This window comes from Gossypium hirsutum, chromosome A10 (assembly GCF_007990345.1).
Source record: "Gossypium hirsutum isolate 1008001.06 chromosome A10, Gossypium_hirsutum_v2.1, whole genome shotgun sequence".
NCBI lineage: Eukaryota > Viridiplantae > Streptophyta > Magnoliopsida > Malvales > Malvaceae > Gossypium > Gossypium hirsutum.
Genome location: NC_053433.1, coordinates 3469661 through 3531403, shown reverse-complemented (window position 1 = coordinate 3531403; position 61743 = coordinate 3469661). Strand labels below are relative to the sequence as shown.

Genomic DNA, 61743 nt, shown 5'->3' with positions numbered 1-61743 from the left:
TTTAATAATAGAATAACTAATTTGATCCAATTCTTATAACACAAGAACCTCCCCAATATTTTAACCCAATTTTTTTAAAATGATACCGTTGATTGAACCAATCAAATTATTGATTTTTGAATTGACTGGTCTGATCAATTAAATTGGCTTAATTAAATACTTGTTCAAAATAAAGAAAATCGATTCAACTAATTTTAACCCAGTTCCAAACGGTTTGTTGTCAACTGTCTAACCCCTCTCTCGACCTAGATGTTGATATGACCTGATCAAGTTTAAACAACATTGTTAAATTGGGTTCATACCCTTAAGCTATAGCCCAAAATTTAAATTCTAATTTCAAAATATTTTAATTTAACTTTTGAAGATTAATATTGTATAAATTAAATTTTTTATCGACATAACCATCAATTTTAAATATTAAAAGTCAATTAGATCTAGCATTAAATATATTTAAAACACAAGATTAAATTGTAAATATATTTTATAATTTAATCCATATATTCTAAATATGCTAATAGCTCAAGCTAGAAAAAAATTTAATTAATACTATATTAATATTTTAAAATTAAGGGATGAAGTTAGAAATAAAAAATAATCTAAAGACATAAAAGTAAAACTAACCTTCCTTAAAAATATTTTTATAGTCTATTTTCAATCTATAAATAGAAAAATAATACGTTTCAACGCACTTAAATTTACGTTCTCTTATATCAATAATAATACCCTTATCAATAAAACTAAATCTCAATCCACACCCTTCTTAATTAACTTGTGTTTGTTCAAAAATTGTTTGCTAACATTAGTTGTCCCAATACATTTAACAGAACAAGGGACTTGTAAAGAAAGGGGGTAGTTTTGGTATTTTACAGCATAAAAAAACTCGTGGCTCACATTTAATATATAAATATTATTTTTATATAAAAATTGCCTTTTTTGAGGTTGTCCATTGACTCTATCACCAAACCATTTGGTGTCTTATCCACTCTTATCATATTTTTTGTCAAAATTTTTGTCGGCATTTATTTATAAAGTCTTTGCTTTTTCTATTTTCATCATATAAAAATTTGAAGTCTAATTTAATTAGCAAATAAACTTAATTATTTTTTTTAAATTCAAACATTTTTTATTTTTTTATACATTTATAATTCATGCTGTTATCCATTTTCTTTGTCATATTTACTAAAGCAGTCCTTACAAATTTCTACTTATATCCAATTTATGAGGCTATTATGTGATTAGGGATCACAATAAAAATTTAATATTATAAAGGTATATATTTATAATCGATTCATTAACAGAATTTATGTATATATAAAATTTCAGTATACATATAACATTAATATATACATATATTCGTATATATAATTTTAATATATATATTAATATAAAGGTTAGTATTTGAGACACTGATACTATTTATTTTATAAATAATTTTAAAAATTTATCGTATATTTTTTAAAATACTTTATTATATTTTTATAAAATATTTGTCAATTTTTACATTATTTATTGAATTTAAAAATTTTACTGTATAATATATTATTCTATTATATAAAAGATAAAATAATAATTTTAAAAATAAAATAAAATAGAGTAAAACAAACATATAAGGGTTTAGTTTGTCCTGCATCTATTTATAAAAATTTTGTTCATTTAGAACGAATGGATTTAAAATTTGAAAAATAAGTTTAAAACTATTGTGATGTGATTTAAGAATATGATTATTGAGTTTTAGTGAAAATAAAGGAAAACAAAAAGTGCTCCTTATTCCAAAACAAAGGACAATGAGATAAAAGAAAGGGTCTTTATTAATTGACAAAAGTTGACGTGAATTGAGAGTGATAGTGTACTGGTACTGTAATAACTGCAAAGATGTGTCTAAGACATGTTTAAACAATATAAACCTTGATTAAGGTAATGAAAAGAACAAGTACTAACAGCTCAGCTATTCATGTTTTAAAGGCGAGAGATTAAAAAAAAGGGGGAGAAAAGAGTGTGAAAGGGTTATTAATCAATCATCCAACAAAAAAACACAGTGAGTGTGGCAAAAGCAAAGGCATGGTGACGATAAAGTTTCAGCTACTTCTTACACAACGGCCATGCTTTTGTTTGTGCTAAATAATCTCACAGATTCCTACAATAAATGGAAGCTGAGAGTGGAGAAAGAGGAAAACAACCCAAAAGAGAAAGACCCGTTGCTGCTTTGTCATCATCAGCTGCGAGTAATATGAAATCTATGGATAAAGGGAAACTCATTGCTCAATACAATGCGGATGCTGGGCTTATGGCTGAGTTTGAGCAGTCTGGTGTGTCGGGTAAGTCCTTTAACTATTCAAAATCGGTTCTTTATGCTCCACATAGTGTGCCTGAAGAACAAATAACTGCTTATCTGTCGAGAATCCAAAGGGGTGGTTTGGTTCAACCTTTTGGTTGTATGATTGCTGTTGAAGAAACCAGTTTTAGGATCATTGGTTATAGTGAGAATTGTTTTGGGTTGTTGGGTTTGGATTTGGATAGTGAGGATGAGATTAAAGGGGTGAAGGGTTTGATTGGGATTGATGTGAAAAGCCTTTTCACGCCTGCATCAGGTGCTTCTTTGGCAAAAGCTGCCGCATCTAGAGAGATTTCATTGTTAAACCCGATTTGGGTTTATTCAAGGAGCACTCAAAAGCCATTTTATGCTATTTTGCATAGAATTGATGTGGGGATTGTGATTGATTTAGAGCCTGCTCGGTTAGGTGATCCGGCATTGTCGCTTGCTGGTGCTGTGCACTCACAGAAACTCGCTGTTCGGGCGATTGCTAGGTTGCAGTCGCTTCCTGGTGGTGATATCGGAGTATTGTGTGATACGGTTGTGGAGGATGTTCAGAAGCTTACTGGCTATGACAGGGTTATGGTGTATAAGTTCCATGATGATGGTCATGGTGAAGTTGTGTCAGAAATCAGGAGGTCTGATTTAGAGCCTTATTTGGGTTTGCATTACCCTGCTACAGATATCCCTCAAGCTGCTCGTTTCTTGTTCAAGCAGAATCGCGTTAGGATGATCTGTGACTGCCATGCAAATCCGGTTAAGGTCATTCAAAGTGATGAGCTGAAACAGCATCTCTGCTTGGTCAATTCAACCCTTAGGTCACCCCATGGTTGTCACACACAGTACATGGCAAATATGGGCTCGATTGCCTCGTTAGTGATGGCAGTCGTTATAAATGGTAATGATTCAACAAAGCTTTGGGGACTGGTTGTCTGTCATCATACTTCGCCGCGCTATGTGCCATTCCCCCTTCGTTATGCCTGTGAATTTCTCATGCAGGCATTTGGACTGCAGCTATACATGGAACTTCAATTAGCATCACAATTAATTGAGAAGAAGATTCTAAGGACTCAAACCTTACTTTGTGATATGCTTCTCCGTGATGCCCCGTTGGGTATTGTGACACAATCCCCTAATATCATGGACCTTGTAAAGTGTGATGGGGCTGCACTTCACTACAGAGGGAAATGTTGGTTGCTGGGTGTTACTCCAACTGAGTCGCAGGTAAAAGATATAACTCAGTGGCTGCTCACCACTCATGAGGATTCCACTGGACTGAGCACCGATAGTTTGGCTGATGCTGGCTATCCTGGTGCTGCTTTACTGGGTGATGCAGTTTGCGGTATGGCTACTGCCCGAATCACTTCAAAGGATTTCTTGTTCTGGTTCAGGTCTCATACTGCAAAGGAAGTGAAATGGGGAGGAGCCAAGCATCACCCGGAGGACAAGGATGATAGTGGAAGAATGCATCCGAGATCATCCTTTAATGCTTTTCTTGAAGTGGTGAAAAGTAGAAGTTTGCCTTGGGAGATTCCAGAAATTAATGCTATTCACTCTATACAGCTAATAATGAGAGATTCATTTCGAGACATGGAAGAGAGTGGCTCCAAGGAGTTAGCTTGTGGCCAGCAAAATGATACTGAGACGGAGGGAATCAATGAAATCAGCTCAGTGGCATATGAAATGGTTAGATTGATTGAGACTGGAACAGCTCCAGTCTTTGGAGTTGATACAGCCGGTATCATAAATGGTTGGAATGCAAAAGTTGCAGAATTGACAGGTTTACAAGCCGATCATGCAATCGGGAAATCCCTAGCTGATGAAGTTGTTCACGAAGATTCTCAAGAAGTGTACAAAAATCTCATAGGAAGAGCTTTGCAAGGTAATCTCATCCTTGTTCAATGGTCGAGGACATTCAATATGAAATGAATTTTTTTGTTTTTGATTCAAAATTATAGTTCCGCACTTGTTTTTTCATTCATATTTGATTCAATACCGAGTTTGTGCATTTGGTGTCCTTGCTATTTCAAACATATATTTAAACACAGTTATTTACATTTTTCAAATGATATGGTAACTCATGTTTACCTAGTAATATCCAGGTGAGGAAGACAAGAATGTTGAGTTAAAACTCAGAAATTTCGAGCCTCATCGGAAAAATGCAGTAGTTTATATCGTGGTCAATGCCTGCACAAGCAGGGATTTAGCAAATGATATCATTGGTGTATGCTTTGTGGGTCAAGATATCACATCTGAGAAAGTCGTGCTGGATAAGTTCATCCGTTTGCAAGGAGATTATAGGGCTATCATACAAAGTCTTAGCCCTTTGATCCCTCCGATATTTGCTTCTGATGAGAATATTTGCTGTTCTGAATGGAATGCAGCCATGGAAAAACTGACTGGCTACAGCAGAAATGAGGTCATAGGTAAAATACTAGCTGGAGAAATCTTTGGAGGTTTATGTCAGCTCAAAGGCCAGGACTCAATGACTCGATTTATGATCATGTTGTATCAAGGAATTAGTGGTCGGGATGCTGAGAAGTTTCCCTTCAGCTTTTTCGATAGAAAAGGGAAATTTGTGGAGGTTTACATAGTGGCAAACAGGCGGACTGCTGCTGATGGGAACATAATTGGTTGCTTCTGCTTCTTACAGGTTATTGTGCCTGCCATGCAAGAAGCTACTGAAGAACACAAGCAAGAAGACAAAGAGTTGTTTACGAAACTTAAGCACTTAGTTTACATGCGACAAGAGATGAAAAATCCTTTGAATGGTATTAGATTTACCCACAAACTTTTAGAAACTACAGCCATTTCTGAAAATCAGAAGCAATTCCTTGAGACTAGTGATGCTTGTGAAAGACAGATCACGGCAATAATTGAGGATATTGACTTTCGAAGCGATGATGAAGGGTAAGTCCCGATTCAGTTCCATTATCTGCATAATATGGCCCTTGTGGTCTCAACATTACTTCAGTTTGTTCGTTTTGCTCATCATATGCAGCCATCATGGTTTGATATGTATCACAATACGTACTAATGTCTAAATCATTTCAGCAGCATGGAGCTGAGCATGGAAGAATTTGTTCTAGGGAACGTTCTCGATGCTGTCGTCAGTCAAGTCATGATTTTGCTTAAAGAAAGGAACTTACAACTCTTTCATGAAACTCCGAAGGAAATCAAGGCACTATCTTTATACGGTGATCGAATTAGGCTCCAGCTAGTCCTATCGGATTTCTTGCTTAACATGGTGCATCATGCTCCTTCTCCAGATGGATGGGTAGAAATCAAGATTTCACCTGGTCTAAAGCTACTACGAGATGGTAACGAGTTTCTCCGATTACAATTCAGGTAACTGCAATTATGTCACTGTTTGCCTCAGTTTTTGCTATGCTATGTTCCACGGTTTGTCCCATCAGAAGGAACTCTCGAGTAACAGTGTTGCTTTTTCCATGTCCCTGTAGGATGACTCACCCAGGTAAAGGCCTTCCTTCCACTCTTATTCAAGAAATGCTCGAGAGTGGAAATAGTTGGACAACGCAGGAAGGACTAGGGCTAAACATGTCGCGGAAGCTTCTAAACAGGATGAATGGACATGTTCAGTATGTCAGGGAACATAACAAATGTTACTTCCTCATTGATCTGGAAATCAAAACGAAAGGAAGACAAAAAGCATCACTACTAGAACAACACTAATAATCTCTTCAAAGAAACCCTCTCTGCTCTAAGTATGCATCAATGGGGTCACATAGATTTTGATCTTGCACCCAAAGCCAACAATTTCATGAGGTGAAGCCTGTTTGTCCATCAATGCTGGTATGAGAATTGAGAATAATCGTGTGAGTACATACATACATATTCTATATCCATATATATTATATATGTATATATACATTTCTTTGTTTCAGCATAAAGCGAAATGGAGAGAAGATGCTGGGGTTTGTTAGCTGAAAATAACAAGTTGAAATGTAAGAAACCCCGTGATATTTGTGTAATAATGGTGACAATGTAGAAGTGAGCCTGCTCATATCAGAATAATTAACTTCAAATATTTGCTCTCTCCATAAATCCTGGATCCATCCCTATTCAAGAATATTTTCGAATGACTTATAATCATTTATAAAATATGTATTCAAACTATTTAGAAGACAAATAATTGAAAAGTGGAGTAAAAATTGTTAGTTTTACAATTACATTTAGTGTCTACCACCGATAATCACGTCGACTGTAATAACATTCATCTATACCAACAATAAACTGAAAACAAATCACAATTTAGGACATGTATCCTGAGATGAAAAAAAATGCTGAGTCACTAGGCCTGCAGCATGCATAGAGCATAAACAACCATTGTCAATTGCATCCATTTCATAGAGAACCAAATTATGTGATAAACAAAAACAGGTTGTATTCTCAACTATACAATTTTCTGTTAATGGCACTAATGTTACATCCCTAGCCATCAAAATCTCAACTCTCACGACGCTTATGTCCATTTCGAAACCCCGAAAACGAAGCCAAAATAGAGAGGCCAAGGCAGAGACAGAACAATGATGCAGAAACCCCACCATAACATCCTCTCAAATACAAGACAAAAAGATATTGATGCGTGCACAAACCACAATGAACCTACAGTTTCCATGTTCGAATGCTCAGCTAGCTTAGACTACACAAAATCTGCATCCTGTCAATAGCGGGTTCACCTCTTCCTATGTTCTTACGGTCGACTATGTACGAAATATGTTAGCCTTCACTGCCCCATGAATTTGGTACAAGGGCAAAATCTCCTGATATTAAGCTGCTAGAAGGTTTCAAGCTCCTCGCCAGCATCTTTCTTTTTGGGGCTACCTGAAGAATCACCCAAGGGTAACCCATTTGGCTGGCGGATGATATTCAAACTAGAGTGTAAATGCTCTGGGATGGTCTACAAAAAAGGGGGAAAATAAATCCATTGTTATTATCATGTTTAAGAAAGGCAACTCTTGAATAAAAAGATTCTGATACTTAAACGAGTAAAAAATGGCCGAATTCAGCCAGTTATTGAAAGCCCTTAGGAGTAAGTGTATAGTTGTAGGTTATAATATAAAAGTAAGAATACCATATTATAATGCTACCTGATCGCCACCATCTGGACCCTCAGAGTGAAAGAGAATTGGGCGGCAGCGCTTATCTTCATTCATCAAGCTTGAATTCTGGAAGTGGGCAACAAGAGCTGCCTTTCCCTGGATTCGAGCATATGCCAAAGAAGCAACTTTCTCGCTATTAAACTTCTCCCACTTCTTTCCATTAAATGCCTGCATATAGTATAATATAAATCAATCCAAAGGAAACATTCCAAGGCTTCAATAGCAAGCTTGCATTCCCTTTAATAACAAGCAGAAATTTTCTTCGAAAAAAAGGTTAAATCCAATTATCCTAAATTCACCTAAATGCCTAAGACGCAAAAGTTGAAAATATATTAAGTCAAAAAAAAAAAAAAGACAACCTCGTAAAATGGTATAATGTGTGAAGGAGACAGCATATTAATAAAGGCATAGCCCACATTGCACTTATTCTGCATCACAAATGAGAATATCCATCAGCTGCAATTGAACTTAGAAGTCTAGACTGCAAATCAGATCCCCATAGTCATTACCTTAAAATCTATTGGCAAATAGAGAAAATCGTAAGTTCCCTGATGATTTTCATCAATGGCAGCCAGCAACATCTTTGAGGTATACCTGAATATCATAATGAAATAGAAATAGTCAAGGCATCAGTACTTCAAACATATTGACATGTAGTCAATATTCATAAAGCAGCAGATTATAGAGGATGAACAGACTTATTTGGAATATTTTTTATCATCAGAGTTGTTCGAGTATCTTCACCGCTAATAATTTTATCCAAGTCCAGCTGAAACTGCTTTTTGTTATCCAGCTGGTTCCGATTATTTTCAACCCGTCTGCTCCGGCCACGCTCAGCCAACCCCTCCATACTGTTTGGCAGTAGTCCTGGGTATAGGCCATTGCCTAAAAATACAGGACTCAACCTAGGTGAAGACATCATTCTCATACTTGAACCGTTCTCAGACACATTCCGTGGAATACCAATACCTGAACTCATTGGTGCACGAGAACCCATGTTAACCATAAAACCTTCATTGTGGCCTACACTCATGCCTCCAAATGTAGCAGGACTAATGAATGAATTTTCTGATGATTCTGGGAAGAAACCAAAGTGCCTTTCCAGAGGAACACCAGATGGAGCAGATCCCATGTGATGGTGATGGTGGGATGAGCCTGAGAAAGATCCTTGCCGGCCTGTGTATGGAAAGCCATGGCCATTTCCATTGGATGAAAATGGATGTTCCATAGATGATGTCGGCCAGACTGAAGAGTTTGTGCGATCTGCATATGAATTTGGATTCCCCCAAAGAAATTGTGGCCCAGACAATGTTTCCATCCTGGAACCATTTGACGGACCAAAAGTAGGTATGGTTCCATGGTATTGGCTCAACTTTGGCTCTGGAAGAGAATGGGAAAGTTGAAACCCAGTTCCATGGGTTGAATTTGCATTGGTTAATGCATGTTCTACATGACCACCCCTTGCTTGGTCCTTGCCAATCGGTGCAACTTTCACAGAGCTCGACACTTGAGGATGCAGAATAGAAGCCAGACCAGATAATTGATTGCTGGTAGTTGGGCTCATGGTCCCAAAAACAGGGGACTTGCTAAAAGAATGCATTGGACTATGCTCTATAGGACTGTTAAACTGTGCCCAGCTACCTGTCAGGAATATTGCAACATCCTCAGTTTACAAAATAAATCCCAGACAATCAAACCATATGCACACAAATGATAGAATGTAGCTCAAAGCCCTACCTGGAGGAGAATTGGTAATCGGAGAACCAACTTGATGTCTAAAACCCCGAGATTCATCTTGTTCAAGATCTTGATTAAGTTGCAACATCAAACTACAAGTTGAAAAAGATTAACAATCAAATATTTTTATCATTGCTATACTTCTAATAACAACAACGCAAGAAATCAAACAAACAAATAGTAACCGATGGTAAACACAGAATAAAGAGAGTTTTCTAAATAAAGAAAAAGAGAATGTCGATGAAGTCCAGCACGCAGCAGCCAAGATAAATGATCCATATAATTACACTTGAACAAGGCCACAACTGCAGTAGTTCTCATAGTTTCTATTTCCTTGCAGAGTTTTAATTTACAATCTACCTCTTCCAATTAATAGCTTTGTGCCTCGGTACCAGTAGAAGAGCAAATAGCAAAACACTATCAGGTCACATAGAAAAAAGGAACAGCCCAATGCTATCACAGTGTCAAATACTATAAGGAAAGACTTATTTAAGAGGGATGACAAGATTCATCAAATAAAAGAAATTACAGTTTTATACATTAGTACTAATAGAAGAACAAAGTATAAGATATACGCACTTTCGACGAGCTCCTCCAGGGCGACTAGGTTCAAGCTTAATACGTTTACCAGCTATATCACTTCTATTCAGTGACTTAAGAGCTTGTTCTGCAGCTCTAACATCATAAAACTCAATGAACTTATGGTGTCGCTTGTATGGTGTTTCCCTTATCTGTTTTTTAAGTGATGAAAAAACTTGTTTCAGAAACACTAAACACGCAATCTCATGTTTGAAGCAAGGAAACATTTTCAGAAAAGAGGAAAAAAAAAAGCATCACCTCTTTAACCTCACCATAAACCCCAAATATTTGACGAAGATCTTCATTTGAAACAGATGGATCCAAATTAAATACTACTAAAGTTCCTTGATTAACATCCTTCTCTGATGGATTATCCTGATGCAGTATAGGTTACAAGAAAAGTAAAAGGAAAAGGAGTTAATAAAAACAAAACCATGGCAGAAGAAATTATTCGGGAATAAAAATGTTCTAAACCTTAGGAATTGAGAAGTGAATGTCAAGTTTTCTCCGTCTTAGTGGCTTGTTCTGTAATGCACGCATAGCTGTTCGAGCAGCACGAATGTCATAATAGGATATCATCACAAAGCCCCGATGTTTACATGCTGTGTACAGAGTTCTAATATCACCATATTGCTGCAAAAAGGAGAAAAATAAATGTAGCAGTTGAATCAGAAAAGATTGGAAGTGACTTGTAGTTCTCGAGCATCAAAGAGCAGAGAAACAACAGGTTTGGATTGATAACCGTATAATCTAACAATTCAAAATTTCATTCTAGAATTAAGGGAACATATAGTTACAATTTCATATTGCCCAACTAATTTTATCTTGAAAAACTGGTTCTAAGGGCATTTCTGGTTCTAAGGGCAATGTATTACAATTTCAAGCAATGCATATATGAAAAACGGACAAAATAATGGAAGTATTTCCAAAAGCAGAATGCCTTTTACACAGCAGCTCTGAAAATGCAGTGTCAAGGAATGTCATCGGAAATAATTTGAAGAATTAATTACCTCAAAAAGAGCTCTTAATTCAGAATCCTCAACATTGCTATTTATATTACGAACAAATAATGTCCTCGAAGGATGTTCTCCATACGGATGTTCCCCAGCTATAGTTCCAACACCATTTGGAAGGCCATAAGGGGGCATGCCATTCCCAACAACAGCATCAGAGAGACTCACTTTTGACATGCCGATGGTCAGGCTCTCCTGTGGATCAGTTTCTAATTCCATACCTCCACCACTACCAAAAAGATCATACTCCTCTAGATCTTCCAGTGAATTAGGCAACCCACTTAAATCAAAATCATCCATTATGCCTGCTAAAAGCTCATTCTCATCATCAGGAAGCAAGTTTCCAAGTGCATGAGCTTCAATATCCCCAAGTGGATCATTGCCTTCCACATCTTGACGTAGGTTATTTAGATCAGATGTAATACCATCAATAGATTGATAATTATTGTCCGTATCATTTAAGTTCACTGCATATAGTCAAAATAAGGTCAGTCTTTCCTTAATACAGTAGATAGTCTTTAAAAAAGTGCTAACACTTACATTTTTCATGTGGAAGAACAGGCAATGAGCTAGAAAAGAGGGTAGCATCAGTTGAGGCATGGTATGCATCAGAACCAGATAAAATCCCCCATGCACTTTCCACTTTCTTAGATGCATTTGCTGTTGGAATCTTAGTAGGATCTAGACCACACACAATTAACAAGATCAATTAAATAAAAAAAACACACATTGCGCATTGGCAGTATAACATGAACAATCGTAAAATTACCTGAAACCAAATGGTCAACAGACTGCTTCATTGCATTGCCTTTTTCTGCCAAGAACAAGGGAACAAAATATATATCAACCTTATGAAACATAGATCATTGCATGCTTGACAACCAATTTGCTACTAAGAATAGAAAGAAACATAATCTCAAAAGTGTTCTGAAGGGAACATGGAAAAGTTAAATATAAAGTCAAACCAACAGCCTACATAATTAACTTTGAAAGATCCTCACACCATGAAACATGATGAAATGGTATCACAAAAAATCCAGACCTTTTAAGCCTAAATAAGTTGAAGACTTCAAAATGGAATTGAAGTTCAAGTAAAATTCAGAAGTCTTATCCTTTTTTTTTCTTTTTTTTTTTATCTATTTACTAACCTAAGTTCTGATTCTCCAAATTCATCACTGTATAAAAGTGAGACCAATACCAAATCCAAAATCCACAGGAAAAAAAAAACCTTCAGCAAAATTAAGATTATAAAAAGGTCCAAAAGGCACATAGTATATTTATATATTCGTTAGGTATAGCAGCTGAAAAATCAGTGTTTTGAGCAATACTCCTACAATAGCAATCAAACTATTCTTTAATATCCAATATCAGAAAACAATAACGGCAAACTCAAAGACAAACAAAACCCAGAAAGATGCTAACTTTAATATCAAGGCTCAAACTTTTTTGCTCAAAAACAAAAACCTAATTCACATTAGACCCAAAAAAACATAATTTTTTCAATATTCTAATAAAAATCATAAAAGAAACCCACCAAAACAGTAAATTGGACATAAAAGGAAAAAGAAAGAAAAAAAAAACAAGATTACCTGAATGAGGTTCAAAGAGTGTGAAAAATTAAAGGGAAAATAATTTAACTGATTTTCAATAGAAAGACTCTCTGCCACGATCACACGCAAACAAACAGAGAGAGCCGTGAAGAGAGAGAGAATTTGAAGTAAAAAGTACTTTGCTTTCTCTTTCCCTCTTTATAAGACTTTAATGGTTTTTCTTTTTCAATTTTTTTCTTTAAAAAAAAAATTCTTTGTGAAATAATGATGATTGGACGAGTGGAGTTAAAAGAGCAGAGAATGATTGAAATGGAGAAAGAGAGAGAAATAGAAAAGGTCTAATTATTACTCAGTCACTGTAAGTCTTCTCATTATTGAAATTTAGTTCTTTTATTTTTAATTCTATCAATTTAAGTCCTTATACTTGTCTGCTTTAAAAATTAATGTGCAATTAATGAATTTGTTAACTTATTTATATTAAATTTCTATATTCATTGCCAATTTTTATTTAATTTTTAAATTAAATCTTTAAATATTAAAATGTTATATTTTAAAGAGTTTGAGTCTAGGCCTTCAACGAGTTGTCCTTTAGATGGATAGTATGACTACAATCCGATTGATTCAAGATGTGTCAATTGAGTTTCACCATTCAGCCATGTTACGAGCTATTAAAGAAATTATTCAACATCTTTAGATGATTAGGGTGACGCATATACTCAAAGAGGGTAAAAGAGTACTTGACAGGCTGGCAATAATGACATTTTCAAGGCCTTTGAGCATGTTTAGCTGTATGCAACCCTCGAATAAAATTCTTCAAAAGCTACATGATGATCGCTCTGGAATAACTTTGCCCCACTTAATCTAATTATAGCTTTATGTTTCTGTTTGTACCGAAAAAAATTATATTTTCAAATTTTAAAAAATGTATTGATAGTATTTTGAATTGGATTTTAATTTTAAATTATACAAAAAGAAAGATCAAGTTTTTTGATTAAAAAAACAGAGGAGCTAGACTGTCAAATAATATAGGAACAAAATTTTTAAAGTTAAAATAGTATAGAGACTAGAAGTATAAATAAACCAATAAAAGAATTGTGTTGAGAATGTGGGGAATTTAACTGTATTTAAATATATTTTTGGGGTCCGAAAAACAAGTTCGATAAAATATAAAAAACAAATATAAAATATTTTTACTTTGTTGATAGAGTTTAATTCAAACTTGACCCGGCGTTGAGGTAAAATTGCAAAATTGCCATTAAGTTGAGATTGGTGGAAATCGTGGGGATGAGGACGTGGATACGATAATACTTGGACTTTTTTGGTATAAAAAATTAAAAGTTAAAAGGAAATGTTCAAAATAAGAGAATTTAATAAAGAATTGGAAAATTAAAAGATAAAAAAATTATTACTAAAAATAACAATTTTTATTTACTTTGGTACGTAAATTAAAATGGATAATGTGTTGATAAAAAGCATAAGGATGACGTGGCAGGATTAAATCCGTAGATAAGCACCTTTTTTTGTTCACACTCTAGGCAGGTTTACAAGTCAATAATGTTTATCTTTGTGTGATCCGATTTATTATTTAAAAATTAATATTCAATATATTATTTATATTGAATCTACAAGAAATCGTGCATTAATTAGAATATTTTATAAATATTACTTAATTTGTATTACAAGTTATTTGATGCTTTCTAAAAATAAAAAGCTTTTATACAATATTTATAATTTAAAAGATTTATTAAATCCAATAATCATATTTTAATAGTTTTTTTATTAATGAGGGAGTCTTAGAAAACAGGGGAAATTATTTTATGCACTTTTTTACCAATCATTTATTTTCTTTTTTTAATTATTTAATAATATTTTAGGAATTTTTTTATATATTTAACATATAATTTTGGTTTTTTACCCTAAATCTGAAACTAAGAACCTCGAATCTAATCTCGAGCTCAAAATATTAAACTTTGACCCTAAACTTCAAATACTAAACTCATAATATAAACATTGAACCATAAACTTAAAATCTTGAGGGTTTGAGGTTCAAGTTTAAGGTTTAAGGTTTAAGGTTCAAGTTAGATGCTCAATTTTAGGGTTTAGGATTTGAGATTCGAGATTCGAGGTTTGGATTCGAGTTCAAGGTTTAGCTTTTAGGGTAAAAAAATTACTAAAATTATGTGTCAATGATATGAAAATTTTATTGAAATATCATTAAATAATTAAAAAGATACCATAAATGATGTGATGTAAATAATTCATAAAACAATTTCTCATGTTTTAGTTTGAGGAAAGATTTATAAAAAATAATATATATTTATATCTTAAATATTGAAAATAAGGAAATTTAATTTAGTTTACTAAAAATAAAGGGCACCAAAAGGGGATAAATAAATTATCATGATGATATATAATCATAAAATAATTAGTGGGTCACGATCAAAAGCATATTACAAGACAATAATTTTGTCATGTATGAGATTATATAAAGATTTGATACGTTGTTATTGTTATATTTAAATATTAGAATTAAAATTAAAACATGACATATATTTTATAATATAGTAAAAATAATAATATTAAAATAAATATATGAAGATTTTTAATAAATTAATACACCAAAATTTAACCTTATATATTATACAAAATTAATAATATCATCGATAATACATAAAATAATATAAATCCTATTATATATATCACCAAAATGTTTTAATCACAAATGGTGAGTAAAAGTTGGTATAAAGTAACATCTGATAATATAAATTCAGTCTTTGAGTTCTATCATTGAGACAACCTTTTTTTCTCTAAGAATATGCTGTCGGAATATTCCTTTTTTTTTTAATTTTATTTAAGTGATGGTTAAAATATGAAAAATAAAAACTAGTGATTTTCCTTACTGTATCATACACTGTATCGAATAAGTTATTAACAATTGATTAAATGTTGTATATATGTATTTTTTTATTATTTGTTTTGAAAGTATATATTTATATATAAAATTTTAGGGATAAATCATAAAATTATATATGAATTATAGTTTAATGTGTAATTATATATATATGATTTTGATTTTGAGTAATTTTATAAATAAAATTTTAATTTAATCAAATTCTTGTAAATTATTAACACAATTATTAACATCATTTTATGTCTATATATTGCATACATGGATAATTATATTTGTTCAATATAAAAATAAATCGATGTATTATTTCTTTAAATGTGTATGATTAAATCAAAATTAAAGTTTTAAGTATACATTAGAACCACAATTAGAATTTATGTATATAATTGCACATGAAAATCAAAGTTCATGATACTGAGACAACACATTAACAAATCCAAAAGTTTTATTTATTAAATTGTCAAACTAAAAAAAAGGAAAGTATTTATACCACTTTAGTGGCAATTTGCCATATTGCCAAGTGCCATTTAACAACTTTCAACTTAATTTGTCTCAACAAAAAAAATAAAATAAAAGAGAAAAAGAGAAAGCAAAAACAAAAGAGGGAGAGACGAGTAAGAAGAAAGGAAAAGAATAATAATAAAAGAAAAAAGTTAAAAAAAAATTTAAAAAAAAACAAGTTTTAAATTATGAGTTATTGAAACGAAAGTCATATCAACATTTAATGGACCACATTAGATTTTCATAACACTATTAATGTCAAGTTAGACACAATGACCAAAACGTTACGTTATAATTTGATAATGTTAATGATCAAGACATGACAAATTAAAGTTCAGTGACCATAATATAATCTAAACCATACATAAACAATTATTTTTGTAGTTTACCCGAACCTTTTTTTAAATAACTAATATTGTTATAAATTTGTTTTTAATGTAACTTTTATTAAAAAAATCTAAAATGAAAATCAAACCCATAATACATTTGCAAGTAGTGAGACTTAAAACTCAGGACACCAAAATCCTCCGAGCCACAATTTTATTATTTTAATCAAAGTTTCATTTATTATTTATATTAAATTTTTTTTATAAATATGTTTTGACGTGAATTTTTTTCACATTTATTATGAGTATGGCATAATTTAATCTACATTAATATAAAGCTTTTTGATAGGGTATGTGTTCGGTTAACTCATGTTTATATCATTATACGATCATTTATTTTTTAATAGTTTATATAAATTCTTCAAAATAAACAATGTCAATATTTGATGTGCTTAATGGTGGTGTTGATTGTTTTAATTCTAAAAATAAATATCTATTTATATCGTATATAATATGTCTGGTTGAGTTGGTGTCACGAATTAACTTGACATCGATTCAATTGGAAAATAACTAAAAACTACCTTATTCTTTTTTACAAAATAATAAGTGTAATTTTATCATTTTATACAAAAAATTTATAAAATACCTAAAGTCATCATCAACAAAATTTAATTTGACTAATTCAACTAAAGTTTCATTTGATTTCTATATAATTTATTATAGATATATTTTATAAGAGTCTAGTATCTATACTATAGGTAAGTATATCAATTAAGTTTTATTATTATTATAGAGACTAGATCAATTTAGGTTATCTCTATTATTAAATAGATTAATTATATAAAACTCAAATGCTATCTTTACAATACTACCTTTTAAGTATGTAGGATAGAATCACTTTTTCTTCAAATATTCTATTCAAAACTTCAAGTAGCCTCTCACAGTTTTGAGAAATAGAATTGAAACAAGTAATACTTCTTAAAAGGTTGATATATAATAAATTATAGTACTTGAAATAATAAAGTTAATGAAACCCCAAGTGCGTACAGAGAAATATTAGAATTACAAATGAAATATTTGAATTTTGCACAATAAGCATTATAAACTTGTTTCTTGTATGTTTTTGAACTCTATTTATATTTTCCCAGTGATTTCTAGTTGTTTAAAGTTTGAGCTGTTGAAGACATTTACTCAAGCATTAAGTGTAGTTGTAGAAACCTACCTAAGCCTTAGGTTTCGATATCATACTTACAATAATATGATTGTTATAGTCTTAGGTATCAGATCTTAAAGCTCATATTCTATTACATTTATATTGGGATATGATACTTCCTTATTTGTGTTTTGATACCATTAAATACTCATAAAATAAATTTTATTCTTGAGTACTAGAGCTAATGAGGTAGCGGTCTGATATATAAATCATATGCATAAACACTTAGGGTTAAGGGGTTGATATCTTTGAAGTCAGTTTACAAATTCTGATAAATTGAACACTTGAAAATGACTTAGTACTTTTAACGCTTATAAATTCTTTTTAAGTGTTTAAACAATTAAGAGTATTTTCGTTTATAAAAAAATATTATTTTTAATAACAAAAGTAATTTTTTTACAAAAATAATTTATATTATAATAATAGTATTTTTATTTTTATATTTTATAAAAAAATTAATAATTTAAATCCTTCTAACTTAAAATATTTAACCATAATTTTTTTTTTTTACAATTTTTGTTCTCACCCAGTTTTTTTAAATATTTCTCAATCACGTAAGTGTGGAAAACATCGTTTGATATTTTACTCAAACAAAATATCCAGTGAAACGATATGAGATAAAACCATATGTTCTTCCTTCCTCATTAGTCGATGACTGAAAGTTTAAACAGTTAAACTGAAACTGTGAGCAGAAACCAAAGATGCAAAAAGCTTCACTTCTTTGTTCTTCGAATCCAATATCTTCACCGCCAACCTATCTTCACACATGTCGTCCACTCACAGTTCCCATCAGAATCCGTTTCTCTCCTTCTCTCTTTGCTTTCTCTTCTCTCCGCTTCCCATTGAATCGTCTCCACGGTCAGCGCCATGGCTTTTCTCCTTTGCACAGCACTGGTAACTCTTTCCTTTACTTCTAATTTTTAGCAGTTTTTGGCTCAATTTGTGGGTTATTCATAATGGGTTTTGCTTTTTTTGTTTTTTTTTGTTTCTTACTTGTTGGGGTTTTGATATTTCATTTATTTTCAATTGTTGTGTATATTAACATCAACTTGGCTACTTCAGCTACTGAAGAAATGATTGAAGCTAGCAAGAACGTTTCTAGTTTTGTTGAAATTGGGTACATATCCAGTGTTCATGGGCTACAAGGAGAAATTTGTATAAAACCCAACACTGATTTTACTGAACTGCGGTTTTGCAAGGTAGGACATGTTCTAGAATCCTATTCTTCTTCTTTCATTAGCTTAATGCCTTAAAAAAATTGTTGTTTTTTTTGTCTTATGAAAAATTGATTCATTTTCAGGCTGGGAGAAGATGGTTAAAGCAACAAGTTTCAGGTAAAGAAACAATTAAAGAAGTAGAGCTTGTTGAAGGAAGGGAACATCATGGAAAGAAGAGTTGGATACTCAGCTTCAGTGGGATTGAAACAGTGGATCAAGTGAGATGATTAGACAAAGTTTGTTCTTTACATTTGTTTACATTATACTAATGATTGCCTCTTTCCTTTAGATGTCTCCTTTGATTTTTTCTATGCTTGCTTTCACTTTCTCCTAATTAAACACTTAAAGTTCTTATTTTTCAGGCTAGGCAACTTGTAGGTTCAACTTTATTGGCAGAGGAAGAAGATAGACCACATTTGGAAGAAGGTGAATTTTATACTCGTGATCTTGTTGGAATGAGAGTCATTCTCAAGGTAATGTACTTATTTGCTCATCAGCCCTTAATATTCCATATACTGGTGTAACTGAGTCGATCTGAGCCTGAATACTAGCAAGCTTGACTCGAAATTCGAAGCTCAATACTTAGCTTGAGCTTGATTAAGCTAGTTTATCAATTTTCGTATTCAAGGTCTAACTCGAGCTTGATTATGCTCTTGTGTATTTGAGTTTGAGCTTGAGCGCGGTTCGATAAGTAAGCTTAGGGTTAATAATATATAGTAAAGGCAATAACGTGATTTAAGAATATAAAAATATTTAAAATATATATTAAAATTAAAAAGCTTGATAAGGCTTGCAAGCCGTTTGAGTTGCTTGAGCTTGAGCTGGGTTCGATAATTATTGAATCGAGTTCGAGTTTTTTTGAGTTGAACTCGAGTAGCTTATGAGTATCAATGTCTCGTTAACACCCCTAATTCCATATACCAATCTGACAAGTTCTGTAAAAGCATAATCTTTTTGTTATTTATATATTTATTTTTCTTTTACTTCTTTCATTTACATATGAACAGTTCGTTCAGTCCAATATTTAGGGCCAGACATTAAGTTTTCATAGGAAAATCTAGAAACCACCTTTCGACACAGCTTAACTGTTGAATTTGGCTTTTAGATCTTTTTATCATAACAATTAATTTGCTGTGATAAGTGTATTAATTTATCTGTGCTCTTCATTCAACTTTATCTCTTTCTTTCTCATATTTTAGATGATTGTTTATTTATTTGTTAATTTTGTTATGATTAAAGAAGCTAATTTTTAAGACTTGTATATAATGCCTTCCTTCAGGAAACTGGTGAAGTTGTGGGGACAGTTGTTAATGTTTTCAATAGTGGAGCTAATGATCTCTTACATGTCATGCTCAAATCAGCCGAACCTATGCCTAATGGAAGTGAGGAGTTATCTAGTTTGGCTGAAGCTGGTGATTCTGGTCCCTTGGTTTGGGTACCATTTGTCAAGGAAATTGTTCCTAATGTTGATATGAATAGAAGAGAAATGCTGATTACTCCTCCAAAGGGACTCCTCGAGCTAAACGTACGCTCTGTTGAGAGGTCCAAGAAAGAAAGGCGCCAACTTGTGAGCCATATTTTTTTGTATCTACTCGATTCGTTGTTCATTTCTTGCCAAGATTTCTCCTAAACCGTGTTCTGCTTACTCCTGAAATCCATTATATTTTCATGTAAAACTTTTTCATATAGAGTACTTAAATTTTGAGGCATATTTCAGGAATGGAAAGAAAGGAAAAGGTTCCAAAAGCGGTTAATAGCTGCAAAAAAGAAATTGAGTGAAATGGAGCAGCAACATGTATTTCATGGGTTCAGATTTGGAGAGAAATCCCAAGCAAGCTTACTTGCCGATCAGATTGTCAGTGTTAATTCCAAATTGCTTCAGCAGGCATTGGAGAATGTTGAGATAGCTTCAAAGAGGTGAAGCTTTTATATATGTATGTATAATGTAGAAACACACTCATAGTAGATAGCCATCAAGGATACATGCCTTAATTCTGGTTCAGACTGGATGGTATTTTTGTTCTATACATGTCTAGTTCTTGTCTTAGGCCATAAGCAGTTGATATTTTTACTTGTCTTGGCCTGTTTCACGTACCATTAACCTTTCAATACCTTAGTTCATTCTTTTCCTCGCTTTGCACTCATCAAAACTTTTTAATTGTTGAAAAAATTGATCATATATTCTATTCTCTTCAAATAGGGTGGAAAAAGAAATCATTACTTTTCATCTTAAACTCCATAAGGATTAGAAGGCATTCTCTATATAGTGTATTAAGTGGTGATGGTGTTTTACAGTGGTGGCTAAATTATTAATTCTTGCTTTTGGTGTTGCTTCTTCAACCAGATGGACTATAACTGAATCACTCACCGGAACTAAGCTGGTGAGAAATAGATTGAGGATATCAGAAAAACGCTTTACTCCATCGACAAGTGAAGAGAAGCTGGGAACAAATTTCACTTTGCAAGAAAAGGCACTTCAGCTTATTTCTAAGGGCAAAGTTGCAGTTGTTTTAGATATGAGTGACCATAAGAACCGGGGAAAAGAATATGACCTCATTCTCTCTTCCTCAACAAGCAGGGAGAATTCTGAAACATCCTCCCTTCAGATGTTGCTTTGTGACGACGAGAGGTTTGTGAAGGTGATGCTGAGATAAGAACTTTCATTTGGGAAACTTTTCTTAGTTTGTCAGTGTCGCTGGTTCATGCAAATGAAATTTTTTTATTTATAAGCTACTGCTGTTAGAATAATATTATTTTCTGCAACATCATGTTTTTAAAATTTTGATTCATACTAAAGTTCAAATTTATGAATGTAAAATTTTGTTGCTCGATGCTTGCAGGCTGAATATAGATCATCTATGCCACTGGTTTTGATTAGCCTAGCCGATGAAATCATTTCTATGAAGAAGCTATTCTCAAGTAACAATTATTTTGGATTTGACCCTGAAAAGGTCAGTGTTATAATCATGGAATTATCTTGTTATTTTCGTTTCCGCTTTTGGGTAGTGATCTTTGAATGACCTACAAGGCTAAAACACAAGCCATTGAGTAAAGATATGTGTAACCTTAATTACAGGCTGAAGGTTTTGTTATCATATTTCAGTGTGGATAGCTTTGGTTTTTAAATGTTATTTTTTGTTATTTTCTACATCCTGAGTGTAAATTAGAATTATGTCTGCCTGTAATGAAAGTTTTGCTAGCTATACCTTCTACTTCAGGAATAGAGGTCTGATCTTCATTAAATCAAATCTCCTGAGGCACCTAACGTTAACATTTAGCAATACCAGTTGAGTAATCACAAACATTTGGTTTTGGTCTAATGTTTTAACATTTAGTAATAACGGTTGAGTATTCACAAGCTTTTGGTTTTGGTTGAATCCCAATGTCGAGTACGAACTTATCCTTAAGATCATGTTTGTAATTTAATGTTATTTCTTAGTTGAAAATGTTGGATGTGGAATGCTTTTATTCAGGGTGTTAGACAAATATATACATACTAGCACCTTTATTTACCAACCAAATTTCAGGTTTGGTTCTTGGAAGAAGAGAGGCTGCCAGTTGTTAGCAGTTTGTTGGAACAAAACAGGCATAAGATTTTGATGAAATCACCTTGGGAGATTTTGCAATCACCGGTTGGATCAGGAGGAGTCATTAGCTTGCTTTCATCAGACAATATCATGGAGAATCTTGCACAGAATGGCATCAAGTATATTCAGGTTAGAAGCCTTGTTATAGTTTAAAGTTCAAAAAATTTCTGTCTGTTTTCCATGAAAAAGAACAGGCTAAGACTTTAAAATCTTTATTTATTTATTTTTCTAAACTTTTAAGACATTTATATTTGTTGTCAATACTCCAAAAGAATAATAAGAGCCTCGTGAATCAAGTCCGAAAGTAGGTTTTGCTTCCATGAAGTCATGAGCGCAACGTTGCCAATTTTCTCAACTGAAATCTATTACCATTCACTGATTTAGTGAATTTGGTATCTAACTGGATTGTGATATGCTAGAAGAAAAACTAGAAAAGCATTTTAATATACTTCCAATCCGAAAGTACCATGACGGTTGTGTTTTGATTGTGTGTAGAGAAAAGCCAACTATGATATTATTTGGAGGAGTAAACTACATACAAACTATTCCTGGGCATTGTCATGCTTTGTTACAGTTCTTTTGTATGCATGCCTATGTGTTTATAACAGACTCGAGAAGCAAGTCAAATGTCTTTCCACAGAAACACTTAAACTGGTGGATTCATCCATTCAACCGAGTTCTTGCATTTGCATTCATATAATACAATATACATGCATTTATATAGTACAATGCTCATCTTGCAGGTATGCAATGGTGAAAGATATATCAGCAGGAGCTCACGGCTGCTCCTCGGATTAGTTAACGAAAAGGAATCAGAGATTGGCATTCAAATTTTTGAACATTCGGAGGATGTTGAGGAAGGCTTCGGCATGGTATTCTCAATAGATACAATGAAGAAGCTGACAAGGCAGATACATAAACTTCAATTCTACGCCATAGCAAAGCCAAATTCACATGTGGAGCTAGTTGAGAAAAAATGGGTTCACGTTGAACCTTCATCTCCTAACTCCTACGAGTTTTATTCTACAATTTTCAGTTGCATAAATGCATGTTCTTTGGATAAGCTTTGTGTTATGGAAATCACAGAATAGAATGAAAAGCTTTGCTTTTTAACTTCATTAAAATTCTATTTGTTTGGCTTCTTTTTTTCCTTTTTTTTTTAAGAGTATTCATAGGAAAGGAGGAATTGATTTTTTAGAAATGCTTCAAAGAAAAAAGAAAAAGAAAAATCCAATCCTACCCTCACCAGTCACCACTTGTGTATATATATGAAATTATGGATGTAAAACATGTTTTTAATTGATGAAAATATATATTATTTTTAATTTATTTTTAATTTAACTATGAATTTTCGTCTCTACTTTACAAAACAAGAAAAAGAAAATAAAAGTCAGTTTCTGTATTTTAATTTATCATAATCTGATTGTATTTTATGAAAAATTAAAAAGTTCTATTAAGTAATATTGTTAAATTTTATCAGTTAAATTGATTATACGGAAATTAGTAGTTAACAATTTATATGCAAATAATTAATAAAAATCAGCAGTTAAATTAACAATTAGGATAATTTTTCAATTTTTGTAAAGTGAAATAAATAAATTTACTTCCACTTTTCATAAAATAGGGGATGAATTTCACAATGAAACCTTAATTTTTAAATTATCATCATAAATATTAAGCTGATAAATCTGATGGATACCATCCATGACTCAAAATACATCAATAAAAGAAAGTTTTAAAAAAGGTTAATGGTTCAGATTTTGAATCGGTACTCACACTTTTAAATATTTTAATTAAGTCTAAAAAAATATCAATACTAAATAATTAGATTCTTCTTTCAATTACACTATTAATTTAAACATGAAATATCAGTTCAATTCGAGCATGTAATATATTTAAAATGTGTGAATTAAATCATAAGCATATTTATACTTATTTTATGAATAATTTAGACATCGTATATTAATAAAAGGAACAATTTTTTTTCTATTTTAAAGGCATTGTCTTTTAAAGAATAAATCATTTAAGTTGCCTATACGATTGTATAGATATATTTGCGATTTGATTCGTTTTACAAATAATCATTTGAATTGATTTTTTTTTGTGAAAATAAACAAATCAGTTGAATTACATTATATTAAATTGAGCAAAAATACCACTTGCTTTATCAGAGTAAAGAATTGCTAGCATCTCCCTAGGAGGATCATCGAACACTTGCAGACTCTTTTTCATATTTGAAACCATTTTAGCTATGCAGTCAGTAGCTTGGTTATCTTTCCTTGAGACGTGTCGTAAAGGCCAGTGCTTGACATGCATCAAAATTTTTTAGATATACCTGATCAAAGCAGAACTCGATGTTGCCGATAAAGTGTTTTGGAGAACCTAAGCCACCTTCAAGCAATCACTTTGAATTGTCACCCATTGGTACCTGTGACCTTAAAGAATAACCAAACCATTTAGAATACTCTATAAATCGGCATCAAAGACTAAACAATACCCCAAATAATAGTTGTACCCCAAAATCCAATCTCCATTTCTGTAACATCAAACTCCCCCAGCTGATACAGTTACTAAGTCTGTCTTAATGGCACCATCAGTGCTGAAATGGACGCAATTACTTGGCAAAGAATTTCCAAATCTAGTTTCATGCCGCATTAATGAGTCTTCATGTAAGCTGAGTCATTAGGTTTAACCCAACCATAAGAGACTCTAACAATCTTGAAGGGACTCCAAGTTATGCCCTGTAAAGTGAAAATATTTCTATTGTTTCATGTACGCCAAGCAAACAAACTAATTAAGCAAGACCAGTTTACCTCTCCCATGGTCTACCTTGAAGGGTTTTGAATATTTGAATTTAACCACTCATGGATCACCCGAGAAGAAATTACTATAATTAAAATAGTTAGGCTTGTAGAAATAATTGAATTTTGAAATAAAAAAGTACATAGACTAACTCCTAATTAAAATGGTAAACTCAACAAAACCCTAAAAATAAAATGGTAAACTATACAATTGGTCACCAAAATTTCACAAGTTTTTGTTTTGAGCATTGGAAAATAAAAATCTTAATTTTATGCATTGCGGTCAAAAACTATTTTCATTTTAAGCACTACTGTTAAAAATTATTCTTACGTTGATTACCCACCAATAATTCAATGTTATTGTATACTCATTTTAGTCATCCAACTTTAAATTTTTTCATTTTGATAGCTCATTTCATTTTGAAATTAATTTTATTTTTTCAAAAAAAGAAAAAAAAAAACTAAGTTTATTAGTGAATTGAGTTATTCAACTACGGGTGATGAAACTTTAAGTTTTTCCTTATAACTCAATTCATTATAAATGTTTAGGTTTTTCCTTTTAAAACACAAGTAGTTCACTGGAAAACTCAAATTTTCTCTTACTACCAAGAAAAAATAAAATCGATTTAAAAAGAGAAAAAAGGAAAATAAAAAAATAAAATGTTTTTCCTTATAAAAACTTACATAATTCCTTCTAAAACCCCAACTTTTTCTTGGAGAAAATTTAAATTTAATTTTAGAAAATGATTTCTTTTTAAGAAAAAGATAAAAGATTTTTCTTGAAATGACACAAAATTTTCCTATAAAACTCAATTAATTATCTGTAAAACTCCATATTTTACCATTTTATTGGACAAAAAACTAAAACCAATCCTAAAAAAGAAAATAAAAAGATAAAATTTTTTTAATGTAAAAACCTAACATTTTCTTATACACCCAAGTTTTTCCCTTTTATTAAAAAAATAAAATTAGTTCTGATAAAATTAAAAAAGAATTTAAAAAGATAAAAGAAGTGATCAAAATAAAAATTTACTAAAGTTGAGTGACTAAAATGAATGTAAAAAACCATTGAATTAACTGTTGGTGACCAAAATGAAAACAATTTTAACGGTAGTGTCTAAAATGAAATGTTTTATTTTTTGGTGCGCAAAATAAAAACCTTTGAAAGTTGAGTGACCAACTGTGTATTTTTCCCAAAATGGAATATAACCCTAAAAATCTTCGCACCAAATACCATTATATAAGCTGCCACAACTCCATAGAAGCGAAACCGGGCGGCCAACCCAAAACCCTAATTTCCCAGTAAATATACAGCTCTTCCTTTTGCTTTGCTTCTTTAGATTTCTTCCATCAACATTGTTCTTTATTAATGGCATAGGAGGTAAGAAGAATAAATGGCTGTTCCCCTTTTAAGTAAGAAAATCGTGAAGAAGAGAGTCAAGAAGTTCAAGAGACCTCAGAGCGATCGCAAAATCTCCGTCAAGTTATATTAAAAGATATTCCATTATCTTTCAAGCTTTGATTTTTTTTCTTCAGTCTTTTTTATTTTGAGCTTTGTTTTTTTGAGAAAAAAAAGGGGAAAATGATGATAGTTATTGTCGCCCCAGTCTTACTTTGCATATATTAATGTCTTCATATGCAAAATTGGTGATTGACATTTTTATCTGATTTCCACTTGTAATTATTGTCTGCAGCTTCACTTGTTTGCAAAATTTTGTTTAAAAATCTTGTTTTTTTTTAAAATTTGATTGAATGTGGATATGAAGAAAGATATTTGACACCCAGTCTGAGTTGCAATATGCTGAGACATTAGCGATCGACTATCTGATCCATTTACCATTACTCCAATGAGGGGTGTAAACTGTAAAATATTCACTTTTATTGACTATATTTTATTCTTTAATTTGCAAAAAATAAAAAATAAAATCAATAAGCTCTAGTTTTTTTATTGCTTAATAAGATTTGATTTTTTCAAAAGATATGCAAGGAGGTGTGATGAAACTTATCCATCATTTCTGCATTTGAATGATGAATACAAACATGCACTACCATCTGATCTCTTTTTGCATATTTTCTTTACTTTTTTGGGAATTGGGGGTCAAATTTTAATTGATTTAATTGTTTCTTGCCTCGTTTTTCCGTCAGTTGCTGCAATCTATGATGAAAATGAATAATCAAACCTGATTTATGTTATGATGATTATATAAATAATCACCATCTTTCGGCTGAGATTGCTGATCTTTATTCAAACATTTTATTGTAGCTCAGTCCTGAAATTAATGATATGGGTCAAATGTTTTTGTTTGAGCTATGTTTTTCAAAGGACAAAAAGGGAACATGATGATAGTTATTGTCGCCCCAGTCTTACTTTGCATATATTAATGTCTTCATATGCAAAATTGGTGATTGACATTTTTATCTGATTTCCACTTGTAATTATTGTCTGCAGCTTCACTTGTTTGCAAAATTTTGTCTAAAAATCTTATTTTTTTAAAATTTGATAGAATGTGGATATGAAGATAGACATTTGACACCCAGTCTGAGTTGCAATATGCTGAGACATTAGCGATCGACTATCTGATCCATTTACCATTACTCCAATGGGTTGTAAACTGTAAAATATTCTTTTTATGATTATTTTCAATTTTTTAATTTGCCTAACAGAAATTGCAATAAGTTAATAGTTCTATTTTTTATGCTTCAGAGGATCTGATTTTTTTAAGATATGCAAGTAGGTGTGATGATACTTATCCATCATTTCTGCATTTGAATGATGAATACGAACATGCACTACCATCTGATCTCTTTTGCATATTTTGTTTAATTTTCTGGGAATTTGGGGTCAAATTTTAATTGATTTAACTGTTGTTTTCCTCCTTTTTTTGTCAGTTGCTGCAATCTATGATGAAAATGAATCATCAAACCTGATGTGTCTTATGATGATTATATAAATATTCACCATCTTTCGGCTGAGATTGCTGATCTTTATTAAAAAATTATACTGTAGCTTAGTCTTGAAGTTACTGATATAGGTAAAAAGTTCAACATTAAACTTTCCTTGCTTAGTTTCAATTTGCTCCTGCCTCTTGGAAAAGTTCATGAGAAGGGTTCTCACCCATGGTATCTAATGTCTAGTTTTTATGTATTTGTAACTAGACATTTCGTTTTAAGGGTGGATAAAAATGTTAACAGGTCTTGCGACACGGTTAGCTTCTTTCTATCACAAGCTTTCTGTTACTAAATCCCTGGTCACATTTCTATGCTGCTTTTCCATGCTCATATAACTTGATTATGTTAATATTGAATATTTGAAACTAGTCTTACTGTGGATATTCTGTTGGTTGACAACAGACAAATTGGCGGAGACCAAAGGGTATTGATTCTCGTGTAAGAAGAAAGTTCAAAGGATGCAGATGCCCAATATTGGTTATGGTTCTGACAAGAAGACTCGTCACTATCTTCCGAATGGCTTTAAGAAATTTGTTTTGCACAATGTTGGAGGGCTTGAACTGTTGATGATGCACAACAGGTGCTGTTGTTAACTCACTGATTAATCATTTTCAATGTATATAGTTTATGTTTGTGTTCTTAATGTTTTACTTCATTGCTTCTCAGGACATAGTCTGCTGAGATTGCCCATGACGTTTCCACAAAGAAGAGAAAAGAGATCGTGGAACGAGCAGCACAGCTTGATATTGTTGTCACTAACAAACTTGCTCGGTTGCGAAGCCAGGATGATGAATGAAAGCTTAAACATGTATGTGTTTTGTTTATCGGTTAGCTTTGCTTGTTCACTTTTCCTAAATTTTGGATAATTTTTTGTTTTAATTGTCAAATCACATTCTTAACAGCGATTTTGTTTGATTTGGTTAATTGAACATTAGAAGCAAATTTTGTAAGTTCTAGTACTATTGCCTTCAGATCTGCTAATTTGTGCAATTAGCCACCCCTCTGGTTTGTGTCGGTTTGCATTGTACTTGTGTTACCTTCATTTTCTTTCACTGCATTAATATGAGAATTTGGTTGATAGAAATTATATTTGAACGATCATATTCAAATGTAATGGATGAAAAATTCCTGTAACATAACATGATACAATGATCTTTGTTTTACAGCTTTCTGATACCTAGTTTTGATTGTTTTACAGCTTTCTGATACCTAGTTTTGATCTTTTTTGCAGTAAAATGCATTTGCCGGGAGTATACATCACCTTCACTCGGTAGAAATGATCCTTGATATCCCATATTCTTCATGCAATTGCAAGAAAATTCGTTCACATAATTGTTGAAAAATCGAGGAAAAAAGATGCCGATGGTCTTGAGATAGAAAATTTTAAGTTCTAGTTTCAAAAGAGAATGGAGGTCATAAACCAATTGCGGCAATTCCTCCTAAGCGCTTGGCAAGCCTAAAGTCACCCAAATGTGCCACCATATCTTAAACAAGCAAGACATTTTCAGGCAGAACACAGTGGTGTTTGATGCTCATGGTGAAGTTATTTCAGAGCCGATGCAACAGACGGTCATTATTTCCAGACTTTGTAAAATATTCAAAGCGGAAGTTGTGAAAATACAACTACTTTCTAAGGACATGAATTTGAATTCCAAAACTTTGAAATCCTTGTTAAATGATTTAATCAAGATTGCAATGGCTAATAGATTGAATTATTTCACACATTGAATCAAAACTCCGAAATGCTACATGCAGGTTGGTAACTTTTAACGCAACTCTCCGAAATGCTACATGCAGGTTGGTAACTTTTAACGCAACTCTTATGGTATCCAAAATCGCGCCTGTATAATTTTTAGCACTCATCAAGCAACTTTCACCGAATCCATTTGTTACAACCTGAACCTCATGGTAGGAAATTCTTTTCCGTTGCCAGAGGCAATTGAGTTTCTCGATTGACTTACGGTGTCTGACGAAGATGGTAATGGGTCACTAACAATATTGCAGATGTTGTAGATGGTAAGACGTATTTTAGCACAAGAACATTAGCTGGGTCACGAAGATGATAATCTGGTAAGATGTATTTTAGCTGGGAACTATCTTTGCATGGTGGCACTTGCAATCGAGGCACGCCTCAAAGAGCTTTGTGCCACTCAAATTTCTCGATGCATGCTAGCAATGACCCATCAAGAAGATTACAGTGTAGTGATACAGTATTATACATCATTTTAACTCGCAAAGGTCATTTGCGATCGATCCCTGCAGTTTATTTCCTTACAGAAATAATCCATCAGGCCGCCGTAAGCTTCCAGGTGCTGGAATTCTATCAAATCGCTGAAATTTCTGATTCCCATGGGAATAATTGGGAACTTTCTGCATAAAAGTGACGTTGAGAGACTCCCTATTGAAGCTGGAAGGACGCCACCATATGTTTTAGATCCAATTGCAGAGCTTAGAGTCACAAAAATCTGCAGTTGGTCAAAAAAGAGAGAACTGTGTTCTGACCGGAATATTGAAGTGAAAAATTGTTATATTGGAGGCTGTGCCAGTCGAGAAGCCTTAGATTATTACCAAAGGAGCTTGGAAGAAAGCTGGAGAACGAGTTGTGGCCGTTCTAAGGCTTTGAGCATTGTAGCATGCTTTAATTTGTAACTGAAAGAACCCCACAAGAAGGGCATATATTCGATTAATACCGAAACCCTAACACACTTTTGTGAAAATGATTCGAAATTTTATTTTTTTGGAAACTGTAACCCTCTTTCTTGAAATGGAATCAATTTTTTGCTGGACGAAATAATCGAATCAAAATTTCAAAACAAAACCCTAAAGTGTATTTTGGTATTTTTTTTGTAAGGTTTCCACTGAACCAGCAAAGGGAAACAAAAGGTTCAAAGAGCATCATCTGAACCACCTGCCATTGTTGCAAATAATTCAAAGAAAAGAAAAAATCCCTTTTGGGATTGGTTTGAGTTGCACAAACATTCCAATTTGTTGTTTTGGTAAAGGCTTTATTGTAATAAGTTATGTTAGGAAAATGAAATTTATGCTCCTCTTATCTGTTACTGTAATGTTATGGAAATGAAACTTACGTTCATTTTATCACTTCTGTTGTTATAGAATAATATCTTTTTAAACATAAACTACAAACATAACAAGCAGTCCTTCACCAAGCTAACATTACATGAGGACTAACAGAATTACATCAAGAACACTAGCATTGATATGCATATTATCCAAGCCACGATCATTCAAGTATAATACATCCTGTTGAAGACAATGACTTATGTCCTGTGGCCGGTAACACTTGTTTTTGTTGATATATTCAATATGAAACTTTTCTTACTTGTCGTGCTTACTCGGGTGATGACAGACGACCTGGCGTACGTAGACTAAAGGGTACTGATTATCGTGTAAGAAGAAAGTTCAAAGGAAGCACTCTGGTTCCCAACACTGGTTACGGTTCAAACAGGAAGACTCGTCAATATCTTTCGAATGGCCTTAAGAAATTCACAGTGCTCAATGTTGGAGAGCTTAGGTCTGTTGAATGAGTGATTAATTATTGTCATAGTTGGTCCTTAGGTCTGTTAACGTGCGTTTAACCACCCTATAATTCGGTTAGTTTACATTGGAATCATGTTACCTGGATTTTCATAGACAGTCAGAGAATATGTTTGATAGAGTATATTTGAAGGATCATGTTCGAATGTGATGGATGAAAAAGTTGGGAGTAACATAACGTGCAACAATGATCTTTATTTAACAGTTTTTAGATACTTTGTTCAAGCAGGGGCTTCTCATAACTCATCTACCGTGTTCGGGCATCTTTTAGATACCTTGTTTTGATCTTTTTGAGTTCGGCCACGACATCTACCATGTTTTTCCTTCCGCTTGGTAACTCTGCTGAACAATCCAAGGCCAATTCTATCACAGACGAAATGCAATTGATTTTAGCAGTATAATGTACCTCCCCTTCCTGGAGTATAGTCGCATCGATTACTTTCGTTACTGAATGAAACAATGACTCCTTCAAGAAATGCTTCAAGCTCATTTCGCTTGTAAACATTTCATCCGTAAGCTTCTTTCGTGTCAAAATCTCCATAAGTAGTATGCCGAAACTGTAGACATCACCTTCAGTAGAAACGATCCCTGATGTCCCATATTCTGTATGAAATCACACCAAAACTCATTCAAAATGATGTTGGAAAATGTATGAAAAGATACCAATGTTCATTTTTAGTTTCAAAAGAGAAGGATCACCTGGTGCCATGTAACCAATGGTTGCCATTGTCATGGTTTGTTTCATGGTTTCTCCTTCTCCTAAGAGCTTGGCAATCCCGAAGTCACTCACATGAGCCACCATGTCTTCATCAAGTAAGACATTTGCAGGCTTCAAATCACAGTGGATCACTGGTGTTTGAAGTCCATGGTGAAGATGTTCCAGAGCCGATGCAACATCGATCATTATGTCCAGTTTTTGTAGAATATTTAAAGTGGAAGTACGAGAATACAACCACTTTTCAGGGCTCCCATTCGGCATGAACTCGAGTACCAAAGCTTTGAAATCCTCGTTAGAACAACTGCTAATGATTTTAAGGAGATTTCGATGGCGAATAGACCTCATTACTTCACACTTTGAGTCAAAACTCCGAAATGCTCCATCTATATGCAGGTTGAAAACTTTTACTGCAACTGTTATGGCATCTGAAAGTGTGGCTTTATAAACTGAACCAAAATTACCAGCACCAATCAAGGAACTTTCACTGAATCCATCAGTTGCAACTCGGAGCTGATGGTAAGAAATTCTTCTCCATGTTGCCAGAGGCAATGGAGTTTCCCGATTCTGTTTATTTCCTTTCCACTTATGGCGTCTCACAAGGATAATAACAAGTATCGCTAACAATATTGCTGCTATAACTGGAAAGATGTATTTTAGCACAAGAACTGACACCTTTGGTCCATGGTGGGAGCTATCTTCGCATGGTGGCACCTGCAATTGAGGCACACCACAAAGAGCTTTGTTCCACTCAAATGATTCGGCTGATAAGTTCCGAAACGGTCCTCCTGTTGGGATTTGGCCCTCGAGCCTGTTGAAAGAAACGTTCAAGTATTTGAGATGGGACAGTGCCTCCATGGACTTCGGAATCACTCCGGAGATGTTGTTCCTGGAGAGATCCAAGAATTCCAAGCTCGTTAACTGACCGAACGATTCTGGAATATGGCCTTGTAATGCATTTTCCGCGAATGATAGATAAGTCAGACCATTGAGATCCCCATTGATGGTGCTTGGCAGGTTACCTGACAGCCGATTCCTAGAAATATCCATGCTGATCACAACCTTTAAATTCCCAACATCTAATGGGAGAGGGCCACTGAAAAAATTTGATGACAAATCAACTTGCAACATATTTGAAAGTCTCCACAAGGTTGAGGGAAAGTTGGAACTTAGTTTGTTGGAACCTAAGCTCAAATATCTTAAAGAAGTCAAATTATCGAAGCATGCTGGCAATGATCCATCAAGCAGGTTACTATGTAGTGATAGGTTATACAGCATCTTTAGCTCACAAAGGTCATTTGGGATCGATCCCTGGAGTTTATTTCCATATAGACTCAAACCTTCAAGCTGCTGTAATCTTCCAAGTGATGGAATAGGTCCAACCAAATCATTATTCGCAAGGTATAATGCTATCAAACGGCTCAAGTTTCCGATTTCCATTGGAATGTTACCCTTTAGTTGGGAGCTTTCTACATAAAACTATTGAAGTGACGCTGAGAGATTACCTATTGAAGCTGGAAGGACACCACCATATTTAGTAGATTCAATGCTTAGATGCCGCAAAGTTCTGCAGTTCATCAAAGAAGAGAGAAAACTGTGTTCTGGACTAGAATATTCAAGTGAAAGATTGTTATATTGGAGACTGAGCCACTCGAGAAGCCTTAGATTATTACCAAAGGAGCTCGGAAGAAAGCCGGAGAATGAGTTGTGGCCGATTTCTAAGGCGTTGAGTGTTGAAGCATTGGTGATGCAGCTTGGGAGTTTGCCACTGAGTCTATTCTGAGCCAGCGATATCACTGTAAGTTTTGGAAGCTTATACTCGGAGCTTGAAGGGAGATGTCCTGAAAGCTTATTTAACTGTAATGCAATTAACTCTATGGTTGACATATTGAATATCTTTGATGGAATTGAACCGGTCAAGTTGTTTCCCCCCATAGATAAGGTACGAAGATGTTGTAAATTGCCAATCTCCTCTGGTATTTCCCCTGTTATCACCATGAAAACACATACAAATCTTGTTAGCATGTTTTAATTTGTGATTGAATAAGCCCCAAAACTTAAATGGTATATATGGGGAGGATATAGTTACCAGAGAGATGGTTTTTGCCGAGACCTATCAATTGGAGGAAAGTGCAGTTACCAATACTTTTTGGAACATTTCCTGTGAGTTCATTTCTATAAAGATCAATCCTCTCAAGTGATGTAAGATGAAGGCATATGTCCCACGGGAGGCTACCAGATAGACTATTGTTTGGAAGGTTAATAGTCTTCAAAGTTGAAATGTTGAAGAGAACCGGTGGAACGAGACCAGTGAGCCCCATTTCTCCGATGTCCAGCACCTCCAAATTCAGAATATTGCCTACCTCCCATGGGATTCCACCTGCAAGGGATTAGATGAAGTCAACTGTGAAAGAACAAGATAACAATTGTAATGTAAAAAAAAACGACAATATGATAAAATAAGTTACCTTTCAATTCATTATCTCCTAAGTATAGTTCCTTGAGACCGGTTAAGTTTCCGATGCTACGTGGGATCTGTCCTGAGAATCTGTTTATGGAGAAATCTAGATTCTGAAGCTTGCGGCATCCACCTAAGCCCGAAGGAATTTCACCATTTAACTGGTTCTGGGCCAAGTAAAGAGCTTCAAGTCTTGACTGATTACTACATATGTCAATTGGTAGAGTACCAGAAAGGTTATTTCTTCCAAGGAGAATATATCTCAACGAACATATGTCGAAGATGCTTGCAGGAATATGACCTGTGAGCCTTGCATTTCCACCATCAAATATCTGCAGATTACGAATGTCGTAACCATTTTCTTAGGAAAATCGGGTATCGACTTGGATTTTGATAATGAAAATGAATAGAGGAGTCGCCACCGATCCTTTTTGACAAGGTGTGATCGATCCTTTTTGACAAGGTGTGATCGGGTTGTAAACGTGGTTGTTTTTAATAAATAGTTTGATTTATTTAAACAACAATTTTGGTCTACGCAAATCAAGAAAACAGATTCGGGAGTCGGTTGCACACGAGGAAGGATTAGCACACTCGATACGCCCAAAATTGGTACCTAGTTGATTAATTAGTGTCTTAGTGTCGAATATTTAAAAATTTGAAAGAATTCTGAAATACGATCCCTTTTTTATAAAAAAGTTCAAGTGTTAAAGACCTTCTCGTCTCAAAATATAAAATGTCACATCCAATGAATTAGGACACGACATCTTGAATTTTTGAGAGCGAGCTTGCCTTTTATATAAAACTTACGTATTTTAATTTGTTAGAAGGGTATTCGGTTATTTAGGGTAAACGAGAAAAATCGAAACCCAGTAAGTTAGGGTACGTTTTTTCGAGTTCTCAAACACCGAATATTGCCTTTGTTTTAAAACAAATTCATATTTCGAGGTGACGAAATGTCATACCCGGTAAGTTAGGGCACAACACTTCGTATCTCCGAGAACGAGCATTTTCAAAACTCGTATAGCAATTTAAAAGAGTATTCCGTTATTTAGATTAAATGAGAAAAATCGAAACCCAGTAAGTTAGGGCACGATTATCTCGAATTATCAAATACGGAATATCACTTTTATGAAAGAATTATTTTAAGGCATTGAGTAAAAACATAAAGTGATTCATAGTAATATATAAAAGCAGATCATGATATTATTAACGTATAATAGTGAGTGATAATAACGAGTAATTATGAAAAGATGACGTAGAAGCAAGGTTAGTAATATATAAATATAAACAAATGCGTGAGAAAAATGAAATGATCGAATACATAAGTAAATTAACGAATAAATGAATATAAAGATGGCGAAATAAAATGATAATGATGGCGGTAATAATAATATAAAAGTGCATACATATACGTATTAAAGTACCTACGTAATAATAGAAGTAATAAGAAATATAAAAAATATATATACATAACAATAATAGTACGATATTAAAAGACACATATGCATGGTATATATAAAAATGTATAAGTAATATAATAAAAATTACATGGTATATATACATGTTAGTAATAATAATTATGATGATACAAATAATGAATGATTTAAGGTTTGAGAGAATTTACAAAGGTATAAATAAATAGGTGACGAAACGATAATAATGAGAATAATGATATATATAAGTGACATAAGTACGTTAAAATACGTATATATATATTTTAAATTAGTTAGTATAAAAACAATAGCATATAGGTAATTACATATAAAGAAGGTTATAGTAATAAAAGTAATAATGCAATAGTGATAACAGTGAGAGGTACAATAGTAATTATAGTAAAAATGCAAAAATAATGATAATAATAATAAAAACATTACATAAATATATGGAAAATAAATATATGATAAAATCAAATGTATATACATAACATGTACGTGTAATACAAAACAAAATATACACATAATATATTAAAACATTTACATGACATACATAATATACATGGTAGAACATAATATGATATATACAATATATAAAAATTATAACAAAATGACATACATGATATAACATTAATTTACATGGGCATAATATGAAATATAATATACAAATATATGTTAAAAGTATGTATATATGACACAAATGTATTAACAAAACAGTAATATCAAAAACTAATAATAATAATATATAAACGTACACGTATATATGTTAAATATATATAATAAAACATATATTGATATTAATAATAAATATAGAGGTAAGAATAGGCATAACAAAATGTACATAATAGAGTATTTGAATATGTATACATAAAACATATATTAGGAACAATAATAATATATATAAAACAACTATAAAATATATATATGTAATATTAATCTAAAAAAAAATGCCTAAATAATAATAAAATATGCTAAAAATAATAATACAAGAAAGGTAAAATAGAATAATGAATAATATTAAAATAACAAAGAGTAAAAATAATATGAAAACAGTATTAAATATGAAAAAGGGACTAAATTCAGAACAAATATTAAGTTTTGGGGTCGATTTTAAAATAAATATGAAAGAAGGGACCCCTTTGAATGCGCGCGCAACTGCAGAGGATCAAAAGGCTAATTTACCCGAACCCTTAAAACTACGTCGCAGGAGGTAGGATTAAATCACAAAACATGATGAATTTTGAGGCCAATTTGAAAGAAATAATAAGCTAATTGCAAAACGTGTGAAAAGCGGAAGGATTGTGCGCGCAATTAGACCATCATACGAAAACGCGCGGATCCTGAGGCGGGTCGGAGCCGGGTCTCGGGTCGGGGTAGCTAAACGGCGCCGTTTCTGGATTTAAAAGGGCCGGGCAAAACGATGCGTTTTGCCGGCCTATATAAACTAATTATTTTTTTATTTCATTTCCTTTCTCCTCTTCTAAAAAAACTTCTAATCCTCTCTTCTCTCTCTGCAGGTACCAGAATCCGGCGAGGAGTGGGCCGGTCACCGTCGTGTCATCCGCCGTGCCGGCCGTCGCTCCGGCCACCGTACACAGTGGCCGGAAATCGCCCGTGGGTAGATTTTTCTCCTTTTTTTATATTATTTATTTATTTAATATATGTGTTGTTTTATTAAAAATGGGGATAATATATGTGAATAAATTCAAAAAGAAAAAAAAAGAAAATAGACCTTAGATTTGCTGTTTTCGGTTCTCCGGTCTCTGATATGGGGCTATTCCCTGCTTTTGATGTTGCTAAAGTCTGTTTTTTCTTGAAATCGAATGTTGTTCGCTTTTTATTTTCAAAAGAATGCCCCCTACAATGGTTTTTGATTTGGCTTTTAAATAGCCATTACATTTCTTTTTCTTTTAATATTTGTCTATTCTTCTGTTGTTGCTGCAGGCAAACGGTGGTGGAGCAGAGGCCACTTGCAGGCATCGGTGGTGGATGGGGTGGGGAGCATGTGCTGATGGCTAGGGTTTCCTTAGCTTTTTCTTTTGTTGTGTGTGTGGGCATGGGTAGGTTTGGGGTTATTGGCTTAGTGGGTTTAGGGGTTTTGGGCCCAAAATTGGGCTTGTACAACGAAGATTACCTATTTCCCTTGGTATTTCACCTGCAAAAAAGGCATTCATTCGATAAAATTGAAACACCGAAAACATGCTTCATCCTGTTTTGATTTATAAATGATGATAGCTTCAATATCTCCAATATCTGTTTGTGCAACGTATATTTCTCTAAGCTTAGTCAAGTTCTCAATATTTCTTGATATACTTCCTGAGAAGTTGTTAAACATGAAATCTGCAACTTCCAAGGAGGACACATTGTAGATGGCTGCTGGAATGGGATTCGAGAGCCTGTTGTATCACAGACGGAGAATCTTCAACTTTGGAAAGTTACCAATCTCATGCGGTAAGCTTCCTTGAAGAAAATTATGGCTGAAATCCATTGTTTCCAGGTTTATCATGTTGAAAAGATATGGAGAGATATTACCTGTAAAGTTGTTGCCATTGAGACTTAGATGCTGAAGCTTGGTTAAGTTGCCAAACCATGGAGGGATTCCACCACTAAGCTCATTGTGGCTCAAGTCCATGAGTTCTAAACGTTGCAAGTTGGCCAACTCAGATGGAAAATGGCCGTGGAAACTGTTCCCGCTCATGTTGAGAGCCAATAACAACGAAAGCTTACCCAAGGATGGAAGGATAGTGCCGTACAGGTTCATGTTGGGAAGATTCAAGGACGTGACTCGGCCATTAATGCCGCAAGAAATGCCAGTCCAGTTGCAAACGGAGGTTGCGGAGGACCAGTCGTATGGCCAAACATTTAGAGGATTAGAAGTAATATGGGCTTTGAATTGGAGAAGAACAGATTGATCTTCGTTAAAACATGTTACTGTCATACATAATAAGGCTGTCAACAAGATCAAAACAGAAAATGAGAGTGTATTGGCCATTATCGCAGGGTGAATCATGTGAAAATGAATGTGAAAATGAGATGTTTGGTTTAGACCATTGTATTGGTGTTAACGAGCAAGGGAGCAGCTGGTCTAGCTTGGCTTAAGTAGCAAGTCACGATGCTTGCTGAACAAACAAGAAGGAATCGAGCAAAAGAAAAGAAGAAGGAATAAAATAGAAGAAGAAGTAATGGAATCAGTTGAGAGTATTGATGAAAAATGAAGTGTATTTCATTCATACATCACCATTAACATGTTGCCATTACATATATCGGAATAAAAGAAAACTTACAAGTCAAATTTCTACCTAAACATATACCTACTTCCACTAAGCTTTTCAAATAACAAAAACTTAACTTGTACATTAACACAAAGCTGGTTAACAACTCAATCAACATCAAATTACATCAATCAAAAAGCTTATAGTAAACCAGACTTCAAAATGAACAAAATATTAGTTCAAATCCAACAGCAACACAAAACCAAGGTTGCTGCATGCTTGTCATGAGCTTGCATGGCCAGCTTCCAGCTACACTTGCTTCATACCAACTGCATGGAGATCAGCTTCAACACTCCTCTTTGAGCTCCATGCTGCAAACTCCCATAAGTCTTCTTAACTTGTTGAACCTTGATGTACTTAGACCCTTAGTCAAAATGTCAGCTATTTGAGCCTCCGAATTGCAATGAACCAGCTTTATTTCACAAGCTTGCTCCATCTCCCTTATTACATGCAACTTTATGTCAAAGTGCTTAGTTCTACCATGGAAGACAGGATTTTTTACAATTGCAACAGCAGACTTGTTATCACAAAGTATCTCTGTTGCTTCCTTTTGGGAAAGGTTCAAATCTGCTAGGAGTTTTCTTAGCCAAATGGCTTGATTTACTACACTAGCAGTAGCTACAAACTCGGCCTCAGCTGTTGATTGAGCCACTAAAGACTGTTTTTTGGAACTCCAACAAACCATTGCTGACCCCAATGTGAAAGCATATCCTGATGCGTTTTTCATATCGTCTTTAGAACCAGCCCAATCACTATCTGTGTAACCTGTCAACTTTAGTTTTTCAGCCTTGCTAAATAATAGACCATGATTTAGAGTACCTTTAATGTATCTTAGCACTCTTTTCGCAGCTTGAAAATGCAGCACATTGCAGCAGTGCATGAATCTAGAGAGTAAACTTACTGCAAACATGATGTCTGGCCTCGTTGCAGTCAAGTATAAGAGACAACCAATCAAGCTTCTATAAGTGGTTTCACAAACTTCCTCATGACCCTCATGGCTCGATAATTTCATCCCAACTACAACAGGTGTAGGAGTTGGCTTACAATTCATCATTGAAAACTTTGTCAACACTTTCAAGGCAAATGATTTCTGATTCAAGAAAATTCTTCCTTGTTTCTGGCTTACTTTCATTCCTAGGAAGTATGTCATCAGCCCCAGGTCAGTCATCTCGAACATTTTCCTCATCTTTGTCTTGAAATCTGTTAAAACAAATTCATCACCTCCTGTGACTAGTAAATCATCTACATATAATGACACCACAAGCTGAGTTTCAGAATCATTTTTCTTGATGTACAATGTTGGTTCACTGGTACTTCTTTGGAAATTCAAACTGAGCAAGTGTCAATTCGAGCATACCAAGCTCTAGGAGCTTGCTTTAGGCCATACAAGGCCTTTCTTAGTTTACACACCATGTCTTCCTTGCCAGATACCTCAAACCCTTGTGATTGCTCGACATAAATTTCCTCCTCAAGAAATCCATTTAGAAAAGCTGATTTTACATCTAGTTGATAGACATTCCAATGCATTTGAGCTGCAAAAGCAACAATCAGTCTTATTGTGTCTAATCTAGCAACTGGTGCATATGTTTCAAAATAATCCAGGCCATATTTTTGACTGAAACCTTTCACCACAAGTTTAGCCTTCAGTTTATTCAAACTTCCATCAGCATTCTGTTTGGCCTTGTAGACCCATTTTACTCCAATGACTTTTCTGTCAGCAGGTCTGTCAACTAGCATCCAAGTCTGATTTTTTTCGATCATGGCAATCTCATCTGCCATTGCCTGTCTCCACCCCTCATCAGCATTAGCCTCTGCAAAACTGCTTGGTTCAACTTGAGCCATTTGAGCTCTTTCATAAATCTCAGCAAGAGTTCTTGTTCCTCTGACAGGTTCATCATCTAGATCCATATCAGGACCATTTTCAGCATCTTCAGTCTGATCCACTATCAGGTCCTCAGAAGTAGCCTCAGGTTCACCCTTATCCCAGTTCCAGCAAGCATGTTCATCAAAGATTACATCTCTACTCACTTGGATTTTATTGGTTAAAGGATCCAAGATTCTGTAGCCTTTCTTAACAGTACTATAACCCATCAGAATCCCAGGTTGAGCCCTTTCTGATAGTTTATCTCTTTTCACAGCTGGTATGTGAGCATAGCATAGACAGCCAAACACCCTAAGGTGCTCTACAGAAGGTTTGAATCCGAACCAGGCTTCAAATGGAGTCTTTTGTTCTAAGGCTTTGGTTGGAAGCCTGTTTTGTAAGTAGACTGCAGTGTTAACTGCTTCAACCCACAAGTTTTTAGGCAATTTCTTCTCAAACAAGAGACATCTGGCCATATCCAATAGACTTCTGTTTTTTCTTTCACTGACTCCATTCTGCTGAGGTGTATAGACATTAGTTAACTGATGTTTAACACCAGCTTTATTGCATAATGCTTGGAACTGAGCTGAGGTGTACTCTGCTCCATTATCAGTTCTGATTGTCTTCAACTTGGTGTCTGTTTCTGTTTCAGCTGCAGCCTTGAACTTCACAAATACTTGAGCTACTTCTGACTTGTGTTTCAAAAAAAAATCCAACAGAATATGGTATAATCATCAATAAAGAGAATGAAATACTTACTTCCATTCAAAGATTCTGTCCTCATAGGGCCACAGACATCTGAATGCACCAATTCCAGCTTAGCTGAAGCTCTCCAGGATGTTTTTGTAGGAAATGGAAGCATGGCTTGCTTTCCAATTTGACAAACCTCACAGGCATATTCACCTTGTACTGACTTGGTGAAGTTTTCAACCAATTCCTTGCTAGCCATTTGAGCCAACGATCTAAAATTGGCATGACCAAGTCTTTGATGCCAAAGCTTGGTGTCTTCTGTTGAAGCAACATGGGCTGAGTCACCTGACCAGTTGACTTCAAAACATTTGTCACTCATAGTGACTGTCATGAGGCTTATTCCATTTGGATCTGTGATTTTGCACTCCTGGCCCTTGAACACAACAGAATAACCCTTATCCAGTAGCTGAGCAATGCTGAGTAAGTTTCTATCAATCTCAGGTACCAGAAGCACATTTGTGATGACTTTGTCTCCAATGGAGGTACATATGTGAACATCTCCCTTTCCTTCAGCCTTGATGAACTAACCATTGCCTATTTTCACTTTAGTTTTGCAGCTTCTGTCCAGGGTTCTAAAAATAGATACATCTGGTGACATGTGGTTAGTGCAGCCACTGTCAAGAAGCCAACCTTTGGTGACCTTGTTTTTTGTAGCTAAGCATGAAACTGCAAAGACATGTTCTTCACTATCATTGCCTTGTTCAGCTACTCTAGCCTCTTTATTCTTGAGTTGTGGTTGATTTTGACCAAGTTTCCCTTTCTCTTTGCAGACCTTCTCAACATGGCCTTTCTTCTTGCAATTTTGGCATGTAGCATCTGGTCTGAACCAGCACCTGGCCTCTGGATGACCGGGCCTTTTGCAGTGCCTGCAAGGTTTATCCTATTTTCTCGAGGCATCAGTTTTGGATTTATCCCTCTAATTTTTCTTGCCTTTGTAGGCAGCATTACTTGAGCTAGGCTTGACTTTGGCCTGAAATGTAACGGCCTAATTTTCAGTGGTGTCGGAAATGGTGATTTGAGATCACTAAATTCGACAAATAAGATTGAACAAGATAGTAATTTAATATTTATGAGTCAAGTAATAATTTAGAAGAATTTGTGAAATGGTGAAATTAGTGAATTAAAAGAATTTATTAGGTCAAACGGGTCAAAAATGAGGTATCGAGACCTCAAAGTTGAAAATTGAGGTATAAATATTTTTATAAATATTTATGGAGTGTCATTGAGTTAGTATTAAAGTTTCGTTAGAAAATTTTAACGTTTGGATGGCTAATTAATTAAAAAGGACTAAATTGAAAATAGCGCAAATTTGTTAAATTGTGAGTAAATAGCTTAAGTATTTAAAAATATGGATTTAAAGAGCAATTAGACCCAAAGGTTAATGGCTGGACGGTTTGGGTATGAAATAAGCAAGAAAACAATGTGAACAAGGGGCAAAATTGGAAATAGCATAAAAGTTAATAGTTAAATAATGATGTAATTGAAAAATCTAGACATTTCTTCATATTTTCTCAGCCAAAACGCCATAGAAGGTCTGGAGAAAGCTGGTTTTTCATATTTTTACATCATGTGAGTTTAATTCTTACTTTTCTTGATTATTTTTATGTTTTTATGACTTTTACAATTAGGTCCACTTGTAGAATTCATTATTTTTTGATTTTATGGGTGAAATTGGAAGTTACCCTGGATGGATAAGGGGATTTTATGATGAATTATTATGAAATTTAAGTTCTAATTTCATATTAAGGTGGTTTTATTAAGTGATTTTGATAGGAAATGATATTTAGGACCTAATTGTGAAAAAGTTGTGAATTGAAGGTTTCTGTTGAAATTAAGAATATAAAAGGTTTTGAAATAGTTTATAATAATAAAATAAAGTGTTAATTGAGAAAAATTAGTTCAATTGATGGGTGAATTGAGCAGGGACTAAATTGTGAAACTGTAAATTTTGGGGTAAAAGTGCAATTTCAAAATTTGAACAGCATAAATTGTGAAGTGAAATAGAATTGAAATGGATGCTAATGAAGGAATGATTTTATAATTATAGATCAAGAAAACGAACTGAATCGTGGAAAGGAGAAAATTCAAGAATAGTCTATGAATTTCTACGACTTTTGCAAATTAGTCCAGGTAAGTTCATATGGCAAAGTTCAATGTTTTGATATGAAAATCTTATGATTGTTAAAGTATTTTATTGTTGATGAATACTATCAATTTGCATTAACTAATGAATAATGTGTAACTAAAAGTACAAATTAGTAGGAACAATGGATTTGAGTGCTTCTATTCTGTGACCCTGATGAATTGACGAAAAATATGTGATAAGTGTGCCCGTTTAAGACCATAGTTGGGCTATGGCATCGGTGCAATGTGATAATATGACTCCGTATAAGACCATAGCTAGGCTATGGCATCGGTATAATGTGATAATGTGATTCCGTATAAGACCATGTCTGGGATATGGTTTCGGTATGATATGTGAACCGTGTAAGACCATGGCAAGGCTATGGCTTCGGTGTGTGATGCGTAACAATGTAAAAGTCCATAGTTTACTATGGCAATGTGATAATGAAGCACTCAATTCCCTTATTGTTCCTTAAATTGACAATGAAGTAAATGAGAAATGGGCCTAAGGGAGTTAAATTGTGAGTAGCCATATGGAAATTATTCCAATGAGTTATTAATGAAATTGTGATTTGGAGGATGAAATAGTTAAACTAATAGATATAAGATTGTGTACGATATTTGATATGATTTGTGTTTATATGCCTATGAGCTTACTAAGCTTCAATAAGCTTACTTGTGTGTGTTTAATATTTTTATGTAGATTGACTTGAAGTGAAGTGGGTAGATCGGATCAACACAACAGGGCACACTATTCAGATCAATTCTGGTAGTTTTTGTTTTATGTTTAAAGATTTAAATGGCATGTATATAGTTTGAATGAATTGAAGTAAAGATGTTATGAACTAGTTAACAATATTTGTACTAAAACAGTTTTTGGTAAGTAGTAGTTTGACTTTGAAAATTCACCATAAATTGTGGAAATTGAGTTAAGGGCTGGAAAAAAAATGAGATTAAAGCCTAATGAGTCTAGTTTCATATAGAGGAAACGGTGCATGCAATTGGATTTTATGTTATGAGATATTTAAATTGTGGTGAGACAGAGTCTGAATGACTTCGAGTTCCCCTGTTCTGATTTTAGAAAATCATTAAAAATTGAAAAAAATAATTATGAGTCATACTGTATAGGTATGGATTCCTAATTGGGTCTATTTTTAAGAGAAACAAACGGCATGGTTATTTGAATTTTGTACAGAGAGAAATTTGGTTCGTAGTGCACATGGGTCAAAGTAGCCAAACCCTAAAATAGGGGAGGATTTAACTAATAAACTGTACTAATTGGACCAACCAAAAATTATAAAAAAAATTGGTCAGTAGATATATGAGTATAAATTCGGGGAAAATTTACGGATTTGGGTTTCGAGTTTTATAACTCGAGATATGAATTATTTAGAAACTATGACGGAGTTGGACAGCTTGTCTGAAAAGTATGATATAAATTATCTAAATTTGGTTAAGTACTCAAATAAGTTTAGTAGTGCCTTGTGCTCGACTCCGGCAACGGTCTAGGCTAAGGGGCGTTACATTTATTGGTATCAGAGCCAGGTTTAGCCGATTCTCGGAATATGTATGATGTGAAAAGTGTCTAGAATTACATGCCATATAAATCTGTGATAGTGTGCTGTGTATGATCCGATCTAATCCTTGTTTTTATTATAGATTATCTTCGATTTGAAAAGATGTCAGATAGACCAGAACAAACTGAGTAAGAAGAAGTTAATAGCAGAGTACAAACCTCTGAATAAGGAACAAGTAGTGAAGCTCCGATTTCATTGATGCAAGAACAAGAGCTCAAAAATATGATTTATGGATTCATGAATCAGTGGTATAATGAGAATGTGCGAGAAAGAAATCAGACTACACAACCTCCTCCCCCTATCTCAACATCTGTAGTACCCCCGGTTGCTCATCCACCTCCTCCAACAATTGAATCTGGCAAACGTTCACCATTTGAAAAGCTCAGAAAACATGGGGCTGAAGAATTTCGTGGAAGAACAGATGATGACCCCGTTAAAGCTGAATATTGGTTACAAAGTATAATGAGGGTTTTTAAGCAAATGGCATGCTCACCAGATGATTACTTAATATCTGCCGTGTCATTATTGAAAGAAGAAGCTTATAACTGGTGGGAAACAATAGAAGTTATTGTACCGGCTGAGAAGATCACTTGGGAATTTTTTCAAAATGAATTTAAGAAGAAATATATCGATAGAAGATATCTGGATAAGAAGAAAAGAGAATTTCTCGACTTGCGACAGGGAAACAAGTCAGTGGCTGAATATGAAAGAGAATTTGTTTATCTGAGCAAATATGCTCGAGATGTAATACCCACAGAAGAAGAAATGTGTATCAGATTTGAATAAGGGCTTAATGATGAGATTAAAATGATGATAGGGGGCATTGAGATACGAGAATTTGTTGTTCTATCAGATCGTGCTCAGAAGCTTGAAGAAGTATATAATAAAAAGATGCAACGAGATAGAAGAAGTAAAGAATCTTTCAAAAGAAGTGCATATAAGTCATTTTCGGCTTTACCAGTGAAGAAATCTAAAGAGGAATTCAGTCGAGCCACTTCAGTACCGGAAATATCAGGAAAAAGTAGGCCAAGACAATCTGATTACAAAGCATCTGACAGACCTGCTGTTAGTGTGGGTAGTGTACAAAATACCCAAAGGCCTAAGTGTCAACATTGTGGAAGAAGTCACCCCGGTGAATGTAGAAGTAAGTTAGGGGCTTGTTATAAATGTGGGGCCACTGATCACTTTATTCGTGATTGTCCCCAATTACAAGTAGAAGAAGTGGAACAGAGGGAGAAACAGAAAATTCTTCCTCAAAAAAGAAGACGCTCTGGTCAGAGCAGTGCTACAGGGGCTACTCGTTCGGGTATGAAAGATACTGCTAGCCGATCAGAAGTTAGGGCTCCTGCTCGTACTTATGCCATTCGAGCGAGAGAAGAAGCAACAACTCCAGATGTAAATGCTGGTACTTTCTATCTTTATGATGTTCCTGTGTATGCTTTAATAGACCCTGGGTCTACTTATTCATATATTTGCACTATGTTAGCATCTGAAAAGAACTTATTTGTTGAGCCTACTGATTATGATGTACAAGATACAAATCCGTTAGGTCAAAGTGTGGTAGTTAATTTAATATGTCATAACTGTCCACTGAAAGTTAAGGGCTGTGATTTCCCCGCTGATTCGATGCTGCTACCCTTTCGTGAATTTGATATTATCTTGGGCATGGACTGGTTAATGAAACATGACGCGGTAGTGAATTGTCGAGAAAAACAAATTAGCTTGAAATGTCAAACAGGAGACATTGTTTTGGTTGAGTCTGGGAATTTGGATGACATGGTTAGAATGATTTCCTTTATGTCTGCTCAGAAATTGTTGCGTAAAGGAAATGAGGCTTATTTAGCCTATATTCTTGATACTCGAAGTTCTAAATCAAAGTTAGAGAAACTATCTGTTGTAAATGAATTCATAGATGTATTTCCTGAAGAATTACCAGGTTTACCACCCGATAGAGAAGTTGAGTTCGTGATAGATGTGCTTCCAGGAACAGCTCCCATATTAGTGACATCGTATAGAATGGCTCCAGCAGAATTAAGAGAGTTAAAAGCGCAGTTGCAAGAACTGTTAGACAAAGGGTTTATCAGACCGAGTATGTCACCATGGGGTGCACCTGTCTTATTTGTGAAAAAGAAGGATGGTTCATTGAGGTTGTGCATAGATTACAGGCAGCTGAATAAGGTAACAATTAAAAATAAATATCCTTTGCCTCGTATTGATGATTTATTCGATCAGCTTAAGGATGCTACAGTGTTTTCAAAAATAGATCTCAGATCTGGGTATTATCAGTTAAATGTAAAGGAATGTGATGTACCGAAAACAGCTTTTAGAACTCGGTATGGTCATTATGAGTTCTTAGTTATGCCATTCGGTTTGACAAATGCTCCTGCTGCTTTTATGGATTTAATGAATCGAATTTTCCAGTCTTACCTGGATAGATTTGTGGTTGTGTTTATTGACGATATACTGATCTATTCAAAGACAGAATCCGAGCATGCTCAGCACTTGAGAATTGTACTACAGATATTAAGGGAAAAACAGTTATATGCAAAATTTAGTAAATGTGAATTTTGGCTTCATGAAGTGGGATTCTTGGGTCACATTGTGTCAGTTGATGGTATACGGGTAGATCCGAGTAAGGTGTCAGCGGTGATTAATTGGAAAACTCCAAAGAATGTTACGGAAGTGCGAAGTTTCCTTGGATTAGCTGGTTACTATCGTTGATTTGTGAAAGATTTTTCACTGATTGCTTCACCGATAACTAAATTATTACAGAAGAATGTTGAGTTTGTATGGTCTGATGAGTGCCAACAAAGTTTTGATCAATTAAAGAAAATGTTGACAGAGGCTCCGGTGTTAACTCAGCCTGAATCAGGTGTGCCATATGTAGTATATAGTGATGCGTCTCTGAATGGTTTAGGTTGTGTATTGATGCAGTCAGGAAAAGTTGTAGCATATGCTTCTCGACAGTTGAAACCACATGAGAGGAACTACCCTACACATGATCTTGAATTAGCTGCCATAGTATTTGCTTTAAAAATTTGGAGACACTACCTATATGGAGAGAAATGTTATCTGTATACAGGCCATAAAAGTTTGAAATATTTAATGTCACAGAAAGAGCTGAATTTGAGACAGAGGCGATGGTTAGAGCTGTTGAAAGATTACGATCTTATCATTGATTATCATCCGGGTAAGGCAAATATAGTGGCAGATGCACTTAGCCGGAAATCATCATTATTTGCTCTTTGGGCGTTAAATGCTCATTTGTCTGTTAATGAAAATAGTTCTATATTAGCTGAATTAAAGACAAAACCAGTATTCTTTCAACGAATTCGGGAATTGCAAGATGAAGATCCGAAGTTGGTGTTGAAACGACAAATGGTTCGGGATAATTTGAACTTAGATTACTCTATTGATAATAGTGGTATGTTATACCATCGTAATAGAATTTGTGTCCCGAATAATCTAGAATTGAAGAAGGATATCTTATCAGAGGCTCATAGTAGTATGTACTCGATTCATCCGGGTAGTACGAAGATGTATTGTGATTTGAAGAAAAAGTATTGGTGGCCTGGTATGAAACGGGAAATTTGTGAATTTGTGGCAAATGTTTAATCTGTCAACAGGTAAAAGCTGAACATCAAGTGCCTACAGGTTTGTTACAACCCATAATGATTCCAGAATGAAAGTGGGAACATGTGACGATGGATTTTGTATCTGGATTGCCAGTGACTCCGAAGAAAAAAGATTCGATTTGGGTGATAGTAGACAGATTCACTAAATCAGCGCATTTTATTCCGGTCAGAACAGATTTTTCACTTGATAAGTTAGCGGAATTATATGTGTCAGAAATTGTGAGATTACATGGGGTGCCGACATCAATTATTTCTGATCGAGATCCGAGGTTTACTTCGAGATTTTGGAATAAACTACAGGAAGCTTTAGGTACTAAGATAAAATTTAGTACAGCTTTTCACCCTTAGACAGATGGACAATCAGAGCGAGTGATTCAGATTTTGGAAGATATGTTAAGGTGTTGTATACTCGAGTTCAGTGGCAGCTGGGAAATGTACTTACCTTTAGCTGAATTTGCTTATAATAACAGTTATCAAGCTAGTATCAAAATGGCACCGTTTGAAGCTCTGTATGGAAGGAAGTGTAGAACCCCGTTGTATTGGTCAGAATTAAGTGAATCGAAATTAGTCGGAGTGGATTTAATTCGAGAAACTGAAGAGAAAGTTCAGATTATTCGGGAAAGTTTGAAAGCTGCTTCCGATCGTCAAAAGTCGTATGCAGATTTGAAAAGAAGAGATATAGAGTTCAATGTGGGTGATCGTGTGTTCTTGAAAGTTTCTCCGTGGAAGAAAGTTTTACGGTTTGGTAGAAAAGGAAAGCTTAGTCCACGATATATCGGACCATACGAAATCATTGAGAGGATCGGTCCGGTAGCTTATAGATTGGCCTTGCCTCCAGAACTTGAGAAGATCCATAATGTATTTCATGTATCTATGTTGAGACGATATAGATCAGACCCTTCACATGTGATTCCTCATACTGAGATAGAGCTACAATCAGATATGACTTATTCGGAGGAACCAGTGAAAATATTAGCTCAGGAAGTTAAAGAACTACGGAATAAACGAGTACCGTTAGTAAAAGTGTTATGGCATCGACATGGATTGGAGGAGGCAACCTGGGAAACAGAAGAGTCAATGAGATCACAGTATCCAAATCTGTTTTCAGGTAACAAATTTCGAGGACGAAATTTTTAAAGGGGGGAGAGTTGTAACGGCCTAATTTTCAGTGGTGTCGGAAATGGTGATTTGAGATCACTAAATTCGACAAATAAGATTGAACAAGATAGTAATTTAATATTTATGAGTCAAGTAATAATTTAGAAGAATTTGTGAAATGGTGAAATTAGTGAATTAAAAGAATTTATTAGGTCAAACGGGTCAAAAATGAGGTATCGAGACCTCAAAGTTGAAAATTGAGGTATAAATATTTTTATAAATATTTATGGAGTGTCATTGAGTTAGTATTAAAGTTTCGTTAAAAAATTTTAACGTTTGGATGGCTAATTAATTAAAAAGGACTAAATTAAAAATAGCGCAAAATTTGTTAAATTGTGAGTAAATAGCTTAAGTATTTAAAAAGATGGATTTAAAGAGCAATTAGACCCAAAGGTTAATGGCTGGACGGTTTGGGTATGAAATAAGCAAGAAAACAATGTGAACAAGGGGCAAAATTGGAAATAGCATAAAAGTTAATAGTTAAATAATGATGTAATTGAAAAATCTAGACATTTCTTCATATTTTCTCAGCCAAAACGCCATAGAAGGTCTGGAGAAAGCTGGTTTTTCATATTTTTACATCATGTGAGTTTAATTCTTACTTTTCTTGATAATTTTTATGTTTTTATGACTTTTACAATTAGGTCCACTTGTAGAATTCATTATTTTTAGATTTTATGGGTGAAATTAGAAGTTACCCTGGATGGATAAGAGAATTTTATGATGAATTATTATGAAATTTAAGTTCTAATTTCATATTAAGGTGGTTTTATTAAGTGATTTTGATAGGAAATGATATTTAGGACCTAATTGTGAAAAAGTTGTGAATTGAAGGTTTCTGTTGAAATTAAGAATATAAAAGGTTTTGAAATAGTTTATAATAATAAAATAAAGTGTTAATTGAGAAAAATTAGTTCAATTGATGGGTGAATTGAGCAGGGACTAAATTGTGAAAACTGTAAATTTTGGGGTAAAAGTGAAATTTCGAAATTTAAACAGCATAAATTGTGAGGTGAAATAGAATTGAAATGGATGCTAATGAAGGAATGATTTTATAATTATAGATCAAGAAAACGAACTAAATCGTGGAAAGGAGAAAATTCAAGAATAGTCCATGAATTTCTACGACTTTTGCAAATTAGTCCAGGTAAGTTCATATGGCAAAGTTCAATGTTTTGATATGAAAATCTTATGATTGTTAAAGTATTTTATTGTTGATGAATACTATCAATTTGCATTAACTAATGAATAATGTGTAACTAAAAGTACAAATTAGTAGGAACAATGGATTTGAGTGCTTCTATTCTGTGACCCTGATGAATTGACGAAAAATATGTGATAAGTGTGCCCGTTTAAGACCATAGCTTGGCTATGGCATCGGTGCAATGTGATAATATGACTCCGTATAAGACCATAGCTAGGCTATGGCATCGGTATAATGTGATAATGTGATTCCGTATAAGACCATGTCTGGGATATGGCTTCAGTATGATATGTGAACCGTGTAAGACCATGGCAAGGCTATGGCTTCGGTGTGTGATGCGTAACAATGTGAAAGTCCATAGTTTACTATGGCAATGTGATAATGAAGCACTCAATTCCCTTATTGTTCCTTAAATTGACAATGAAGTAAATGAGAAATGGGCCTAAGGGAGTTAAATTGTGAGTAGCCATATGGAAATTATTCCAATGAGTTATTAATGAAATTGTGATTTGGAGGATGAAATAGTTAAACTAATAGATATAAGATTGTGTACGATATTTGATATGATTTGTGTTTATATGCCTATGAGCTTACTAAGCTTCAATAAGCTTACTTGTGTGTGTTTAATATTTTTATGTAGATTGACTTGAAGTGAAGTGGGTAGATCGGATCAACACAACAGGGCACACTATTCAGATCAATTCTGGTAGTTTTTGTTTTATGTTTAAAGATTTATATGGCATGTATAGAGTTTGAATGAATTGAAGTAAAGATGTTATGAACTAGTTAACAATATTTGTACTAAAACAGTTTTTGGTAAGTAGCAGTAGTTTGACTTTGAAAATTCACCATAAATTGTGGAAATTGAGTTAAGGGCTAGAAAAAAAATGAGATTAAAGCCTAATGAGTCTAGTTTCATATAGAGGAAACGGTGCATGCAATTGGATTTTATGTTATGAGATATTTAAATTGTGGTGAGACAGAGTCTGAATGACTTCGAGTTCCCCTGTTCTGATTTTAGAAAATCATTAAAAATTACAAAAAAAATAATTATGAGTCATACTGTATATGTATGGATTCCTAATTGGGTCTATTTTTAAGAGAAACAAACGGCATGGTTATTTGAATTTTGTACAGAGAGAAATTTGGTTCGTAGTGCACATGGGTCAAAGTAGCCAAACCCTGAAACAGGGAAGGATTTAACTAATAAACTGTACTAATTGGACCAACCAAAAATTATAAAAAACAATTGGTTAGTAGATATATGAGTATAAATTCGGGGAAAATTTACGGATTTGGGTTTCGAGTTTTATAACTCGAGATATGAATTATTTAGCAACTATGACGCAGTTGGACAGCTTGTCTGAAAAGTATGATATAAATTATCTAAATTTGGTTAAGTGCTCAAATAAGTTTAGTAGTGCCTTATGCTCGACTCCGGCAACGGTCTCGGCTAAGGGGTGTTACATGAAATGCACCCTCCTGGTGCTCCTCGATCCTGCTGGCTCTTCTTTACTCCTGAGCATAAAGAGCATTGATAAGCTCAGTCAGGGAGATCCTTGTCAAGTCTCTCGAGTCCTCTAAGGAGGATATCTTTGCTTCATATCTCTCTGGTAGGGTAGAGAGAACCTTCTCAACAATCCTTACTTCATCAAATTGCTCACCAATGAGCCTTATGCTATTTACAACAGCCATTATCCTGTCAGAATATTGCTTAACAGTTTCCTCCTCTTTCATTTTCAGATTCTCGAAATCCCTTCTCAAGTTGAGTAGCTGCTGCTGCCTTGTTCACTCAGTGCCTTGGAACTCCTCCTTAAGCTTGTCCCAAGCCTGTTTTGGGGTGTCACACGTCATAATCCTAGTAAAGATCACATCAGAAACAGAATTTTGAATACAGGACATAGCCTTGTGCCTCTTAGTCCTCTCATCTGCATGCTGACGAATCTGAGCCACAGTGGGGTTGGCCCTCAGTGGAGCTGGCTCAATGTCTGTGTTAACAACTTCCCACAAGTCAAATGCTTGGAGGTATGTCTTCATCTTGACCACCCAGATATGAAATCCTTCACCAGTGAAGACTGGTGGTGCTGTTGGAGAGAAGCTAGCAGAAGCCATTCAAGTTTTTGAATCAAGCAGAACAGGTCCTCAAAGACAAGAGCTCTAGATACCAATTGTTGGTGTTAACGAGCAAGGGAGCAGCTGGTCTAGCTTGGCTTAAGCAGCAAGTCACGATGCTTGCTGAACAAACAAGAAGGAATCGAGCAAAAGAAAAGAAGAAGGAAGAAAACAGAAGAAGAAGTAATGGAATCAGTTGAGAGTATTGATGAAAAATGAAGTGTATTTCATTCATACATCACCATTAGCATGTTGCCATTACATATACCAGAATAAAAGAAAACTTACAAGTTACATTTCTACCTAAACATATACCTACTTCCACTAAGCTTTTCAAATAACAAAAACTTAACTTGTACATTAACACAAAGCTGGTTAACAGCTCAATCAACATCAAATTACATCAATCAAAAAGCTTATAGTAAACCAGACTTCAAAATGAACAAAATTTTAGTTCAAATCCAACAGCAACACAAAACCAAGGTTGCTACATGCTTGTCATGAGCTTGCATGGCCAGCTTCCAGCTGCACTTGTTTCATACCAGCTGCATGGAGATCAGCTTCAACACATTGTCATACAAAAAAATGGAAGAATATATAAGAACTCGTAAGGTCAAATTTACAGTAGCAGTCGGCTCCTTCACATTGAAAGAGAAGTTTGAAACTTTGAAACTCCATTCATTTTTTAATTCATTGCTTTAACAGGTTGAAACTTTGAAACTACATTCATTTTTTAATTCATTGCTTTAACAGCTCAGTTGGGTTTACAGTTGAACATGAGACATTTTTAATTTAATTATATTCATAAAAAAATGTTTTATTCATGGTTTTATAATCGTTGAGTTTATTTAGTTGAATGGACATGACACATTTTTGAATTTTTTAATAAATTAAATACAAGCAAAACTCAAAAATGAATTAATCGATCTAATAGCCCGAGCTTTGAAGCAGTCTTAGTATCACAACTGTGGCCTATACCCTACAACGTTATTGTAGAGTTTTAGAGGTGAATTGGCTTCCATAATTAAGCTTTGAGTTCCTGTTTTATGAATAAAAAATAAATAAATAAAAACTTTACAGCGTTAATATTTTTGATTTAGTTTTTATTTATTTTAAAAATAAGCTAATGATTGGCCCATTACGAAGGATAATGTCGCTAATGGTAACGGCGACACCAAGGTTCACTATTCAAAACGTGTCATTTTCATACATGAATTTTCAAGTAGGTCATTTTCGTAAATAATTAATTTATTTGGATTATTTTTGGAAAAAAAAGTTGAGTATTTGACTTTGTAAAAAAATTCTATTGATTTTGTATCACTAAACTATTAGTAAGTTTACGTTTTGGTCACTCAACTTTGAAAAGTTACAAAATAATTACTAAACTATTCAAAAGTTCTCATTCTAAGTCATAAAACTATTCGAAATTTTTTATTTAAGACACTATATTGTTGATGTTCTTTTTTTAAAGTTCAGCTAGTAAGCTACAAGTAAATATTTGATAACCTGGATGGTAGATCAATACCCATCGATAAGTAGAAGAACATACTTTAGATCTAAATCAATTTGATAATTAGTGTTGTAGGTCCAAGTGTAAGAGTTCTAAGCAATCCAATAAAACTTATTTTATAAAATAATAACTTTTTAATTATTTTTTAACTTAATTTATATTCAATTAACTTATTATACTAACTCAATCAAAAATTTAAATAATAGGATTATTAGATGTTGAGGTTTGGTTGACGGCTGAGTTAGTCAATTCACCCTATATCCAAGGATGTGAGTGGACAGATTATGGTGAAGAAGCTTGATGCTTCTCTAGTGAGATGGGTTTTCCCGCAAAAAAAGATAAGAGAAAGATGGAGAGGAACAACTAGAGAGAGCCTTTAGTAGTGTATATAAAGAGGTCTTCGTGAAACTAGTGTAATGATGTAAGGTGGCTATAAAATAGTGTGGATGTATTACGATTGAGGTTTACATTACATATAATAAATATTGATGTACACTAAATTTAATTAAGGCAAGTGTACCTATCAATTAATAGTATAATTATGATGAACACAAATATTGTTCTTTTGAAAACTACAATTACTAAAAATTATCACATTTCTATTATCTAACCTAACAATTCAAATCATTCATTAAAATAAAAATATACTATCTAAATTAACAACTAAAGAATAAAACACGAAAATAATCAAATATCAATCAAGTGACTAAACAAATAATAATTAAGTAAAAATCTACTTACACTTTATCTATAATTTTCAATCTAATTTATGAAATTTATTTCATTAATTTTCTTGGTCCTTAGAAACAACTCATTTACGGTAATATCTCTCTCCAACCTTCAACTTTGGAAGCTTACCAATCTCATGGGTAAGCTTCCTTGAAGAAAATTATGGCTGAAATCCATTGTTTCCAAGTTTATCATGTTGAAAAGATACGAGGAGATACTACCTGTAAAATTGTTTCCGTAGAGACTACTGAAGCTTGGTTAGGTTGCCAAACCATGGAGGGATTCCACCACTAAGCTCATTGTGGCTCAAATCCATGAGCTCCAAAAGTTGCAAGTTGGCCAATTCAGATGGCAAATGGCCATGGAAACTGTTCCCACTCACGTTGAGAGCCGACAACAACGAGAGCTTACCCAAGGATGGAAGGATAGTGCCGTACAGGTTCATGTTGGGAAGATTCAAGGCCGTTCGGCCATTAATGCCGCAAGAAATGCCAGTCCAGTGGCAAACGGAGGTTGCGGAGGACCAGTTGTATGGCCAAACATTTAGAGGATTAGAAGCAATATGGGCTTTGAATTGGAGAAGAACAGTTTGATCTTCGTTAAAGCATGTTACAGTCATACATAATAAGGTTGTCAACAAGATCGGAACAGAAAATGACAGTCTGTTGGCCATTATCGCCGGGTGAATCATGTTTGATTTATCCCATTGTTATACAAAAAATGGAAGAAAATATTAGAACTCGTAAGGTCAAATTTACAGTAGCTGTCGGCTCCATTACTTTGAAAGTTGGATCCATTTCTTCAAACTTATTCATTTATAGCCTCTCTAATAGGCCAAGCTATCACATTAAAATAGAATAGAAGCAGTTTAGTCCTTAGTCATCACGACTGTGTGGGTTCCCCTTAGAACGTTATTGTAGAATTTTGGAGGCGAATTGAATTCGATTTGGAGTCCTTTTTTTTAATTAAATTTTTGAGTTAGAGTTTTATGAATTAAAAATAAATTAAAAATGTAATTTAATTTTGATTTTAGTGGAAATATTAGACATTAAAATATTTGTTAAAAAAAAACTCTATTGATTTTGTTTAGGGTAAAGTACATCTAAAGTTATTAAACTATTACTAAATTTATGTTTTGATATTTTAACTTTAAAAAACTACAAAATAATTACTAAATTATTTGAAAGTTTTCATTCTAAGTCATGGAACTATTCAAAAATTTTTATTTAAGTCACTGGACTATTAATTTTTTTTAAAAAAAATTAGCTAGTGAGTTTCAAGTAATGATTCGACGATTTGTATAGTGTATCAGTACTCGTTAGTAAGAAGAAGAATATATGTTAGATTCAAGTTGATCTGATAGTTAATATTGAAAATCTAAATGTAAAAGTTCTTAGTAATTTAATAAAACTTATTTTTATAAAATAATAATTTTTAATCATTTTTCAATTGAGTTAATATCCAGTTAACTCATTATACTAACTTAATCAAAATTTTAAATAATAGTATTGTTAATGTTGGGGTTTGGTCAATGGCTGAGTTTGTCTATCCACCCTAAATAGGAGAGGATGAAGAGTCGAGGATATAGCTGGTCAAATTATGGTGAGGAAGCTTGGTGCTTCTCTAGTGAGATATGCGAAAAAAAGGGAAGAAAAAGATAAAAGAGAAAAATCTAGAGAGAATTTTTAAAAGTGTATATAAAGATGTCCTAGTGAGACCAATGTAATGATACCTATGATGTTGTAAGGTGATTATAAAATAGTGTTGATGTGATAAGATACAGGTTAATTTACATATAATGGGCATATATTTATATATATATATTTATGCATGTAATGGATGGTGTCTTAACATAAATTAAGATTGAAGTGCAGCAAGTGTGAAGTAATTATGATGTGAGTTGTCACATTAATATTGTTAAAAATTTTAATCGTTTAATTAGCGATAAAAGAATAACTATTAAACTTAAAATGAAAGGATGAAAAAAAAGGAGAAATTTTCATTAAACTTCACTGAGTTAAATAAGATGAAAAAAAAAAGGCATTTCCAACATTCACATTAATTTTGTTTAGGGTAAAAAACAATTTTCATTAAACTTCAGAGTTAAATAAGATGAAAAATAAAATTAAAAAAAAAGCATTTCCATCATTCACATTAATTTTGTTTAGGGTAAAAAAAAACTCTATTAATTTTATTTAGGGTAAACTGCATTTAAGGTTACTAGACTATTAGTAAATTTATGTTTTGATTACTAATTTCAAAAAGTTATAAAATGGTTACTAAATTATTAAAAAAATTTAAACCACTGAGTTTTAAGTTTTTTTTTGGAATTTGGCTAGCGAGATCCAAGTTACAATTTGACGACTAGTACGGTGGATTAATACTCATCGACAATTAAAAAAACATACCTTAGATCTAAGCCCATTTGTTTATCAGTGTCGAAAATCGAAAAAGAAAATTATTTAGATTTTGATTCTCAGATTTGTGACGTTTAAAGTTGTTTCATGAAAAAACTAGACTGTAAAAGAAAAAAAAATGAGAGCTTTCAATTGACGAAGGCGGTGCAAATAGTAATTTTAAAAGTCCAATAACTTAAATAAAAAATTTTAAATAAGTTAATGGTATTTTATAATTTTTTTGAAGTTGATTAGCTTATTTTAGTAACCAAAGTTATTAGCTTATTTTACGTAGCACTTTGCCTGCTTCAAAACTTAATTCTCTAGTTTTACGCTGCTAAATGCATGGTAAACAAATAAGGATGAACCCTAAAAGAAATTCTGGATTGAAAATAAATTTGGAATGAAATGAATTAAAATTTAGCTCCTATTTACAAACGAATAAATTCAATATTTAGAACCCTAATTCACTCCTAAACATACTATGAAAGAAGCTCTAAATATTTTGGCGCTTGTTCCTCTTCTCTGATTTAACCACCACCCTTCCTCCCATGAAAAACACAGCGGCCGTAGCAACGGCGGCTGCTCCCACTGCTGAAATTACTGAACCCCAATTGATCTTACTTGTATTACTCTCATCATCATCATCATCATCATCATCTTCTTGTTGTACTTGTTCTTGTTCCTCACGTTTCACTTCCTTATCTTCTTCCTTTTTAACCCTACCCATCAATTCCTTGCTCTTCTTGCCTTTTAACTCAACAATGGCGTTCTTCAGTTCCCATAACTCGGTCTCCAACTCAGTCATCTTCACCTCTATCTCATTCACCATCTTCTCCGACCCTTTCATGGCTTTAACCTGTTCCATCATCACCTGCAAATCCGTTAACCCATAACTGCCTCTCTCTAACATTGCTTCCAATAGCTCAATTTCTTTACTCAATTTCTTCTCCTCTTTATCACCATCATCGTTCACATTTACAGCCTCACCAACTACATTCCCTTTCTCCTGGGCAATTTCTTTCTTATTTGGAATTAGTTTTCTTGGATTCATTTTCTGTCTATCGGGATCAGTCTTTAACACCTTACCTTTTCCACATTTCTCGTGTTCTTCAGTTCCAATCCCTAAATCTTTCCATTTATCATTCAATTTCACCGCTTTCAAAACTTCAACCCCTTTTCCTTCGCCAGATTTATCCAACTTATCTCCTTTTAACCCTTTCGCAAGCATTAACATCACGACCTTCCGTTCCAGCTCTTCGATTTCGAGATTCAATTGATTTTCACCTTTGTTAAGTTCTTCAATCCCACGGTTCAAAGACATTAACATCTTGTCGTTCTCTACATTGTCAAGGATCAATCGAGGTACCTCTTGCCCTAATCTCCGCCGCAGACGATTCCTATCCGAAAGTCTAGCCTCCACCTCCCTACCAACTCGATCCTCACCGTCGTTCTCCACCGTCCGATGGGCACCCGACGACGAAGAAGAAGAAGATGGCGGCGATGGGACGTTGATCACCACGGAGCTTCCCATTAAAGTAGAAGAGATACCCATTGCTTTAAATTCAAATTCCTTTTGTTTCAAAGATGGATTTTTTGTTTCTTGATCGATTGAACTGCTTTGTTATACTGAAAATGAACAAAAACCGAATGAAATTGGCTTTAATTTAACGAAGCAAACGAAAGATTTATCCCAGTTGGACGGTTGCAAAAAAGGTGAGAGATTTTGGTTAGGGTATGCGTTGGAAAAGAGAGGGAAAATATTTTCGCGCCTTAATTACGGGGTCAATCTGAATACGTGTCTAAACCTGATTGTATTAGAGTTGTTCATCTTATTATCTTTCGTTGTTTTTCCAGTGTATTAACTACAAATATAGTAGTGATTAAGTTAAAAAAGATAAATATCTTAAGCTTAAGTTAGCTTAGACAATTAATGAAAAAAGAGGCTGATAATTTTAGTCATACAAATATGACATGGAATTTGTTAGAATATCCGAATTCCATTGATTTTCCCTATACGATCACGCATACTCTACAAGCAAATATTCAATGAAGAGGGATGAAGCAGCTGATAAAGAAGAAGATAAAAACAAGAACAATGGCTAGTAACAAGAAAAAGAAGACATTTGCTGACGATCAAAAAGTGCCATTTTACAAGCTCTTTCCATTTGCAGATAGATTATATATGTTCTTGGTAACAGTAGGAACCATCGCCGCTATTGCTAATGGCTTAACTCAGCCCTTCATGACGCTCATTTTCGGTCAAATGATCAATTCTTTCTCCGGTGCAGATCAATCCGGTGTCGTTAAAGCAGTCTCAAAGGTTGAAAACACAACCTTCTTTCTTTTGGAGTTATTTTCGTCAAAATGGCTCTTGCTATAGCTATTCGTCTCTTTTGCCCACCTGAAAGTTGAGTTCCATGCTCCCCCACCATGGTGTCAAGCTCCTGTTAGCCAAACAGCAATCCTTAGCATAGTCGCTCGAAAATTTTCGATCGGAAAACAAAATCATGTTATGTTACCTTGGGCAACTTGTCAATGAGTTTAGCAGCATTAGCCATCTCAATTGCTGCTCTATCTCTTCATTAGTGGCATTGTCCTTTCCATATGCAATGTTTTCCCTGATAGTTGTTGCAAAAAATATAGGTTCTTTGCTGACAAGCCCGATTTTCCCCCGTATCCATTGAAGCTGCAACTCTCTCAAATCGACGCCATCGATGAAAACATTGGTTTTTAACCTTCAGGCGTGCAAAAGCAACGAATGGCTATAGCAAGAGTCATTTTGACGAAAATAACTGCAAAAGAAAGAAACAAAGAAAGAAAGAAAGTAGTGTTTTTAACCTTTGAGACTGCTTTAACGACACCGGATTGAACTGCGCCGGAGAAAGAATTGATCATGTTAAGAAATGGCTTAAAATTGGTAGTGGATTGTTGTTGTTGGTAGTGGGTTGTTGGTGGTAGTGGATTAGTGGATGGTTGTTGGTGTCCATTTTCAACCACAAATCTTTGCCAAAGTTTTGGACAATTATGTCCTTGAACTCTCTTATAAATAGAGAGGTTCATTAGCCATATTGATCATCCCAAACCAAGAGAGAGCAAAGCTTGTTCTTTGAAAGCTAGGATTTTAGCTTTCGGGTTTTCTATAGGGGTTGAGAGTTGTGAGGTTCTCGGGTTGTGTCTTGAGTGTAAAACACTTGTAATCTTCATCTTGTTATAGTGAAATTTCTTTTCACCTCTGCCCGTGGACGTAGGCATTAAAGCCGAACCACGTAAATCCTTGTGTTCACTTTATTTTTCGTTCCGGTCAATTTACTTGTAGTCATATCGGAGTTCTCGAATCGATCCTTTCCGCAACAAATTGGTATCAGAGCGTAGTTGAAGGAGTGATAATATTTTCTGAATTGCCCTGTGACTGCAGCTTTGTCTGATCTTTCACATC

At 33.9% G+C, this 61743-nt stretch overlaps 6 protein-coding genes, 7 non-coding genes and 1 pseudogene across 19 annotated transcripts; 10 read left to right on the top strand and 4 right to left on the bottom strand.

Moving 5' to 3' along the window:
• The first annotated feature begins 1859 nt into the window (after positions 1–1859).
• On the top strand, positions 1860–6376 carry LOC121202968 (phytochrome E). 2 transcript variants are annotated; one of them, XM_041079590.1, is made up of 4 exons: positions 1860–4193; positions 4414–5221; positions 5369–5659; positions 5773–6376. In XM_041079590.1, the coding sequence occupies exons 1-4, from the start codon at positions 2144–2146 to the stop codon at positions 6002–6004; spliced, it is 3381 nt and encodes a 1126-aa protein (XP_040935524.1). In that variant the 5' UTR covers positions 1860–2143; the 3' UTR covers positions 6005–6376. The 2 variants fall into 2 exon arrangements, with proteins under 2 accessions (XP_040935524.1, XP_040935523.1); XM_041079589.1 differs by having other exon boundaries at positions 1934–4193; positions 5366–5659.
• Positions 6377–6603: 227 nt separating this feature from the next.
• LOC107935906 (protein MEI2-like 5) lies at positions 6604–12509 on the bottom strand. Of its 6 annotated transcripts, none has more exons than XM_016868533.2 (13): positions 12353–12509; positions 11533–11577; positions 11304–11444; positions 10761–11230; positions 10225–10383; positions 10009–10125; positions 9751–9902; positions 9172–9263; positions 8133–9075; positions 7944–8028; positions 7794–7862; positions 7423–7602; positions 6604–7232 (listed from the first exon to the last, which is right to left on the bottom strand). In XM_016868533.2, exons 2-13 carry the CDS (start codon positions 11561–11563, stop codon positions 7110–7112), a joined length of 2562 nt encoding a protein of 853 aa, XP_016724022.2. In that variant the 5' UTR covers positions 11564–11577; positions 12353–12509; the 3' UTR covers positions 6604–7109. The 6 variants fall into 6 exon arrangements, with proteins under 6 accessions (XP_016724022.2, XP_040935525.1, XP_016724020.2 ...); XM_041079591.1 differs by lacking the exon at positions 12353–12509 and adding an exon at positions 12186–12204; XM_016868531.2 differs by lacking the exon at positions 12353–12509 and adding an exon at positions 11912–12172.
• A 5317-nt stretch (positions 12510–17826) lies between these two features.
• Positions 17827–23207, top strand: LOC107935918 (uncharacterized). Its single transcript, XM_016868548.2, has 10 exons — positions 17827–18155; positions 18324–18460; positions 18562–18696; positions 18841–18951; positions 19758–20045; positions 20196–20395; positions 20823–21117; positions 21319–21429; positions 22006–22194; positions 22809–23207. The coding sequence occupies exons 1-10, from the start codon at positions 17963–17965 to the stop codon at positions 23154–23156; spliced, it is 2007 nt and encodes a 668-aa protein (XP_016724037.2). The 5' UTR covers positions 17827–17962; the 3' UTR covers positions 23157–23207.
• Positions 23208–26114: 2907 nt separating this feature from the next.
• On the top strand, positions 26115–29535 carry LOC107935880 (60S ribosomal protein L32-1-like; annotated as a pseudogene).
• On the top strand, positions 26445–26537 carry LOC121208824 (small nucleolar RNA U31b). Its single transcript, XR_005903948.1, has one exon. It is a non-coding gene; the product is annotated as a small nucleolar RNA U31b (small nucleolar RNA).
• On the top strand, positions 26852–26928 carry LOC121208802 (small nucleolar RNA Z195/SNORD33/SNORD32 family). Its single transcript, XR_005903926.1, has one exon. It is a non-coding gene; the product is annotated as a small nucleolar RNA Z195/SNORD33/SNORD32 family (small nucleolar RNA).
• LOC121208804 (small nucleolar RNA Z196/R39/R59 family) lies at positions 27016–27102 on the top strand. The gene has a single exon (XR_005903928.1). It is a non-coding gene; the product is annotated as a small nucleolar RNA Z196/R39/R59 family (small nucleolar RNA).
• On the top strand, positions 27200–27292 carry LOC121208825 (small nucleolar RNA U31b). The gene has a single exon (XR_005903949.1). It is a non-coding gene; the product is annotated as a small nucleolar RNA U31b (small nucleolar RNA).
• LOC121208803 (small nucleolar RNA Z195/SNORD33/SNORD32 family) lies at positions 27596–27673 on the top strand. The gene has a single exon (XR_005903927.1). It is a non-coding gene; the product is annotated as a small nucleolar RNA Z195/SNORD33/SNORD32 family (small nucleolar RNA).
• LOC121208805 (small nucleolar RNA Z196/R39/R59 family) lies at positions 27760–27846 on the top strand. Its single transcript, XR_005903929.1, has one exon. It is a non-coding gene; the product is annotated as a small nucleolar RNA Z196/R39/R59 family (small nucleolar RNA).
• Positions 27976–28123, top strand: LOC121208818 (small nucleolar RNA F1/F2/snoR5a). The gene has a single exon (XR_005903942.1). It is a non-coding gene; the product is annotated as a small nucleolar RNA F1/F2/snoR5a (small nucleolar RNA).
• Positions 29536–31568: 2033 nt separating the features above from the next.
• Positions 31569–33565, bottom strand: LOC107935904 (receptor kinase-like protein Xa21). The gene is made up of 2 exons (XM_016868528.2): positions 32070–33565; positions 31569–31973 (listed from the first exon to the last, which is right to left on the bottom strand). Exons 1-2 carry the CDS (start codon positions 33523–33525, stop codon positions 31618–31620), a joined length of 1812 nt encoding a protein of 603 aa, XP_016724017.2. The 5' UTR covers positions 33526–33565; the 3' UTR covers positions 31569–31617.
• Positions 33566–38380: 4815 nt separating this feature from the next.
• On the bottom strand, positions 38381–38968 carry LOC107935899 (receptor-like protein 31). Its single transcript, XM_016868524.2, has one exon. It carries the CDS (start codon positions 38966–38968, stop codon positions 38381–38383), a length of 588 nt encoding a protein of 195 aa, XP_016724013.2.
• A 17184-nt stretch (positions 38969–56152) lies between these two features.
• Positions 56153–56581, bottom strand: LOC107935898 (leucine-rich repeat protein 1-like). Its single transcript, XM_016868523.2, has one exon. It carries the CDS (start codon positions 56579–56581, stop codon positions 56153–56155), a length of 429 nt encoding a protein of 142 aa, XP_016724012.1.
• Positions 56582–61743: the final 5162 nt, after the last annotated feature.

Coding starts and splice junctions, on each gene's coding strand:
- LOC107935898 (XM_016868523.2), bottom strand. CDS start 56,581: ATGGCCAACAGACTGTCATTTTCTGTTCCGATCTTGTTGACAACCTTA.
- LOC107935904 (XM_016868528.2), bottom strand. CDS start 33,525: ATGGAAATCGGAAACTTGAGCCGTTTGATAGCATTATACCTTGCGAAT. Junction 31,974..32,069: donor CATTGGTTACATGGCACCAG/GTGATCCTTCTC, acceptor GATTTCATACAG/AATATGGGACATCAGGGATC.
- LOC107935906 (XM_041079592.1), bottom strand. CDS start 11,623: ATGTTTCATAAGGTTGATATATATTTTGTTCCCTTGTTCTTGGCAGAA. Junction 10,126..10,224: donor TTCACTTCTCAATTCCTAAG/GTTTAGAACATT, acceptor ATACTGCATCAG/GATAATCCATCAGAGAAGGA. Junction 7,233..7,422: donor GTCCAGATGGTGGCGATCAG/GTAGCATTATAA, acceptor CCTTTTTTGTAG/ACCATCCCAGAGCATTTACA.
- LOC107935899 (XM_016868524.2), bottom strand. CDS start 38,968: ATGGCCAATACACTCTCATTTTCTGTTTTGATCTTGTTGACAGCCTTA.
- LOC121202968 (XM_041079589.1), top strand. CDS start 2,144: ATGGAAGCTGAGAGTGGAGAAAGAGGAAAACAACCCAAAAGAGAAAGA. Junction 4,194..4,413: donor CATAGGAAGAGCTTTGCAAG/GTAATCTCATCC, acceptor AGTAATATCCAG/GTGAGGAAGACAAGAATGTT. Junction 5,222..5,365: donor TTTCGAAGCGATGATGAAGG/GTAAGTCCCGAT, acceptor AAATCATTTCAG/CAGCATGGAGCTGAGCATGG.
- LOC107935918 (XM_016868548.2), top strand. CDS start 17,963: ATGCAAAAAGCTTCACTTCTTTGTTCTTCGAATCCAATATCTTCACCG. Junction 18,156..18,323: donor TTCTCCTTTGCACAGCACTG/GTAACTCTTTCC, acceptor TGGCTACTTCAG/CTACTGAAGAAATGATTGAA. Junction 18,952..19,757: donor GAATGAGAGTCATTCTCAAG/GTAATGTACTTA, acceptor GCCTTCCTTCAG/GAAACTGGTGAAGTTGTGGG.